The 72,089-nt window shown below is 42.5% G+C and overlaps 1 protein-coding gene across 1 annotated transcript; it reads right to left on the bottom strand.

The window, feature by feature from the left end:
• Positions 1-38,090: 38,090 nt before the first annotated feature.
• Positions 38,091-70,837, bottom strand: LOC135876950 (protein associated with UVRAG as autophagy enhancer-like). The gene is made up of 15 exons (XM_065402286.1): positions 70,740-70,837; positions 68,995-69,115; positions 60,999-61,688; positions 51,523-51,608; positions 48,532-48,739; positions 47,414-47,518; positions 45,185-45,227; positions 44,804-44,935; positions 44,241-44,387; positions 43,367-43,431; positions 42,047-42,285; positions 41,007-41,068; positions 39,238-39,391; positions 39,026-39,116; positions 38,091-38,512 (listed from the first exon to the last, which is right to left on the bottom strand). The coding sequence occupies exons 1-15, from the start codon at positions 70,809-70,811 to the stop codon at positions 38,403-38,405; spliced, it is 2,325 nt and encodes a 774-aa protein (XP_065258358.1). The 5' UTR covers positions 70,812-70,837; the 3' UTR covers positions 38,091-38,402.
• Positions 70,838-72,089: the final 1,252 nt, after the last annotated feature.

The raw sequence follows: 72,089 nt of genomic DNA, 5'->3' as shown, positions 1-72,089 counted from the left end.
TGGGTTTAATGTGAATACAAACTTTTCCTGCATAATAAGAGATTCTGGACTTGATCCTAACTTGATGTAAATCGGTGTAGCTTCACTGAAGTCAATGGAATTATACTGATTTACATCAGCTGAGAATCTGGCCCTGTTTCTGAATGTCCAGCTCTAACCTACCCTTCTTTAATGTCGGCACAATGTAGTACTGGGGACTCTGTACAGCAACAACAACTAGGGAAGATACAGCTCATTTCTTAAATCTTTTTTTGAATATCAAACCCACTTGAACATTTTGGGGTCCGATGTTCCTCAGAAAGATATCGGGTTTGTGCTCCACATAGGGTCTGTCATACTCCACAGAGACTGTACTGGCACAGCTACGTCATTGGAGCTCTGCTGGCATAACCCCATAGTGTAGACAAAGCCGACACCAGGGGTCGGCAACCTTTCAGAAGTGGTGTGCCGAGTCTTCATTTATTCACTCTGATTTAAGGATTTGCATGCCAGTAATACATTTTAACGTTTTAAGAAGGTCTCTTTCTATAAGTCTATAATATATAACTATTGTTGTATGTAAAGTAAATAAGGTTTTTAAAATGTTTAAGAAGCTTCATTTAAAATTAAATTAAAATGCAGAGCCCCCTGGACCAGTGGCCAGGACCCAGGCAGTGTGAGTGCCACTGAAAATCAGCTCGCGTGCCGCCTTTGGCACGCGTGCCATAGGTTGCCTACCCTTGGCCTACACTGACTGAAGGGTTTTTTCCACAGAGGTCAATAGATTCATACCACTGTAAAATTGGTGAAAGACATTTTTAGGCCCATAATACCTAGATTCTACAAAGGGCACCCACTTGGCCAACCTAGCTTTTATGGCTCGGGTTTCCTTACAGAAAGAAAAACTCTGGGTTTTTTAATTGAATCACCCTTGAAAGTAAACATGGGGTTTAATTTTCAGAAAAATTCAGTTTCCAAAATCAGACTATATATGTAACTCCAAAATATTTCACTAACCTCCAGCTTCATGTGTATTCACCTTCCCAACTAATAACCTAGCAAAGGTGTGGGGGGAACTGCTGTAAAATTTCCATTCAGCTGAAACCTTCCTGGCCTGATTCTGCCCTGCTTGAATTGGCCTCAGTGGTTAAACTCTGGATTTACCCCAGTGGTTCACAGTTATCCAGGTGAAGGAAAAGTGAGGGCCTAGAAGCCCAATTTCAATTCCCCACTGTTCCCATGTACTGCAGCAGGAATGGCACAACACATGTCAATACGAAGCTGCATTTTGTGGCTTCCCTTCTATTCTCCATGGACCGCACTCCTACTAACTAGCACTTTACCTTCAATGTACTGCAGCAGAGGTGGGATATTTAGTACCCACATCTCACCCACTGCTTCATGGATATTGTGGTGCAGGGCCTCAAGTAATTGCAAGGCAGCACATCCATGTCCTTCTCTTTCATAAGGGGATGAGGCTACTACCTGTCAATGAGAGAGAAAGGACAGGCTAAGTTTTGTCAGCACAATACCAGTTTGTTCCTGAAGGAGGGAATAGTTCAGACTCTCTCATTGTGGAGACCATACAATAGAGTTGTTGCTTCTACTGCAGTGTCGTCCTGAAGAAGAAAGCATTCTAGCTAGTATGAGGATGCAGAACAGTGTGTCTCAGGAGAGGGCGGAGAGAGGGAGATCCAATCATACACATTCCTCAGTCTGTCTATAAGCATCTAGCTATAAAACTGATTTTTATAGTTAACTGTCCCACTTCACATTTCTCATGGTCTACTCACCAGGAGTCGTGCCAGCAGCCCCTGGGGTGTAGGGAGTTTCACTAGGGAAAGAAACAGACTATCATTAATTATGCCAGGTTTTGCAGAGAGTCCTGCTGATACAACAAGGAGTCTGGTGGCACCTTAAAGACTAACCGATTTATTTGGGCATAAGCTTTCGTGGGTAAAAACCTCACTTCTTCAGATGCATAGAGTGAAAGTTACAGATGCAGGCATTATATACTGACACATGGAGAGCAGGGAGTTACTTCACAAGTGGAGAACCAGTGTTGACAGGGCCAATTCAATCAGGGTGGATGTAGTCCACTCCCAATAATAGATGAGGAGGTGTCAATTCCAGCCAGCTGGCTGGCTCATTACAGAAGCAGCTTTTCCTCTCCTGGAATTGACACCTCCTCATCTATTATTGGGAGTGGACTACATCCACCCTGATTGAATTGGCCCTGTCAACACTGGTTCTCCACTTGCGAAGAAACTCCCTGCTCTCCATGTGTCAGTATATAATGCCTGCATCTGTAACTTTCACTCTATGCATCTGAAAAAGTGAGGTTTTTTTACCCACGAAAGCTTATGCCCAAATAAATCAGTTAGTCTTTAAGATGCCACCAGACTCCTTGTTGTTTTTGTAGATACAGACTAACACGGCTACCCCCTGATACTTGAGTCCTGCTGATGTTATTCACCTATCCATTTCCAACGTGCCCACCAATGTTGAATACAGCTGATAATAATTTGCATTTCCATAGTGCTTTCAGTCTGAGCATCTCAAAATGCTTTACAAACATGAATGAATTCCGCCTCACAGCACCTCTATAAGGTTGGCATTAATTACTCCTTCATTTCACAAGTGGGGAAGCTGAGAGAGAAAGATCAAGTGATTTCCCCCAAGATCACATCAGAATTTTGGTGGCAAGCTGCGAACAGAACCCCCGTTTCCTAGCTCCCTCCCATGGCCATGTTGTAATCACAAGACCATCCCTCATTCATTTTAGCCTCCTGATTGCAGACGAGAGAACTGGAGCAGACTGAACCTGTTCATTTCATAGTGTGCCTGGAGAGAATAAATGAAAGAGTTTCTGTTATAAACCTGGTCCACTGTAGTCGAGGCAAGCAGCTTCTTCTCCTTCCTGCTGCTTTTTCTCAACCAGTTCCCTAAGGCATCTGCAGAGAGGCTTCAAAGTACCAGTGTACTGAGCTGGCACCACATACTCCAGCAGCCTTGGCCATAACACCTGCAGAGAAGAGCGAGACTGTTCAGTACATAGCTATTTCCATTCCCCCACCTCCAGTATCCTGCTGTCTGAATCCCTCCCTGTCATGTAGCTTCTCCTTTTATTCCTCACTGACCCTTCCCTAACCTATCACCTCATCTCTCTCTCCCCATCATCTCACTCTACCTGTCCGGTGCCCCCGCACTCTGTCTTTTAAATACACTGCCTTGTTTGGTGAATCCTCTTTCCCTGCATTAGAGCATTATGGAGCTATTTAGATAGCACCATAAACTCACCCAGAATTTTACAGACCTATGTAAGGCACAGCCCCAGCCCCAATATCTGTTCAAATCCAGGATCACCAAATCTAAATTTCAGAAGGGGGGGTTCAGACAGTGGAAAGAATTAAGAGAAGATCTCTGCAACATGATTCCTTCCAGTTAAGTTGCTTTATATCTTTTCTCTAATGTGAACCACTTACTCCATGATGAAGGGGTCACACCATCCCTGACATGAATTTGACATGCTGTTCCTCCATTATGCTGATTGTACAAAAAGCTTCCTTGTGGAGAGGTACAAGGAACGTAAGGAAGAACGTCCCTATTTCAAGAAGCAGTAGCAACAGGTCACTTACTTGGGTCATTCCACTGACTGAGGTGTCCAGACATTGCAGGATGTCAATGCACAGGGTTTGGATAGTGCTTTCTTCCTCAATAGCCTGGGTGAGAAGTGTTGTACCCTGCTGTGAGATAGCGATATAGAACTTATGAGCTAGTAGTAAGACACTGGCTATAGAATCAGTGTCCTTCTCTTACGAAGCCATCTTGAACATTGACCTATGCCTGCTTTTATATTGCACTGGAAGTGCACAAACGTCTGAAGGAAAGAGAATAATAGAAACTCCTAACTGGTGGGTCAGATCCCAGGCTTAGGAAAACCCTAAAGCGAAGGGAATGATTCACTGAACACAAAAGAGTTTCCCCAACAGTGTTAAATTTTTTTAAATTTGAAAAACTGTTTCATCTTTTTATCTCTGAGGAAAAACATTCAGACCCCGCCCAGTGGAAATAAATATGCAGAACCAGGGGGATCCACTCTGTTTGTTCTGATGCCCCAACCAGCTTGGTCATTCTGTGTGTAGTGAGTGTCATAGAATCATAGAATATCAGGGTTGGAAGGGACCTCAGGAGGTCATCTAGTCCAACCCCCTGCTCAAAGCAGGACCAATTCCCAACTAAATCATCCCAGCTAGGGCTTTGTCAAGCCGGGCCTTATAAACCTCCAAGGAAGGAGATTCCACCACCTCCCTAGGTAAAGCATTCCAGTGCTTCACCACCCTCCTAGTGAAATAGTGTGATTCTATCAACAACTTACTGTAAAGTTGAACTGTTTATGTTAATACATATCATGGATCCAGTCATGGAGCACAAAGTGTCTGGAGCCCCTGGCTGTGTCCATGGATAGAAATACGGATTGAAGATATTTTTAAACTAGTACATGTAGAGTAGAGTATGTAGTGAGGGAAATATGCAGCAAGCTTTTCCAGGCTCCTGACAGTCTGGGATGCAGCCTGCATAGCCTCGGTGTTTTGCTGATAGTTTATGTATGCTTCAACAGCCACAGAATTGGGCATCATTATGTTCTCTGGAGAGTCTATTTAAAACAAAAAGATGTACTTCCTTGTACAAGAACATTTCACTGAAAAATGGTGTTTTCAGAATTTTCAATGTCTCATCAGAGGTTTGAGTAACCTAGATAACTCTGTTAGATGTAAATACCCAGTGTGAGATTCTGATCTCTGTTACACTAGTATAAATCCAGAGTAATGCCACTAAAGTCAGTGGAGTTACCTTGACTTTACACCAATATAACTGATCAGATTCTGGCTCTAATCATTCATGTCCTTGAGTCAAAACTCCCACAGAAGGCAAGGGGAGCAATCAGCATGCAAGTATGGTAGGACCAAGTCCTAAGTGTTAAGAACTCTCCTTACCAGTTTGCTGGTGGACACACTGAACTCGCGGAAAACATATGCTATCATATCCCATTCTGCACAATTCTCCACACTTCCTGAACTGAGCAGCTTCCTGATGAAATGAAGAACTGCCTTCCTCACCTGCAAGAGTAGAGATTACACACAAGAGTTATTGTTATCCCTTCTGCCTGAAATAGGAGATAGGATATGAGACTCCTTATGCTTTTGAGTTTATCTCCTTAGATTATAAACGTGGATACATTTAACACTGGCAGGAGAATGATATGCCTTCTCTAGTCTGCAGTCTCTCCTCTGGATCTGAATGAAAGCTCCACCCAGATATCCATTCATCCTATAGCATTGAAAAAAATTGAAATATTTCACTGCTCCACACACAATCTTACCTTAGCATTCTGATCACTGAAAGTGGATTTCACTGCCTTCACAATCAGAAACTTTTTAACTCTTGTCTCGGACACTGAAAGATAAGGAGAGGTGTACAGTACTTCTTTGTTCCACTCACTCACTTTCCACATTGGAATTAATCCTGGATTTCAAAGGGCCCTATTTAAGAATAGTACCGAGCTTCTCTCATCTACAGAATCAGTGGGAAAAACATAGGACCAGACTCTGGTCTCAGTTACACCAGTGTAAATCTAAAGTAATTCCATTTCTATAAAGAGTGCCATCATACTACCATGATGGAAATATTATAAAAGCGTTAGATAGACTGAGGTCACTGAAGTTAATCTGTGTTTACACCAGTATAACAGAACTCAGAATCTAATCTATAGTGTATAATACTGACGAATATCGAGTCAGGAGTCCTATTTTATTTTTATCTGATTATTGTTAACATGCATTAGCCCCAAGTTAACTTCTGTATTTGAAGTTGAAAAATATCTTGGGCTACATTCAGCACTTAGTTGAACCTGTTGATTTCTGGGTGGCCATAGGTGGGTAACTTAGGGCAGCATTTGGTCCCTTAGTGGAGATCCAAACCACTGGTGACTGTGTGTTATAGAGACTCTGTGCCCCATTTGCAGAGGCGATGAGTCTGTTACAGCCCTGCCGTGCCTACAAAGCCTTGGTTCTTTAGCTCAATCTATAGTAGCTCATGCTTTTAGCTCTGGATCAGGGCCGGCTTTAGGCGATTCCCCCGATTCTCCTGAATCGGGCCCCGTGCCTAAGAGAGCCCCGCACCCCATGCCTAACAGGGCCCCGTGCCCAGTGGCCTTTTTAATTTTTATTCACCCAGCGGCGCTCCGGGTCTTTGGCGGCACTTCGGCAGCGGGTCCTTCACTCCCTCCGGCTCTTCGGCGGCACGTGAAGGAGCCGCTGCCGAAGTGCCGCTGAAGACCCGGAGCAAGTGAAGGACCCGCCGCCGAAGTGCTGCCGAAGACCCGGAGTGAGTGAAGGACCCGCCGCCGAAGACTCGGAGCGCCACCTGGTGAATACAAGCCCCACGAATCGGGCCCAGCACTTCCTAAAGCCGGCCCTGCTCTGGATGTCCCCAACTCAACCCTCAGCATGTCGGCCAAGAGGGCAGCTGGCACAGTTGCTCCTCTGTTACTTACAGTTGGCACCAACAATAGTACTGAGCAGATTCAAAGAGGCCACACGAACAGCCTCATTCTCAATCTCCAGCTGCGAGTGCAAAAATGCTATCAGATCATCAGGAGAAGAACGGGCTGCAAGGGAACAAATCACGTCCTCACTGACAACAGAACTCTTATTCTTACCATACCTGACAAAGGAAGTTACAAGGAAACCACTGTGTAACTCAGAGTATCTTCCCCTTACCTAGCAGAACTACACAATTGAACAGCTCTGCATGATTTTCCGTGCTGAGCGGCTTAGCTTGAGAACAGATCTGTGGGAAGAAGGGAAATGGTCAAAGAAAAACTAATCAGAAGCAATTGAAAAGAAAACGTTCAATTAATTTCTAAGCTTCCACTTCCTACTTGTCCAAATAGAGGTCTGAACCCCAGGTAGATGGTACTGAATGCACAGCAAGAATCAAACACAATGACCAATACATTAGATAAGAGAAGCTAAAGGGTTTTGAGCAGCAGAGCTGATCTAATCAAGACACAGCCACAGTTTTTACTATACAACTCTGACTCCCCCTGATAATAGGCTTATGGTGAAATTGCTTTACAAACTGAGCTGGATATTAGCTAAGAAAATGAGACCGCTACCTGCTTACTCCTGAGCCTGCAGAAATCAGTAAGGCATGAGGAGGTCCCCAGGCTCTGCACTATCATTCGATAGATTTTGATTGTTAATATGCTTCAGATCTGCTGTGCCTAAGCTCAAGGGATCCAAGCAAAACCACCCCTCACCTGGTTGTGCAGAGCACTGCAGATGGCTTGAAACTTCTCTTTAGGTAGAGGGATCTCATATTCACAAGAGACCTCCAAGAGCTGGCTCAGACTCTGCAACAGAGGGTGAAAGTCAGATGGTGGGCACACACAGGAGCAATATGTAGTGACTGAAGCAGCTTCAGGGGATTCGTAGATTCCAAGGCTGGAACGGATTATTGCCATTGTCTAGTCTGACCTCCGGTACAACACAGGCCATAGACCTTGCCCAGAATAATTCCCAGAGCAGAGCTTTTAGAAAAACATCCCAATCTCAATTTAAAAACTGTCAGTGAGGGAGAATCCGCCTCGGCCCTTGGTAAATGGTTCTAATGGTTAATTATCTCACCATTAAAAATGTACGCCATATTTCCAGTCTGAATGTGTCTAGCTTCAGTTTCTAGCCATTGGATCAAGTTACACCTTTCTCTGCTAGACTGAAGAGCCCATTATAAAACATGAGTCCCTCGTGTAAGATATTATAGACTGTAATTAAGTCACCCTGTTACAGGACAGGTCCACCCCGTCAGGTTGGTACCAGGTTGTGGAGGAATTGAAGTAGATCTGGGGTGGCCCCACTGGCCTAGTCTCCCTAGTCACCGCAGCAGTCCTGGCTCCTAGGGCAGCATAGCCTAATGGTCGGGATCAGTGCAGCAGCCCTTCGGTGAGGGTCCACGGCCCAACAGCACGAGTCACTAGAGCTGCCCTTCTAGGTATGGCAGTGCGGCCTAGTGGCCAAAGTCAATAGAACCACCTCTCGCGGTAGGGCAGTGCAGCCTAGTGGCCAGAGACAATGGAACCGCCCTTGGCAGCAGGGCAATGCGGCCTAGTGGCCAGAGTCAATAGAACCACCTTTTGCGGCAGGGAAGTGTTGCCTAGGCCAGCCCTTCTCTACTGGCTCCTACCTATTCCACAGGTCCCAGCCCAGGGCCCTGTCTTGCCGGTATCTGCCTCCAACTCAGCGGGGATCCTTCCAAAACATGCCGAGTCAAAGCCCGGTACCTCAACTGGATCAGTGCTTAGTCCACCTAGGCTACTTCCCACCCGTTCTTCCGCAGCTGGTAGTCTCCGGGATTCTGTGGTCTCTCCTCCATCTCTGGCACTGGGTGGCTGGGGGTCGGTTGCAGCCACAGTCTGGCTGGCCTCTGAATCCTGGAGCTCTGGCAGTCTCTCTGCGGGAGCCTGCAATGCACCTCTGCTCCCTTCGGCAGTCATCTCAGCCTGAGCTGAGCGGCTCTTTCATATCCTGGTTCCAGCTGAAGCATGCCCAGCAGAGATGGGGGGGCATGGCCTCCTCGGCCCACAAAGTATGATTAACCCCTGCTGAACCAATGCGGGGTAGGTAAACCCCATCACACACCCTTTTACTGTCTGTTTGTTAAACTAAATAGATTTAGTTCCTTGATTCTACCACTATAAGGCATGTTTTCTAATCCTTTAATCACTGTGGCTCTTCTGTCAATATCCTCTCCAATTTATCAACACCCTTTTTGAATTGTGGGCACTAGAACTGGACACAGTATTCCAACAGTAGTCACACAAGTGCCAGATTTAGAGGTAAAATAACCACTGTACTCCTACTTGAGATTCCCCTTTTTATGCATCCCAGCTTTAGCTTTTTTGGCCACAGCATGAGTTCGTGTTCAGCTGATTATTCATCATGACCCCCAAAATCTTTTTCAGAGTCACTGCTTCCCAGAACAGCATCCGCCATCATGTTATGTATGGCCTAAATTCTTTGTGCCTAGATGCATACATTTACATTCAGCCGTATTTAAATGCACCTGTTTGCGCCCAGTTTACCAAGTGATCTAGATCACTCTGAATCAGTGAGCTGTCCTCTCCATTATTTACCACTTCCCAATTTTTATCTCATCTGCCAACTTTATCAGTGATGAATTTATGTCCTCTGCCAGGTTATTGATAAAAAAGATGAAAATCTAATTCCTTCCTGCATCTAAACACTTTTCTCCTTTGCTGCTTGAAGCTTCCAGAATGTCTCTGATGCCATCTACATATTTGACTATGTTTAAGCAGTTGTGTAGTGCCCTGATGCTATCAAACAAGTCCATGATGCATTGGTTCCCTCCAAATCATGGGTATTTCAACCCCAAAAGTGACCACATACTCTATACCAGAAAGCTTCAACCAGCAGAGATGGTGAGTAAATATCACTACCAAGAAGTTATAGCTGGTCTCATGACTTCATTTACAACTGTGTAGCCCCACTGAAGACAGAATATGGCCCATTACTTCTTGCTCATGTGGTACTGAGGTAGATGAAATAGAGAGACAAGGGGAGTGAGACAATATCTTTAATTAGATTATCTCACCCACCTTCTCACTCTAATATCTTGGGACCAACATGGCTACAACAGCACTGTATAGAACGGTAGATGAAATAGACAGGCAATGCTTTTATATCGATCTAGTTATATAAGCCAAAGCAATCACCCTCAAGCCTCCTTAGTATTAATTTTCAACCACTGACAGTTGGTTTGGTACTGACCAGAGACAACATATGGCAGCCCCTGCTCTGAGGAGTTTATGATCTAAAAGAGAGACACAGAGTTGACAGGATGTACTGGGAAATCACAAGGAGGGAGTATCTTGTTGGCGAGTGGGGCAGGTGTTTTGTTTATCATCTCCTTATCATCCTCCCCAGGAAACAGAGGATGCTTTTCATAAGAGGCATTTACCTACAAATCTTGTTGCCTGGGTCACCATGTGCATAAACCCAGAACTCGTGTGGATATTTATTATCTAACAAGTCACTGTCTAGACCAGGAAACCCCACTGGCAGCAAATTCCTCATGCAGTTCATACATGCACACGCATAGACAGTTACCTTAATGAGTGGTACCTCACCTTGGTGACGTGAAAAACATCAATGTCCTCCTTATATTGCTCAAGGAGCCATGGGATCAGTTCAAATACCCGATCGTGATGCTCCTCTTTGTGTAGCAGGAGGCTCATCATGGGACCAAGGGCTTTGATGATGGCCTGCTTGAGCTGCATAGATGAGATACAGAATTTATGTTCCTAAGAATTCATTCAATATCATCCAATGGGCACACCTTTTCTATTTCTAATGAGTGCAACTTCCCTTGTTCCACTGTAGGAACGGCCCTATCTCAATATTTCCTGGTAAAGAACCGGGATCCGTAGGGTTGGTTTCAGGATTATATTCTAATGCACCTCACAACTATACCAGGTAAAATATTCCCCAGATTAGTATGCATTCTCAGCCAACTCAAAACTGCTGTAATTCCACTGGGGCTGAATGGATTTATACCAGGAATTAATTTAGCCCACTATCCCGTGTTCATCTGCACATTAGGTGCATAAAACTAGAAGCTATGTACACTGTGTACAGACAGAATTTCCATGATGTGATGACATTATAAATATATGGGTTTTAGATGTTTTACATGACACTCTGTTCCATCCAAAAGGACCTACCATTAAATGCCATCATCACAGAGAGTGACAGATACATAGAATTTAACATTACAATTTCTGCTAAAGGTTTAGAAAGCCAGCAATTCTCACCTGCAGCTCCTCACATTTCAGCCAGTTGCTGGTCACATAACAATAGAATGGAAGAATTCTATCGAAGAATCGCAATGTACCCATGCTGGGGAATGTGTTCTTACCCCAGGTAGTCAAAAATAGATTGATTGCCCTTGACCATTTTTCCAGAACTGCATGAAAGGAGAGAAGACAGGCAATGTGAAAAGGACATATTAGTAACGAGGAGAAGTTTCTTTATCAGTGAACTCACCCAGGCCTAAAGTTTACTACAATTCCATGGCAGCTACTGCTTAGTTCAGGACTACACGCTGAAATCCCACATCAATTTTGAGCTATTTCTCTTCCCCCCATTCCATGTCTTGTTTCTGAAAAGGCTTTTAAATTTGCATATCTCTCAATCTTTTTTCAATTACCATCATTTGAAGACAATTTTTTTCTCCCTTCCTTGTTACCTCTTAATTAGAGCTGGTTGAAAAAGCAGTTTAAATTCAATGAAAAATCTTTACTGATAGGTTTTTTTTTTCTTCAAAATTGCAAAGTATAAAAATCATTTATATTTTTCAAAAATCAAAAAAATTCAGCCACCTCTTTAGCTGCTCCAAAACACTGGATGCACACTTCCTGATCAAAATTGTCATTGACATTTTTCAGGTTTGTTTTTCATCAAATTTGGAAAGAAAAATTATGGAAAATATAATTAAAAATCAAAATATTTCAACCAGCTCGCCTCTGAATGACTCACGACCTCTGCAGTTATTGTTTATTTAACCCTAACACTGTATGATTTCATCTTGAGTTACAGTTTGTCTGAAAGATGTTCAGTGCCCCTAACATCCATTGGCTTTACTGGGATTTGAAGGTATTGGGGAGCACTTTGCCCTAAAAGTAGGTGTATCTAGTGTCCTTGCTAAGAAGAATTAGGGCCCAATCCTGTTCTCTAGGAAGTTGATGGCAAAATTCCCATTTACCTCAAAGGCACAGGATTAACCCCTTACTGAGCATCACCTGAAAAGCAAAGGAAGAGAGAAGTGGAGAGGAAGAGAAGACAGAGAAAGAGGGTGAAAGGAGATGATGATAAAGAAACTAAGGGGAGAGAATGGGTGGAGGAGTGGAAAACAGGGGCTTTTTAAATGTACGGTAATGAAATCTGCTCCCTTCACCTCCTCCCCCAGGAGCCTCCTGGCAGATGGGCAGTGTCAGCCTTTGTGTCTGTTTATTTTAAATTATATCCATGAGTCATAAAGGGCCTGAACTTACAAATGCTCAGCACCTCCTGCAAAGTACGGAGCACTCTCAATTTCACCGAGTGCCACGGCAGCCAAGGAATGCAGCACCTGGTGCAATCCAGGGCAGGGAGCATAGTTCAGGGCCTGTTTGCAAACTTGGTCAGTCACTTCAATCTGTACCAAGACCCCCTCAATATCCATTTTGGGCACTACAATAAGTGCTGCACTTACCACCACAAAATGCTTGTCTCAGCCTGCTGTCCTTGACTAACCCCAACATGGAGAACATGGCGTTCAGGGTCCTTCCCACATATGGGATACACTTAAGTGCTGCAGAAAAAGGCCAGAAGAGAAGGAAGAAAGATAATCAGCTGCTCTCTGCCTTCTTACAATACACTTAGAAACACCGTGGGGCAGGATGCTATGGGCTCCTAGGCCATTTTATGCTGCGTAAGCAGAGCAGAATGGCTTTAAAGCAGCCATTGAAAGCCAGTGGGGGATTCACCCTGAAGAGGGGAATCCTCTACCAGGGTACAGCTGTGCCCGATGCCCAACCCACTCCCAGAGTAAGGGGAGAGAGCACTGGGGCAGGATGGGAAGTGGGGTGGAGAAGAGGTCCACTAGACCTGATCTTCCACTCATTCCCATCCTCAAGGAACTTCAGTCAGGGGCATAAGTTAGAGCTTGCACCTCCGTCTGGATAGCTCATGATCTGGAAGTCAAGAACTAGCAACAGCAGTTAATCTTGTGTCTCTCCCCAGACACACACGCATGCACACACGCAAACAGAGCTCTGTTTAGCTGTAACATTTTTAGGTAGAGAGTGTAATCCCCTGTCCTTAAATGAAAGACAATAACTTTGAAACAAAAGATGGAAGTTACCATACCATAAGCTGATGACAGGTTGCCCAGCGTAATGAAAATATACTCTTCAGGCTTCTCCAGTAGTTTCAGATGACACTGCAGCTCAGACATCACCTCATAGAAATAGCAGCGTGCCAGGGTCACTAAGGTGTTGCTAGCTGCCACTTTTAGTTCATTTGTTGCTTCCTAAAAAAAAAAACAGAGAGAGAGAGAGAGAGAGACTGAGGTGACTGAAGCCGGTTGCACTAGCCAGAGTTGTTTATATGAGTCAAGTCCTTATTTCTGTGCATAAGTTGTGAATGAACCCTCCCAACTTTCTGTGGATAGAGTCATTAGTCATAAATATTCATCGAGTCATTTGGCTAAACAATTTTCAGCCTTTGAGTTCCTTGCAAGCTGCTTAGTTAGACTATTTACTATTAGCTACTTGTGGTGGATGTCATATGATATTTTCCCCTGCTCTTTCCTGAGGAGGTAGTGAGACACAGACTGGGCGGCTTCAAGATATTCAGAGAGCTTTCCTGGAATAAACTGTCCCCCAAAAGGAGGCTGACTTCCTTTGGAACAAGAGAGGGATTTTTCCATGAGTTTTCCTGCTGGCAAACTATATTCTAAATCCAATGCTGCTTCTTTTGGAGATAGCTCAGATTCTGTCTGTCTTGGGGCTTTATACTGCCACTTATCGCTATAGTATCAGAGCGCCTTCCACATAACATCAGGATCAATAATGAAATCCCTAGTAGACTTCGGGAAAGACTTGCTCGTTAAGAAACCATAGGCCTCTCTCTGTGTCTGATATCATGTGTCTCGGGTCCTGATCCTGCAAAGCACTTAAGCACATGTGTAACTTTCGCATGTGAGTTCTCCCATCCTATGCATGTGCACAAGTGCTGTCTAGGACCTGGGCTTTGGTCTGGAGGAAGGTGTGGGCCTCTAACAGGAGAATACATTTTCATTTCAGTATATAGTTTACCCCCCAAAAAAGAGAGTTTTAATTAGTTAAAGCTTTGGATCCTTTGATTAGTATCTCGGGAGAACTAACTTACCTGAGTCTCTCTTATGTCGTCTGAGGCCAGGGTTATTATTTCGTTCAGTAGACTACTCTCTAGGGCCCCGGTGTCCTGCTGTAATACTTTCTCCAGGACACAGTAAATGTCAACTCTGTCTCGCTGCGGACAAAACATAAAAGAGAATAAACAATTGGAAAAAGGTTTTCTTGATGTCCACACAGTAATTTGGCTAATAAGCCACTGCCCTAAAGAGTTTACAATCCACACATGAAATGACTAGCCCAAGTCTTATCATAACAGAGCAGGTCCGTGGCCAGGAAGGGAATCCATGTCTCCTGAGTCATTATCCAGAATCCTATCCATGAGGCCACACTGACTCCTCAGCCTGCATGCTCACACAAGTAATCCATTGGTTTAATTGGTGTAAAACATGCCATGCCTTCCACAATCACCGCATTTAGCAGCACTTCAGAAGCAGCTGAGCAATTTACATATTTTAATCTTCCTGGAGAGAAAAGAGCCAGAATAAGCGCCCTTCACTGCCCCCTTATCTAGTTTCATTTATTTAAAACAAACAATAAAAATGAGCACCTTGCCCTTGCTCTATCCACTCCAGACAGAATTTGTAAATTTGTAATTACAAAATACCCAACTGCCGCAGTAAGTCCTCAACAGTTCCTAGGGGAAATTAGCTCAGCAGTTAGATCTACATTGACAGTCGCACACTTGAAGGTGTCTTTTATGAGGCCCATCAGTGTAGAAATTCACAGATGATACTAAATATGGAGGAGTTGTGGTATCAGTTGGGACAGAGAAAAACTAAAGAGGGACACAGAGAAATTAAAAACCTGAGCAGAGAACAAGATTCATTTCAGAAAACTGCCAACTAGCACATCTGGAAAGGAGGTAGAAGTAACTGACATAATGGGAGGGAGAAAAGTGGGAAGCAACAAGTGCCCTGGGGGTGACAGTGAAAAACAAAGTCAACTTGTATATGCAAGGTGTGATGGCTCCCACAAAGAGCCATGTGGGTTGGGTCTTTTACACACAGGGATCATGGCACAAAGCAGGAAGACACCAGTTCCTCTCTGTTCAGCTGAGGTGTGACTGCATCTGGATTGTTGCATTTTCTAGCACCACATTCCCAGAGAGCTCAACAAATTGGAAGTAATTCATGGGAGAGCAAAAAAAGAATGCAGGGGGGTGGCGGAATTGACTTCTGAATAGAGCCCTGCAACCTGACCCAAATCCTACGGGACCTGACTACAGGCGTCAGGGTCAGGTTGGATGAGAAAACCCCTTTTGGACTCGGGTCAGGTCGGCTCTCCTCCTTTAGCCCATGGGATCGGCACAACCATGACCGCATGTTCCTGCCAGCCACCACCTCCTTTCTGCGCTGCATGCGCTGTGGAGTGAGGATGCCAAGGAGTCACAGCATCTCTCTCTCTCTCTGCAGCACATACCCAGCACAGCAGGGGGCAGTGTCAGAGGATGAAGCCATTGCTGCACATTGTTGCCGCTGCGTCGGCCCCATGAGCAGGATGTGATGGCAGAATCCGGTTTGGGGGGAAGGGTTGGGATCAGGATGGAAAATGATTCAACCCTCTCAGGGTGAGGTGAGTGGGCTTGGGGCCCGTTCAGGTTGGGCTTAAAAATTGGGCCCAAGCAGACCTCTACTTCTGAAGACAGCCTGAAAGAGCTGCCTATGGCAGATGCGGCCAAGGGATGACTATGCGGGAGACATGATAATACCATACACCTATCTGAAGGGTGTGAACACCAAGGAGGGAAAGGAATTTTTTAGTATAATACATTTAGATAAAAGTAGGAGTAATGGGATTAAACTAAAAAAAGACACACAATTTAATAACAGGAAAAATGCCCCAACTGTGAGACAGGTCTATTAGGCTATGACATAGTCTTCCTAGGAAAGTGGTGGAAGCTCAGTCATTAGGGGATTTTAAAATTAGTTTGGCCCAAACAGTGAAAAATGACTGCTGGGAATTCTCCTGCATTAGCAGGGAAATGGACTGGATGATCCAATGGGTCTTTTCCATCTCTGTCTCCTGTGAGTCTCTAAATCTATGTGACCTGCATGCCAAGGTCATAAAGCACTTTGGAATGTTCAAAGCCAATCAGATGTCTTGACTGGCTAAACAGTCCAGTGGTTCTGCTTGAAAAGGACTGCTTCTGCAAACTGCAATCAGACCAGATAGCTCCACTGGGGAGAAGCTCCTTCCATTCATTTTTAAATGTAAGGAGGATTTGTTTAATTGAAAATTGTCTCTGATAACTTATGAATACATAGGCACTATGTAATTCAAGTAATTAATCAAATTAATTAACATAATTAATTGAGTAATTCAAATAATTAAAGTAGTAGGAGGCCAAGTACAGTTCTGAACTGAACTGCTTATCTTGGCCTCCTAGTACTTTAATTGAAACTAAAATGCCTTCTGTGTTGGCCCTTAATAGAGAAATGGACTTTGTTGGATGCAAGTATTCATAAATGGAAAAAGGGGTCTGAATATTACTCCTGGGGGAATTCTGCACTACTGTGCACGTGCATAATTAATGAGCCTAGGATTTAGAGCAGGGAGTCAGTTCACTTGGGTTTTATTCACATTCTTTTACTAACTTGCTAAGTGGTGTTGAGCAAGTAACTTAATTCCCTGTGACACAAATCATCCATAAATGGGGATAATGCTTACCATTCTCACAAGGGTGCTGTGAGTCTTAATTCATTAGTATTAGGTAAGTGCTTTAAGATTTTTGGATGAAGATGCTAAAGAAGGGCAAAGTATTATTGGAAAAGATTACTGCAAGTCCTATAGTGTACTTTTACTATATCCAGCCCATGTACTCCACTGTGTGTAAAAGGACAACGCTTTCTTTATAGAGCATTATATCATCCTGATCTGTAATAACAGCATTTTGCATTCTGAGTTTATGCCTGAGGACAGAAGGATGAATACTGATTATACTGATGGTGCGCCAGGCCAAGTTCTATACTGAATTACCCCCATGCATTCCCCTATACCCCCCTGAAGTCAGGCAGAATTTGGTGTGGACACATGGAAAGCGGATGTAATTTCATGAAATTGCCCTACCTCATCCTGTTCCAGTTTCTCTAGCAGAACTGTCATAACGCTAGCCAGCTTGGTCTCAGCTATACAGGCAATCCTGAGGGCAATTTTGCCCTTATCTTGCTCATCCATATTTGCCAGGAGGGAAACCACCTCATTATAAACACCTGAAATTAAATAAAAGGATTCGGCTGGTTACCACTGATAGTAGAAATTGATGCCGGCCTCTTTAATTCACTGTCCAGTAAAGATTCTGCAGGAGCCCAAACACTGTGAGAAGTAGACCTGGGAATCATGTAAATCCTCTTCCTTGTGCCTGATGACCAGGTTTGTTTGCTGAACTACCCAATGTGTTTGTGGGGAAATCATAATGAAGAAAATTTGCTCCTTTCAAGTAGATCCCCACGTAAAATAATCTTCCTTTTCCTCTTTACTATCAATTCAAGAGTTTTGATCGCATACAGAATAATAATTTATGGTCAAAATTTTCAAAACTGGGTGCCTAAACTTAAGCTCCTAAATCCATATTAAGGCACCTATTCCCTGAGTCAGCATCCTAATCACATGCTTAACTCTAAGCCAACAAAGAGACCTAAAGTTAAGCACATGTTTAAGAGTTTTGCTTAGTCAGGGCCTCATTTTCAAAAATCCTAAGCACCCACATGTACCTATTGGCTATGCTGGGAACTTTTTGGGGCTCAGTATCTCTTGAAAATCAGGCCACTTTTTAGACATCGGTATGAATTTAGAAGCCTAACTTTAGGCCCCCTGTTTTGAAGAAAGCCTTTAATCTTATTTTATGGTCGTGTAAATACTTGCAGAGAAGACTCATGGAACAGAGTTCATCCGGTTGCCTGTAGAGGTCATAAAGGACTTTTCCCCCCATGTACAATTGACTAGGTGTACGCTGTGAGTGGGGTCAGGTGGTTCCCTCCAACCTTCATCTGAAGCATCAGGGATTGACCATAGCAGGAGAAGGGACACCTGGTAAGGTAGACCAGTGCTCCAAGATGGTTCAGAGAATCTGTTTCCTTAGATGTCCTGCTCACATGCTCAGGGTCCAACTGATCTCCAGAGTTGTGGGTGGGAAGGAATTTCCCCCTGCTCAGATTGGCAGGGACCTTTGGGTGGGAGGATGGGGCACTGATCACCTGCTAGGATCATCTGGGTATATCTGACCTAATCAATTCTCTACCATTGCAAGGGCCTCAGGCATTGGTGGAATCGCAGTCTCTCCTGTTCTCTGCCTATGGCACACAACAGTTTAGTCTCCTAAAGACTGAAATGTTTTAGTCCAAGACAAGTTTTTGGGTTCAGTGTAGGGTTGCTAGGTGAAATTTTAATGGCCTGTGAAATACAGGAAGTCAGGCTAGATGATCTAATGGTCTCTGCTGGCCTTAAACTCTATGAAACTATGAAATAGCTGATATATTAAAAAAATCTGGATTTTATCTCCCATGTATCTCTTAGCTGTGGGCAGAAATTCTCCAGGAGACTTACTATTTAACAAGAACTCTGAAATGCCATATTTATCTGTCTCCATTGTAACAGCATTCCAAAGCATGAAGGAGGAACTAACAAGATTTCCCCTTCCCAGGAAAGACTGCTTGAGGTTAGGTGATTGCCCATCCTTTATGCAAATTGCATCCTTCACTTCTAACACCCAGATGGAAACTGAATCATAACTATCCTACATTGCCCATCTAGCTGCAGTAATGATAATGTCGGATTAGGAGCACTAGTATTGCTAAGAAATGTGACCCCATGCTTTCTTATCCTGCATTTAAGATATTAGCAGAGCTTCATTTAGACAGCTAGAGGAGAAGTCCTTCTGCATGTTTTGTTCTAATTTCCCCCATCTCTGATGGATTCCACAGCTAGATGTTGGCTCCATGGATGCAGAAGACACAAAATGAGGACCCATAATAAACATAAAACAACTGGGAGAAAAGAAGGAAGATCTCCCCCATAGCATTCAATAGAAACTCAGATTCTCAGGAAAGTTTCCAGGTCCAGAGGCTGTAGGCCAACTCCTCAACTGGTGTAAATCAACACAGCTACAAGGAAGTCAACAGAGCGACACTGGTTTACAGCAGCTGAGGTTCTGGTCATATAAATGGAGAACATTACAGCTAATCTATCTGTATGCCTATGCTTTCTAAATGTGTGTGTGAATATAGAATGGATATAGAGAATACAATGCTGACCCTTACCTCTGTCGGTTACCTCCTGCTCACTCACAAATTTATTCATGTTTAATACTTCCTCCAGTCCGACCTCCAAAGAGCTCCCGTACTGATAGGCAGCTGGCCTCTCAGTCAGTCGTGTCCAGGATAACCAGTTAAGATTATGCAAGCACTATTATGACATCCATGTGACTGTGGCACACCTCATAAGCTGCTGCTGACCAGGTATGTGCTGTAATTACATGGTCAAGATCCTCAAAGTTATTTAGGCTCCTAACTCACACTGAAATCAGTAGATGTTAGGAACCTTAATACATTTCAATATCTGGGCCCATACATGTAAGCAATCCAATAGGTGGCTAAATTTGCTCCAGTGTCGAATTTCTCATTCTCTCTGCGTCATTTTGAATTTTGGTTCAGTCCCTCTCTCAGTTTGCCACACTTTCCAATGTCGGTTTAATCTGAAAATCTGCTCCTGGTTGAATTTATATAAAATAAAAGCACTAAAGAAAGAGAAGAAACTGCCTTGGAGAATGCACAGTGACACTTGAGTGTGGTTGGTTGGTTGGTTGGTTGGTTTCCTTTGCTTTTTAATTTGGTTGATCAAAAAGCCAGATGAAACCTTATTGAACTGTATTACAAATATTGATTTTTATATTGTTTTACAATGAATTGAAATTTATACTTCATTTCCATGTCCTGCCAAACAAATCAACGACATTAATTTTTATTGTGTTTAATACAGTGTGGTGTCATATGTATGGCCATATGTAGAGCCAACACTTGATTTTGGAAGTTATGTTGCCTTTAAAGCATTCAGAGTGATGACACTCTTTGCAGTAAACCATATGGAAAAAGAATTCCAATTACATTTGTCCCTTGCTATGCATAACTTATTTTGTGCCTTTCTACCCTTTCTGATTTTGTCCTTACACATATATGCTATTCTTTTGTTCTCCACCTTAGTAATTCGTCCACTAGTGCACATTTAATGTTGAGACTAATCACACATATGCACAAGATATCACCTACGATGCAGGACAGGTAGTGCAACTTGTGCATTATTCAGTTACACCTCTTACTGTAATATAAAATTCACCTGTTATCACTATAGGTCTCGGTGAGAACATGCACAACTGGTAAGCTGTGACTCTTACTGATGCATGCTGTCTCTGTGTTTAGCACTTCAACATGCAAGTTCTACACTAAAAAAGCACACTTTTGCTGGAAAAATGAAAGACACGTTTTGCTACCAACTTCAACCTAGGACATGCAACATCTGTACTGGTGCATACCTGTTTAACTGGAATATGCATGCTAATACAAGTTGATTACTGTAGCATTCAATAGTTGCACTAGTACAGATCCTGTTCAGAAATATGCAACACCTTTCTTGGTCAAATGAGTCCTGTTCTAGTTACAAGGTTTATAGGCTTGTACAAATTTTGGAACTGCAGTGCTGATTGTTGCTTAAACATAAAGAACATACCATTCCTGAGTTTCCCAGGTATGAAATACAAAACAATGGTGTGTTCATTTTTGAAAGATGCTGCAGAGTGCACAATTACATCATTCACAGGCCGCATGTGCTTCACAAGCTTGTATTCCACAGCATTTGGAAAATAACTTAAAAGATGATGCTAACGTTAATACTTTTTGAATTTCCCACATAGTCAATAGCCCCGTTGGAGGGGAGGGGGGGAAGGAAGATAGAAAAGTGTATGTTTGTACAGGTAGTTGGTTATTTTTATAATGTACTGCATGATAATATAAAGAATATGCCTAAACAGTGTCAAAGTTGTGGGGACACAGACAGCAATCAAGAACATTAAATCTAAGGATGATGTTTTGTCTTTAGCTCATACTTAGAAAAGCTGGGCCCAGCAGAGCCATTCTAGTAGCTCTTCCTTGCTCCTCAGTATAAGGGGTCTGGGTGGGGTGGAGTGGAGTAGGCTCTGGCTGTTCTTGGATGGCTCAGTGCAGCTAGAATATAAATTGAAGCACCTCTGAGGCTGCTCTTTTGTATAGTGGGGACTGGCCAGGCCTGTGAGTTTGGGTGGCACAGAGATGGCACAAAGATCTCTTTTTTTCCAGCCCTGTGCTAAGTGCAAAAATGAAGACACGGAATCAGTCAAGGTCTTCTTTAGATCCATTCTGAGCTGTTTTTAAATTAGGTTTGAGACAAAACATATACATGTTTTTTTTCTTATATGGAATTTAAAATCCGTATTAATGACCAAACAGCTCTGAATTGCTGTCAAGTGAACCTGAGTTAATGTTTTTGAAGTGATTATTTTTTTGTCCCGTGGTTCATTCAGAAGTCTTGCCAATTTGTTGCATAAAAAGTGCACAATGCAAGACCTTCAGAAACTCTCTTGGAAAGTAGTGACTCTTGTCACCAGCAGCAGCCTTTACTTCAGTTTAATATTTCCATAATTAAACAAAAATCATTTCTTGATCAGTGCCATTTTTATTTGGTGATGTTTTTACAGTGATATAAGCTAGAACAGGTCCGTTATCTTCCATTTATGAGCACTCGTAAAAAAAGTACAAACTAAAATTTCAAAATATGAAACAGAATGTGATTCCAAGATGGATTCCTGGACAAAGTATAACCCCTGTAAATAGAAATTCATAATAGCAGTGCTGCTCACACAGCTCACAAGACAGCAACAGCTAGTGCTGCCTTACTGCAACTAACCAAGACATTTTCTGCACCTTGTTTAATCTCTTTCAGGTGGGAAAGGGGGCTGAGGTCTGTGGAGGCTCCCTTTCTTTGCCAGCATTAGCAACCCGCCAGGAGTAAAAAACTGCACCAGATTTATGAAATGAAGGAGGATTTTGCCCCAGAAAATGACTGCTCTCCGAGTGGATGGTTCATCTGGAGCTGAGCAGACTCCAAATACTGATACTTATATCTGCACCTTAAGTCAGGGCAGCCCTGGGCAGAAGTAGCACTATGCCAAAGTTTTAGGTGGGGGCTGTAACTTGTCTCAGCTCTATATGCTAGTAATTCTCCTGAAGTCAATGCAGTTACTCTGGATTTACACAAGTGTAGCTGAAATCAGAAATTGCTTCTGTGACTTCATGTTGCTAGTACCCGTTTAAAATTTCCAAATGGTTGGTGTAAATTTTACATGGTTAGTTTTGGAATAGTTGCTTTTACTTGATCCTGGCCACCAACTAAAATGTTTAAACTCCAGGCTTTTTGTGAAGCCTAAAAATATTCACCAATGAAAAGCTTTTAAACTGGTGTCTTTAAAAGAAGAGTAAAAAAACAAAAAACTGGGGTCAGTACTCTTGGTGCCTTTTCTATAATTGTACCTGGTTTTTAATTACTTCCTTTCACTACCAGCATTGAATTACAATGTATGTGCTATGTAGCTCTTTATCAGAACTCTGTACAGTTGTGAACTGCTGCTTTATGACCTGATGCAATAAAAAAAAAATTGTCTGGCTCCCACGCTGTGACCGTGGAAGCCTCAATCTCCATATATTTAATTGAAATGGAACTTTACACATTAAGTATTCCACACAGAAAGAATGGGAACAGAATTTGAAAATAAACTCCTTTGGAATGAACTGGAATGCTCTGTATTAATACTGGAAATACTCTAACATTTTGAAATATAAATGTTTGTCCCATTAACTGGCATTATGACAAATATAATTGATCTTTTCCCAACAAGAGTAATGACCTCAGTGGAAACATTTTAACCTCTTATATTTGTACTTAAAATTTTCAGGAAAATACAGAGCTATTTCAAGTTACCCTTCCAGATCCATGGGCCTGGTGGTGTATCTACTGATAAAGACCCTGATAAAGCAAAATATTTACACACATGCTTAATGTTAGCCATATGAGTAGTTCCATTAACTTAATGGGAATACTCATGCTTAAAGTTAAGTATATCCTTAAGTACTTTGCTGAAGAGAGTTGTAACCTTTCAGTGAATGTGACCACTGATTAGTTAAAAATGTTCTCCCATTGAAAAAGCTTTTCTGCTTACCCCTTTCTTGACTGTGGAACTTATTTCTGATAGAAGATAAGTAAGTGCAGCTTTTTTGGATAATCGGGATTCCCAAGTGCCAGGAGCAGGATGACCTTCTGCCTCCTGAATATGGAATTGCTCCTTTGTGTAACACATTTGACATAAGTAATACCGTGTGAAAGAAATAAAGACTATAACATGACCTCCTTATATGGTTGCACGCTTACAGCAGTTCCACACAGTAGTTAGTGCCCAACAGGGGGTCCCCAAGACTTGCATGTAAAACTAGTATAGATGTCTCTTTTTTGTAAGTTTTATTTTTGTAACTGTGCATGTAAAGCATCACTGAATCAATGGATCTGTTGAAGCACTCAGCTGCTGGAACCATGCAAAATGTTTTGAATTGCCCTTAAAATATGGAAAATGTTTTCTGAATGCTTTATATTCTTTCTGCTGTAAATTAACAACAAAAAATTTCCCCATACTAAGTGTATTTCTTTTAACATTTTCTCTTCCATTTTAATCAAGAAGGAGCTGAAGATTCCTCAAGTAATTATATATATATCCTTGTAAAGTATGGATCTGTGTCACACACTTAGAAGACCTACTTGTAAACTCACATAGTCTCTTAACTGACTGAATTTCAAAGGTAGACAATTTTTTAAAACAAGTTCTGCTTCTAGTGTGTGTACAGCTCCCACTGGATTCGATGGGATCCATGTACTCATGTGAGAGGAGAATGTTGTCCTTAAAACCTATAGTTAACTGTTTCAAACGAGGAAGCTAGGAAATAGGGAACACAGTTATCTAATCAAAATGATCAACAAGAGTGAAAAACTTGAAGTCACTTGGACCTCTCAGCCTGGGTATTGATGATGTACATTATATAGTCACAGTCTTGTCTCTTTTCTGTAGTTTTTAATTTATACTCTTAATCAGGCATATTTCAGAGAAGGGACCAAAATAATTTCTAGACCACATCTTTTAGAAAAACATCCAATCTTGATTTTAAAATGGTCAGAGATGGAGAATCCACCACAAGCCTTAGTAAATTGTTCCAGTACATTTCAGAGCTATAGTTGCACTTCAAGTAGTAAAACGGACTTGGCTTTCAGATTCAGGCCTTCATGATAACCCCAAGCTGCATTATAATTACTCAAAAATGCACTGCCTATCCTTTTATTGTTTTAGTTTAAGATGTTTTAAGCTCAGCCCAGAGACTCTCATCATAGTGTTCTGCACCTACCACATGGGGGACTCAGGTACAACTCAGTGGTTCCCGCGTCTTGCTTCCGAGTCTGGCAGCAAGAGGCAAATGCTATGTGAGGCTCCTTTTCCCTTTTTTCTTTCCTTTTCCCAAGGGAAAAGAAATGTTCTTATGACAGTTAAACCAGATTTTACAGCAGAAAGGTAACCAGTTTCTCTCACTCTGGGGTCCCCTCTTGTTCATGCTAAAAATTGTCATTTGCAACAAGATGGATACAATTCACAAAAGCTTAGAAAATCCAACTGTATTTAAATGTAGGGGGGCAAATTATCCCCTCTCTAGCTCAGTGGTGGGCAACCTGTGGCGCATCAGGGTAATTCCAGCCACTGGGAGCTGCGGGCGGCCGTGCCTGCGGATGGTCAATGGAAACACTGTCTCGCGGCCTGCCAGTGGATTACCCTGACAGGCCGTGTGCGGGCCACAGGTTATCCACCACTGCTCTAGCTCCTCTAAAGCTAAGAAAATTCAGCAGAGCCTTATGCGGAGATTAGAATCTGTCAAATAATTTATTTTAAATACGTCACAAAACGCCTTGAATAAATCATGATATAAATATATTTGTGAATTATTTGACCAAATGTGTAAGATGATAGAATACCAGTAAAAAAAGATGTCTAATAATGTTTTTGGAAAATAACTCAAAACTGAGCAAATAAATTATTCAATTTATATTATGATAAATTCCCCTAAGGATGAATTTGGCCATTTTAACCCGAGTATGAGAGTCGTACTGAGAAGTGCAATTTCTGTGTGCACTTACAAAATGCTGACCAGGGGAATAGTTAGTTTTCCATTAAACAATAATGCTCCTTCAGAAAAAGGCAATGAAATGTTACATCCAGGAAGATTATAAATGCACAATTTTTATAACCGAATAAAATTAAACAGAAAAAAATAGAAGAACACAAGAAAGTAGGAAGAAATATTTGACCAGCACCTAGCTCAATGGAGCCCCAATTTTGATCAAAACCTCTAGACACAACTGTAACACAAATATATAATGAAATATATTTCATCAAGCTATTTTCAACTTTCTGAGAGCACAATACTTTCTGTACTTCTTAAATAAGGTACTGTCTGTGAGGGCAGAGACTAAGTCCTGAGTTTCCAACAGAATCCATGAGGCAGTGTGTAATAAATTCCAGAACTCTATGTAGAGGAACAGAATAAAAAGTAATTTTAAAAGTTCCATGAGGCCTTTAGAAACAAAATCCAAAAAGTAATGTTTAACAACAAGGCAGAATTAATTTCTGGTTAATGCATTTAACAGGCATATAAATGGCTTTGAACCAGAGCTGGATAATGTTGTAATATAGTAAACAATTCTTCCTGTCTTTATAAAGCTATTAGAGCGCACACACACACACAAATCTATCTGTTGTGTAAAAGTGCGTGTCATTAATCTCATGATTAACCCATTCAACATATGATAGTAATCAGAGTAAGAACAGTTCCAGGTCAGAGTGTGGCATTTGGATCCTATATTTACCCTAAATTTGCCAACCACCTAGCGGTTGTCATGTGTCCAAGGTAAAAGAAGCTTTGCTATTAACATCGCCAGAAACAGGAGCAGGCCCTTAATGATTCAGTGAATGGGACGTAGGCTCCTAAAAGACCTAGGCATCTTTGAACTTTTTACCCCATTACAATCCATATCCAGCACAAGAAAAATGTAGAGGTCAATAATAAAAGATACAATTGGTTCGTCCCAGAAAGTGAGTGAGTTAAAGTTCCAGCCGCATCCCCCACTTCCTGAGCTGTCAGTCTGGGGAACTGCACAGTCAAGCTCACGAGTGGTAGCTGGACTCCCTTAGTCAGCACCCACCAATTTTTTGAGGTAGTGGCCTGAAGTTGAGGGATGCCACAAACGCTTCAGCTAGAATCAGAATTTGATTTGATGTTGCTATTTGCCTACTGCGGTTAGCTCCAAAACACTTTAGAAAGCCAGTGACATATGAAACTGTTCTCGTACTGATGTTGCCCCATCCTTCCTCCTCTACCATTCTCTTATTAACATCTCCTTGTGTCATGTTAAAAATTAGTCTGTAAGCTCCTTGGGGCAGGAATCATATCTTTTGAGTGAATTAGGAGGTGCCTAGTACACTAGTGGGTGCTGATTCTGTGCTCAGCCAACACTCACAGCCTCATATAACACCTGGAATATTAGCTTTCTTGAGTGATGAATTAGGGGCCAGTATCCCACAGTTATCCCTTACTCTTTCTAAAAAAATGACTGAACAAACCAGCTCAAATAGACAACAACAGAAAAGCACCAACCTTGCTTTAGTATCTCTTTTAAATAATCTAGTAATGAAAAGCTTACAGTGAAGGCAAAAGCATGATAGAATGCAAAAAGAATTGATAAAAGAGCATGGAAAATCCTGAAGTTCTGTGTTTCAGGGATCACAGAATCCTAGAAATGTAGGACTGGAAGAGACCTCGAGACATAATCAAGTCCAGTCCCCTGCACTGTGTCAGGACCAAGTAAATATTCTAGACCATCCCTGACAGGTGTTTCCAGAGCTTAACTACCCTAATAGTCAAAGTTTTTCCTAACATCTTATCTAAATCGCCTTTGCTGCAGACTAAGCCCATTTCTTTTTGTTCTACCTCCAGTGGACCTAGAGACCAGTTGATTACTGTTCTCTTTATAGCATGCCTTAACATACTGAAAGCCTATTACCAGGTTTCCCCCTTCAGTCTTTTTTTTCTCAAGACTCAACGTGCCCAGGGATTTTTTTAATCCTTTTCTAATAGGGGAGGTTTTCATATAATTTTTGTTGCTGCCCTCTGGATGCCTTCCAGTTTTGTCCACATCTTTCCTAAACTATAGTGCCCAGAACTGGACACAGTACTCCAACTGGGTCCTCAGCAGTGCTGACTAGAGCAGGAAAATTACCTCCTGTGTCTTACATGCAACATTACTGTTAATACAAACCAGAAGCATATTAGCCTTTTTTGCAGCTGGATCACATTGACCACATATACAGTTTGTGGCCCACTATAACCACCAAATCCTTTTCAGCAGTACTATGACCTAGACAGTTATTCCCCATTTTGTAGTGGTGAATATAGGATAGGATGTGCTCTTAGAATATGACAGGTTTCAGAGTAGCAGCCGTGTTAGTCTGTATCCGCAAAAAGAACAGGAGTACTTGTGGCACTTTAGAGGCTAACAAATTTATTTAAGCATAAGCTTTTGTAGGCTACAGCCCACTTCATCGGATGCATAGAATGGAACATATAGGAGGAAGATATATATATACACATACAGAGAACATGAAAAGGTAGAAGTTGCCATACCCATTCTAAGAGGCTACCTATTTCCCCGTGTTAAGTATCCTCACACCTTCTTGTCAACTGTCTGATATGGGCCATCTTGATTATCACTACAAAAGTTTTTTTTTCTCCTGCTGCTAATAGATCATCTTAAGTAAATAGCCTCTTAGAATGGGTATGGCAACTTCCACCTTTTCATGTTCTCTGTATGTATATCTTCCTCCTATATGTTCCATTCTATGCATCCGATGAAGCGGGCTGTAGCCTACGAAAGCTTATGCTTAAATAAATTTGTTAGCCTCTAAAGTGCCACAAGTACTCCTGTTCTCTTAGAATATAAAAGTCTTCTTTCTGCAACCAGGATTGAAGTCCTGTCAGCAGCCTTTTCTTGTAAGGTGAGTGATTACTCAGTTACATAAACTGGGATGAATCTTAGTCCAGTAGGCTAGCCTAGCTTTTATAGGCACATCCAATCAGTTCGAATGACTAAATAAATAGATACGGTAGATCAAGAGAAGAGTTAGCGCTGAATTAGTCAGTTGGCAAAGAATAATTCATATGATGAATTAACACAATGGGAAAGCTTCAGCCAATAGCCTGGAATGAAGACAGATGCCTACTTACAGCACTAGTGTCATGAACAATCTCTTCATTTGCTGTTTTGAGAAGGGTCAGGCCAGGAGAGAAAATGTCGCTATTGTGAATCTTGTCAGGAAATTAACAGTTGTTGCTGGTGCTTTCTTTAGATGCACGTCCACCAGCAGCTGCCATGCTGGGAGAGGATGGAGTCGGGGCCTGAATGCTGGATATAAGAGAGGTAAGAGAATGGTTTGGCATCAGCATGATGTAAGGTTCAGCTGCATAGCCGTGCAAAGACCAACATCACTGTAGCCTAACTCTGTCCCCCAATCTATGCCCATGAGGCCTCGCTCCATCTGTTGGCACTTCCTGGTAGCCACTCCTCAGAAATGACCTGGAGCAGCTGGATGGAGGATGCCTTGGCCTCCGGAAGCAGGTATGGAGAGATTCAGGTTGCCCTGGTGTGGCTCTCAGTCCCCCCAATGCCATCCAGGGTAACTTTTATAGCCCTAGACAAAGCACCCACAGATTGCTGAGAGGAGGCAATAGGTGCGACAGGGCACTTTGGAGCTAACTCAGTATGGATCTATTTTCCGAGCACCAGAGGGGGACAGTTTTCTCACAGGGACATGCAGAAACCCACCGTGCCACAAAAATACACAGTCACCTGCCCTGGAAACCTGCTGCACCCTGTCTCCAGGGAGGCATAGGCACCCACCCCTCCAATGTGCCCCCCTTCCTGCTCTGCTCCCTAGGGACACACAGGAACCTGCCTCCCCTCCCATGGAGACTCAGCAACCTGCCCCTCCACCTTCCCCAGGGACAGCCAGGAACCTGCCCCCCCACATGCTCCCCTCCCTAGGGATACATAGGGATGCCTAGGAACCTGCCCCCCTCCTCAGAGACACACAGGAACCTGCCCCACCCCCCACCATGGAGACCCAAGAAGAAACCAGGCCCCTAAGCCCCGCCCCCAACACACATAGAGCCTCCCCCATGCACCAGGGGGCCGGCAGAAGCGCGCACGCCATTACTCAAGCGGGTGCGCAACGCGCGGGAACAGGCGTTGTGGGCGGGGCCTGGCCAATCCCCACCCCTGGTCCGTTACAGCTGGGCAGCCGACTGCGGGAGTCGTGGCAGTTTGTGGTTTAGGGCCAGTCGCCCAATTTTGTCCTGCGCTGCCCTCCGCGGAGAGCCTCTCACCTGCCGCCGCCATGTGAATACGGGGGTCCAGGGACATCTCATGCCAGCTGCCGCCGCCGGGCCGGGCCCGCAGGGAGCTCGGGGGGTCAGGCCGCAGGGCACTGCCCGGTGCCCTCTTCCCAGGCGGCCCTGCGAGGGACTGCGGGCGCCGGGTGGGCGCGGGGCGCGGCGGAGGGGTGAAGGCCCCGTGACAGGCCAGGCCTGGGCGTGTCCCTGAGCCGCTGCTCAGTGCACGGGCTGGGCAGGGTGTGGCCGGGACAAGGGTCACGGTCTGCAGCGTGTGGGCATGAGCCGCGGTAGCCCGCGGCATTGCCCGCTCCCCCCCGCTGCTGCCAGGCCAGCCGCGGGTGGGCATGGCCGGGCATGGCCGGGCATGGGGACTGGGCACGCACCGCCGTGCGCCGCGGCTGGGCTCGGGGACTGGAGCCAGGGTGGATCCGGACTGGGTCAGGTGGCCCCAAGTCACAACCACTGTACAGACAAAAAGAACAGGAATACTTGTGGCACCTTAGAGACTAACACATTTATGTGAGCATAAGCTTTTGTGGGCTACGGCCCACTTCATCAGATGCATAGAATGGCACATATAGTGAGGAGATACATATACATACAGAGAACATGAAAAGGTGGGAGTTACCCTACCAACTCTAAGAGGCCAATTAATTAAGATGAGCTATTGTCAGCAAGAGGAAAAAAAAACTTTTGTAGGAGTAAAAATGGGCTAACTCCCACCTTTTCATATTCTCTGTATGTATGTATATGTATCTCCTCTCTATATGTTCCATTCTATGCATCCGATGAAGTGGGCTGTAGCCCACGAAAGCTTATGCTCAAATAAATTTGTTAGTCTCTAAGGGTACATCTTCACTACCCGCCGTATCGGTGGGTAGCAATCGATTTATCTGGGATCGAAATATTGTGTCTCGTTAAGACGCGATATATCGATCCCCGAACACGCTCACCGTCGACTCCGGAACTCCACCAGCGCGAGCGGCGGTAGCGCAGTCGACGGGGCAGCCGCGGCCGTCGATCCCGCGCCGTGTGGACCCCAGGTAATTCGATCCAAGATACTTCGACTATTCGCGTAGCTGAAGTTGCTTATCTTGGATCGATCTCCCCCCTCCCCCCCAGTGTAGACCAGCCCTGAGGTGCCACAATTACTCCTGTTCTTTTTGCAGATACAGACTAACACGGCTGCTACTCTGAAAACTGTACAGACAGTGTGTGGCGCGGACCTGCTGCTGCTGCGGGCATGTGGCAGTTCAGCTGGAGTCGGATTTGCACACCCGAGTGTGTCACACAGGGTCCTGCCACCACAGCCAGTCTCTGCTTCCTAACGTGGCAGCTGCTGTCATCTACTTGCTGTGGTCTCTCTTCTAACTCTAGGCAGGAAGCCTCACATGCAGCAGCATTAATTTACCTCTCTGTTTCTTAGTGATTGTTGAGTTGAAAGGGGTTTACTAAGTCACAGAAAACTCATGCTTTTTTGCTGTATGCCTCTTAAGGGTGATAGATGTGACTTCTGTAAGGGCTGCCTTTACAGGTTAGGAAGGAGTAAAAGATGAATGGCACTAGAGCTTTCAATTTTTTGTGGGCAGTGTGTTTGGGGACTTTTTCCCCTATCAAAGGACCAGTGCTGCTTTTTTATTTTTAAATGTCTTGTCTCTCAAGGCTATCACCAGACCTCCCCTGAAACTGGGTCAGTAGCCCAAAATAGTCCTCAGTGTCCCAAACACAAAGTCCACCACAGTAACCCCATAGTTCCAACCCATGTCTAATGCTCCTGCTTACCACAGAGCCTTTATTCTTCCAGCTCTGCCTTTCTTCCTCTGTCAGCACATGCCCTTCTCTGAAAGAAAAGGTGGCATATATCCTACCCTCCTGCTAAGCATCCCTCCCGATTGGCTGAAAGAGAGGGGAGTCCTGCCCCCTTCCCCCCACACACACACACACTACAGGGCTTCTGATTCAAGGCCCTTTAAATAACAGTGTCCTGGGATCTTCCCATCCCACTGTTAATTCCCCAGGAGTGCTGCCTTTCTTCCAGTTTTGGCTGCTTCCTGAGCCTGGGCTAACACTAACATACCCCTGGGATGGCATCTTCTGGCCCCCTTTAGGTATAAAGGACCAGTACCCCCCATTACAGCTCCTTTTATGAGCAGAGGTGAAGGGGTGGTGTTCTGCTCCAGTGCATTCAGCTGCCATATTGCATGCTTCAGAGCAACTCTCATGCTGTGATTTAGTAATAATATCCAATGCAAAGGTGTCAGTCACTGCACTACCGCAGTTCCGGTTAATCGGTACTGGCACTATGAAAAGAGAACTGAAACGTGTAACAGGATGTTAACCATCAGCATCAATCACAGTTGTTGCAACTGAGGGGTCTGCAAAGCTATTGTTTTCAGACTGAAAACTAGAGCTGGGCAGAGAAGCTGCCTTGTGGATCCCAAAAAGTTAAGGCTAGCTTAAGGTTATAATATCAGAGAAAACATGCAAGCAAACCCCGACTGAGATAGGAAGCTATTTTTATTCATACTGTTTGAATTCCTCTTCCAATTCATCAATCAAAACCAGATGGGAGAGTATGAGCTCTACTAATTCTAAAAATTTGAAAGCTATAGAGCCAGATTTTAAAGGTATTTAGGCACCTAAAGATGCAGATAGGAGCTAGTGGGATTTTCCAAAGTAGCTGTCTAATACCCATTGGTTTCACTGGGGGTTAGGTACCAAACCTGCTTAGGTGGTTTTGAAAAACTCACTAGTCCCCTCTCTGCATTTTTAGGAGTCTAAATGCCTTTAAAAATCTGGCCCATGTTGACCAGAAACAATCTGTCACTTGGCTAACCACAGTTACTACTTCCTTTGGTTAATAAAAGTTAATATTAAATGCAAAACATGTTTTGATAAATAGACTTTTGTTGTTATGTATCCAATACATTTAAGGTAATTTTAACTAATAAAAAACAATTTTAAAATGCTGGTTTTGTGCATTTTCCATTGAATTCCAATTTGTAATCAAATACAGCTAGCAAATAAGAAATGCATCACTCACCATTTTCTAACATAAAAACAATATAAAAAAGAATCCAAATTATTTTTTAAACTATATAATTGGTTAAAGAGAGATTAATCAATATAGTGTATCCTCATGGTTAGTAAAAAGAAGTACCACATTTAGTGTAAAGTTTATATCTGGTTGCAAATCAACATGTTTTAATGGTTATACCAACCAATGAAAATTAGCCTGTCTTTGGGAAAATAAAAATATACATAAGATTAAAATCAAGTATTTAATCTAGGGTTCCTGCTTGTTGATTTAAATCAAGATGAAAATTGGTGACTTAATTCAATCCCCACTGCATATGTAGGAGTAAAACCTGATTAAAGGTTTTACAACAGTGCAGAGAAAGCTTCCAAATGAAATTTGAGTCATCCAGTTTAAAAAAAAAAAATGGATATGATTTGACATTCCTGGTTTTTCTAAGCAAAGAACATGCACAAAAAAACTTTCCAGGTCATGCATATACCTCATAAAGAAGCAAAAAGAGAGATGCTATTTTCTTCTCTCTTTAGAGGTCAGTTTTAATCAGTAACCACTTCACCATTTCTGGAAAGACTAGGCAATTGGGAAACATTGAATTATAGAAATGTATTAAATAAAACGTTATGCAACACTTCACAGCCAGGTATTTCCCTTGTGAATGAGTGGTCACTTCTGACCCTCTCACCCTGTCGCTATCTTTGCCAAATAGTCTCTCTTTGGTCTCAGATTTGTCTTTCTTAACTGCTTCCTTCTCCCATATTTACCTTCAATCTCTTGCCACCTAACTTTAAATGTCTCTACCTAAAAGATACTCATCTCAAGTGCTGAAGAACTTCTGCAAAGTTTTACAGAAAGTGCTTAATGAATCTTCCAACATACCCACCTCATTCCCAATGCCCATATTCTTTTGTGGGTTTACAAAGGCGCACAAGTATTGCCATACTGGATCAGACCCATGGTCCCTCTAGTCCAGTATCCTGTCTTTGACAGGCAAACACTAGATGCTTCAGAGGGAAGCTGCAAGGAACGCCACAGTGGGCAGATATAGGAGAACTTGCTGTCCATGAAAGTCTCATTCTAGATGGGCTTAAATCCTGAAGTAGGAGGGTCAATATCCCTTCAAAAAAATTGTTAGCATTGACTAGAATAACTGGATGTTCTTGTGATCCAGAGAAATGCCCAGCCCTTCTTTGAAGTGTGTATATTTATAATAGCATATCTACTTACAAACCAAGTATTTCACGTTCCAGGTCACATTAATCACCCCGGTCCTTTTTTTACCCATCTGTTGAGCTCTTAGGAATTATCTTTTAATGACTTTTTTTCTTGCTTCACTGAAATCTCTGGAAGCCCATTATCTGTCTGTGGTTACACCTTCATCAGACCAGTCAAACAGGCTTCTTACTGGTGAAACCTTCTTTTACACAAGCTCTATAGGATGCCTTCCACCTAATTAGCATTTCAGTGTTTGACAGGGATGTAACATAGATTCTCCAGAGTGAAATGAGTGGTCAAAGACTCACCTGTGAACAGTACTACAATTATTACAACATGTGCAAAATAAAAATAAGTACAGATACAATCTTTGTGAGAAGCTTTGAGCTGTTTTACAGTGTTCAGATCACTGGCTGATGGAACTAAAATACAGCTACATCTGGCTTTCAAATATCACCATCCACATTAAAAGTGCAGACCTGGGGATGACTTTCATTGGAAATGTATAGGTTAACTAATTCAGACATACGTGGAAAATACATAGAGTTGAGATTCCATCTACTGAAACAATTAACTTAGGCTCTGCATATAGAAATACATGTTCACAACAATGATTCCTAATAATGTAAATATTTTCATTCATAAATTTGAATGGTGCATGATCTACTGCTGGAATTATAGAGCTCAGTGAAGCTGTTGAATTATCCAAAGTATCTTCTTACTCTTGCAGTGAAACCTGTACTTGTGCTCACATGCTATGCTTGGCCATCAAAGGTTAACTCCCTTATTATTTACATTATGGTAGCAGGCCCTAATCAGGAGCCAGGCCCCAAAGCACCTAGCAAAACAGCCCCTGCTCCAAGAGTTTATCATCTTAATTAAGCAGACATGACAAATGAATGTAAGCGACAGTTAGCGCAGAAGTGGCTAAGAATGAGAATGATAATACATGTTTGACATTCACCACACTATATTGGCCAGGCACCTCTTAAAACAGCCAGATCAACTGGGGTGAAGTCCTGCCCCTATTGAAGTCAATGGCAAAACTCCCAGAAGAGGAAGTCCATCAAAACCGTAGAAAGTTCCCCAAAGGAACTTTGGCTGCTTCTGCCTCTGCCAGCTGGAGTCTCTGGCTGGCTCTTTGTAGCTGCTTTCCTCCGAAGCCCACGTGATGGGGGAAAATGGAGACACCTAGTCCTAATGCCCACAGATACATGTTAATGCCTTGGACCCATTCTGTCCAAGCCAAGCATTTTCCAAAGTTATCCCCAAATAAGATACACAGAGCACCATTTTCAGACTTGTTCTAGCTGCTATATGCCCATAGCTATCTGGGAACTCTTCTGCTGCAAGAGGAATCCCGTGCTGGCACAGAGGATTTACCTTGTCCCCTAGTTTGGGGATGGAGCCTGGGAAAGGGGGACAAGTGGCCTCTTGTGTTCAGGTTATTCTCAGCTGCCAGAGTGGACTGCTATGATAGGGCCCAGAACAGGCCCCAGTGCTGCCAGTATCCAGGGCCCATACAGGTGGCAATTGACCACTTTTGAACATCCCTCCCAACTTCCTCTGCATTGTGCCAAGCACAATTTACATGCGCCTCATCATTGGAGTCTTGATCTCTTGGTGGCAGCTTCTGCAAGAGAGCTTTTCCATTACAAACACTTATGTAACAACAGCCTCTATAACCTTGTGTAGAACTGTGACAAACTTCTTGGCACCTTCTGTGGTACATAGCGGGGAATATAACAAGTTACTCCTAGTCATACAAGTCTACGGTTTACAGTTTGTAATGGGATAAGTTAATTACACTCAAGACAGGTTAAAATGAAATACTTTCAGCTCACATGCTCCACAGACAGCTGACTGAGCATTTTCAGTCCCTCTTTCCATGTTAATTCACATCACCTACAGCTAACTCCTTTTCTTATTTTGTCTTGTCTCTCTAACATGACAGCAACGTTTGGGGTTTACTATGCTAGTGTTCTCCGTTTCACGGCTTTGTTTCTTTGGGTTCAAAATACCAATAGCAAAAAAGTATACTGGGTTTATTTGAGCAGCCCCCTCAGAAAACGCATCTTATCAACCGGGTATCACTAAACAAACTGTGGGGGAAGTTTAGCTTCCCCCAAAGCCTCATTCCATCCATGGCCAAGAGACAAATGACTATTTACTAAACTCTTGTGAAGATCTTAGGGCATAATGTAAGGGCTACTTGTTCCAGCAACTCTTCAACACTAGCATGAAGTAGGGCTGTGAACAGACACAAATATTTCAGTAGGGTTTGATACTGTTAAAAACAGCCCCATACACAGCCAATTCCAAACAAGACAGATTATAAACACTGTAGGGTGCCAAAGATACCCTTGACCATTGGAGAACTTTACAGGGCCTATGAATGACCAAATTAACAAAGAGTGAAAGACTCATGCTGTATCCCCAGACATACACACTTCTAATTTAAAGAAACATATCATTTATTTGGATCTGCGCTTCCACCAAGCACGCGAGCCAGGATACTACAGGGGATTGAGGTATGCGCTAGTCCACTACAGAATTTCAGCAGCTCCAAAAGAACAAGAAAGATGAAGGGAAGAGCACTGTAGGATATGAATGTTCTGTGGTTATATAATAAATAGGCTAAGTGAAAAAACTGGTAATGATTTTTTTAAACACGTTTACCCTCTGCCTCTTCACAAGCCGTCCACAAGTAGCTTGTGATTTTCAAATTTATTCAAAGGCCTTTTTTATTGTTTTTAAACTCAACTTTTGATAAAGTTTGAATTCAAGTGGTGATGCTTAGCAATGATTGGTCAGGTGATTCAAGTGGTATTCAAGTAGCCCGATTAAAATTAGCATAGGTTATGTGTGTGCACGTGCACAAAACAAACTCATGTTAACATTCCTCTTTCTGCAAACATTTGTGCAAGAAAACTCATTCATTAGATTATTCACGGAAAGCACACACAACCAAATAAAGTTTAATTGAACATTTCCCCCTTATTCAAACAAACCCAGTAGTCCTGCAAATTGTTCTATATAGGGATTAAGGCAACTTCTTTCATAAAATGTAAATTCCTATAGCAAATCCATTAATGTGGCTTATTCAGTTTTGTGTATAGATGAAGCAACGAACACTTGCATCACATTAAATGCAGCCAACTCTGTAGGTGTGTCCCATCACCAAATCTCACCATTTGACATCACTCACTTCTCAGCAGAGTTTCATGTCTGTTTGCAGATCTTAGATAACAGTAATAGATGATAATCTTACGTCTTTGCAATAAGCAGTTACATTTTGTTTATAGCCACAGGAAGATAAGAACTGTATATGAAGTGTCCCCACTTGTAATGTGTATTGTGAAAGATTTTCAGCTTGGAAGTGAATCGCAACAGATAGTTTCAGAGTCCCATTCTCTTTTAGTATAGCGATAGTGTTTGAATGGATATTTAAGAGGAAGGGTGTTTGAAAGTCCCATAGGAAATTAGACATTGAATGACAGACGCAGATCCAGTGTCTTAAGTCATTTAGCTAGGGAGAAAGTACCTTTGGGACATGCTATCCAGATCAATGTCTACAATAACTCACAATAATCCTTCCTGTAAGTTTTGGGGATCTCTGTCAGTGGGTGTCCATTGGTGTTGCAGTGAAGCTTGGACCATGTGTGCTGTCACTGCTGAGACAAGTACCACAGGAGTAGGAGTGATACAGGTTCAGGCAATAGCTCAACACTTCTATGTGCATGAGCTGCTTCCATGGCTGGCTTCATTAGAAGCATCTGCAGGAGCAGGTAAGGAAAGCAGTCAGTTTTCAAAGAGATACCCAGTACTTGGCCTGTAGGAGTCAGCAAGCCTGCAGTGATGGACAGAGTGGATTCAGGGTCATGGACCTCTCTCCCCCTCTCTCTACACACCCTCCCCAAGTAGCCTGGCATCTCTCAGGTTGGAAAGTGCTGCTGTAGAGATTAGCGCGGGTCTCTTTTTAAAACAAAACTAATCCACCATTTTGAGTTAGGATGCTTACCAGGATAACATTTTCAGGTTTTTGTTGTTGTTTTTTAAATCAAACTCGCAAGTCAAGGCATTTCTGTAGTATAGTTTCAACAGAGGAGAGAAAATTCCTCACATTTTATCACTTCTTCCTTGTAATAAAAATCTGACAAGGTTAAAAGAGTTTTTCAATCTTGTTTATTGTCTCTACATTGCATGCAAAGTTACATATGGGAATTGTCAACTTGTCAAATATAAAATAACAATAATAACAATAATAATAATAATAATAATAATAATAAAAACTTAAGTTCAGAAACAAGAGTAAAAAACCAGTAGCAGCAAAATATTAATGATGGCATTAACATACACTTAAACTGATCACATTAAAAACTATTTTCTGTCAGGATAGGTATTCAAGCATAATATTCAAACCTTATTCTTTTTTTAAAAAGTCACATTAAAAAATGTTAACATGGCAGGATGATTTAAAAATACCAATGTTTAAAACAACATTATCCAACCTGTAGACAGACACCATATGTATCTGTATCTAGTTTCTTCAGAGGTATACACAGAAACCTGCGTGCCTCTTCATAGTAATCCAGTCTCACATCGCCACAGATGGAGCTTCCGAAAACATCCTCCGAGCAGCTATTCTCAGACATTTGGGGCACTCTCCAGACTTGAAACACTGATTGTGGAAGCACGCTTTGCAAACTGTTTACACACACAAGCAGGTGGGAAAAATTGCATCAGTAATTGTATTCCTTGTAGGATGGTAGTTTATCCAGATATGAAAGTAACTGAAGACAACTCATGACCAGGACAATGAAGCACAAAGTAACAAGGTTAATTCCATATTTTGATCGCAAGCCAATGAACCTTGAAGTCAATTGGAGTCTTTCCATTGACTTCAATGGGCACTGGATTAGGTCCAGAAAAATCCGATGTAACAGTAATACATTTGCTATTTCAAACTCAAACTGAGATATGTAAACCCATACCAAGAACACACTTGAATTTTGTTTTAACTTACATTCAGACGACACAGCCAAGTTTTCAAATATACAATAAACTCACTGCGACAAGACAGTTTGAAATCAGTGGGACTAGTCACGTGCTTACAATTAGGCACGTGCTTAAGCATCTTGCGGAATCAGGGCCTGAAACATTATACATGCATGCGTGCACACGCTCACAAGAAAGCAATAGATTTGGGCTGGAACATACCTGTACATCTTTTACATGTGGCAATCTGAAATGGGAAGAGTACATCTGAGCTCTGGCAAAATTCACAAATAAATCCCTTGGCTTGACAAAGCTAGAAGAATTGAAAGAGTTCATTACTTTTTTGATGTTTATTAAAAGTTCATATTTATAAAAATATATGGTCAGTTGTGGCTATTCTTCAGGCTATACACCAGACACAGAGATTTCCTTACCTCACAGTTTTCTACATGAGATATGGAGCTTTTTAGAATATCCCTGAGAAGAGGCACTAACAACCCTCGTTTAATCTTCACCAAGTCATCCATTGAGAACAGATGCAGCTCTGTTGTCAGGTGGCTGGAGACCTGTTCAAATTCTTTCAATACACTACAGATTTAAAAAAAAAATGTTAAATTATGAAGTGACATGTTTATTGAGAGCATGTTTAGCAAAACATGTAAGTAAGTGGAGACAGCTAAGTCTAATCAACCAGGAAGAACATAAAATTGATATCTCTATACACAGCAGAACTTAGTTTAACGGAGTTAAACTTGTGAATTTTGCAAAAGCCTGAAAGTTATAATTTCCCCCCCCTGCTTCTTAACTAACCTTAGAAGAAAGAATATTAAGTTTTGCCTACCCAGTTTCTGCTGGAGTGTTCGTTGGAAGGCTACAGTGAGAACTTTCTTGACTTGTGGGCGAGGGTGTATGGGGGTCATTATTTAACATAGCTTTTTCTCCCAAAGTTTGAGTTCAATAAGTATTTAAACTAAAAAAAAAATCTGTTCTCAATTGTTTAGGCATCAATCTTGTCATATGCAATAATCCCACCAATTCACTGATCATCCATAGAATGCTCACACAGAAACAGCATAGATAACTTGCTAGTTTAATGCATAAAAAAGCAGTAGGTTGTTGTTGGTTTTGATTTGTTTTGGGGGGTTTTGGGGGTGGGGGTGTATTAAAAAGCCTTTTAGACTATACAGCCATTGCAACAAGCGCAAGATGACCACTATTGTACATTTTAACTTTCATTTGCTAACCATAACTGGATGGAGAAGGAGTGCATCAAAAATGCTTAGTTTTGACAATAATATTTTCATCAGTCATCGAATCATTATTGTCCCTAGCCCTATAGTAGAGAGAGAGACTAAAAGTTTACTTTAAAAAAAATATATTTACTTGCCTGGTTTATAAAAGACCTCTAATTCTGTGGGTGTAAGCAATAGCATTTAGATGTCTTGCCTAGAACTCAGCTCAATGTCCAAGTGCTATCATATGCACCCACAAGTAATTGCAGGTGCAAAACAGAGGTCCATTGTTTTTCCATTTTATAGTCATTACATTAAGCATTGCAGGCAAGCGTTTGATTTAGACAAAAAATAATAAAATTTGCTGGAAGAACATCTTACTTTTCTTTAAACGCACCAATGTTCCCTAAAACCACAGAGAAGTTAGGCTGATTGTGCAATGAGAGAAAGTAGTCAGAGCTGCCTAACTCAGGCAGAATATGCACATTTTCTACAGCTTGGTTTGTGTCATTAGTTAAATGAAGATGGAATGAATACAGTCTACTAAAGAGCCATCATTTGAGCAACATATGGAATAACAACTCTAGTCACCTTAGAAAAACGTTGAACAGAAATTACATTGCTGAGCAAGGACACTCACATTGTTCCTCCAAGAGGAATAGTATCAGAAGGATGAAAAAAAATTCTGCCAAAAATAATTACACACATCTAATCATTAATCAAGTCTCATAGGGGTTTCTACAAAGGCACTGGGGGAAAAAAACAAGCTGCCTTATAAAATACACTATCACTTGACATTTGCAATAGATACATTTGCGGGAGAAAGGAAGATGATATCAGAATATTTGATGATCATATGGAACTAACGTCCTTAAAAAGTGCGTGATTAAAAATTTTTCTGGAGGGGGAAGCTCCATGAACAACTATTGTACTTTTACCAAGTATTTACTATGCTTAAACATGCTCCATACCTTTCAGCAAACCTGCAGGTTTTCAGTAGTTTTTTAATATGCAAAAGCTGTTCCTGTATCTCCTAAAGGATGAAGGGTAGGAAAATGTAGTATTTAAAATGAAAAGCAGAGCAGCATACTTAAACATTCCGAAGTGTTTAAGAGCACTAATTTAGACAGTGATATTTAAAAACTAGCATTTCACCAATACAGCAGGTTTAGTTTAAAATTAGGAAAAATACAGCAGAGGGTTAGACAGATCAGCTATATAATGCACCCAAAGGCCTGCCCCACAAGTGAGTATGCATGGCCAAAATATACAACCCGAAGCTGCAAGTTGTTCCTGCAGGATCAAAGACTATCTAGAACCAATTGCTATGCCCCAGGGAAGGGTTTATAAGCCCTTCCCTTGGGTACACAAGAGCCAATAGACTTGTGCTGCACCCTTCTGTCCAACCAGTCAGCCACAGAGACACCCTCCTCTCCCCAACCCACAGGGAGGTCAGTGTGCCCACAAGAAGGGCAGGGGGGAGTGTGAAATCCTTAGAGGAGCCAACTGTTTTCTTTCCCCAGCTGGCCAGACACAGCTGCTTCGTGGGCAGAGAGCGGCAGCCAATCAAACTGCTGGTGTCTCCTGGTGGCAGGTACTTGTTCAACAGGGCATCCAATTCCCTGATAAACCGAAATTGGAAGTGGATTAGGAGAGGGCATCTCTTAAACAAGATGGGAAATAGGTTTGGGGCTCCTAATGTCTGGTACAGAAAGGAGAAAACCCCCTCTTCCCCATCCCTTTAACCCTCATAGGAGTGGACGGTGCTAGTACCAGGTGGATTGGAACAGCGGGAGAAAAGGGAGGCTGGGAGCAGTCCTCCTGCCCCGCAGGTGGTACAGCTAACAAATGAAGAATGGCCTGCACTGGATGAGTTATTGCCAGATAGTTCCCAGATATGTTACTTAATAAAGTGGCAACCTAATTAAACCAGATTCCTGGGGTCTAGTCATTCTTCTGGCAGTGTGCAGGACAATGCCACACACTTCAGTTACAAAGAAGCTGCACTTACCCTGACTCTGTTCAGTTCCTTTGCTTTTGTATAGAGGGTTTTGTTGATACACGACACATTGAAGATGGGGTTTTGCCATATGCTGAGCAGGAGGTGTTTGGAGAAGTTACAGACATAGTACTTTCTGAAGTCCCATTTCATCAATATTCGGGCAGGGATGGAAGTTTGCGCATAACTATGGCAACAGTCGCAGAAGTACTTCCCCAGGTAATCACAATAGCGGAGTCTCCTGATGTATTCTGTGGAAGGTCAACAATGAAGATAGTTTTTAGAAGAATGGTTCTTTAAAGAATTACGGTATTGCCTTTTAACTGCGTCAATCCAGTAATAAATAATTCAGATCTACAGAAAAACAGGCTGGGGGGGGGGGGGGGGGAGAGTTGTTTTTTTAAGAGGTAGACTCATGGTCAGATTTAGTATTCTGAATTAAATATGGAAACCTCTCTTTTGCCTATGCAAGACTGATCATAGTTATCACCATCAAAATTTACACAGATCCTTACTGGAAACACTTTTGGCTGCTTCCCGCAAAACAAGTTCAGGACTGGGTCTTGTGGTTACAGGTGTAACCTCACTAATTCCTTTGCATAGTTATTGTTAATGATTCTCTGAGTCCCTGATGTCAACTCAAATATTAATTTTGTTCTGCCAGGCATGAGCGAATGCCTCTCTTTGTATAATGGACCCAGTATAGGGCTTTACACTCATTTCAGAGATTTCCCATGCAATGAGACCCGATGAAGTGGATACATCTGAACATTACAATGCATTAAGCAGTTTGTGAAAAAAGTATCCCAAAGATTCTTATAACTTCAACAGGGTTTTGTGGTCAAGCCTTTAAAAATAAGAAAACTACTTATACACCCCCTTTCTTTTTAAGACCAGTTGACAGTATCAATTGGTAAGGATTACGAATTCGATTTCAAAAGAATTTTCTAATTAAGATTTATGATTTGCAGCTTAGAGACTTATATTTTACTTATATTTTACTATTAGCCTACTTTAAAAAAATCAAGCTATTTTACAACATCATAAATAATGCTTCCAGTTTTATTGTTGAAAGTCACCACTTCTAACTGTGGATAAGTAGGAGTGCTATGAAGTAGCCTACAGCTGATGGAGAAGGGCGTTGTGTTCAGGCTGTAATAACATTTCAGGTGGTGATATGATCCTATTGTGCATTGTGCTACGTGCATCCCCAACCTGGAGTGTTTTCTTCTAGTTAAGGTATTGCCAGAACTGCAAAATATATCCTGTCAACAACTGGGGGTTGCTTGGTGTGGTATGTCTGGAGGGTTGTGTTTGTGTTTCAATACTTACTGAGTTCTATTGGGGTTCCACAACCAGCACAAGTAAAGTTTTGTGCAGCTACAACGGCATCTCTCCTGTACAGACAGACAAAATTAAATCAGACTATCCAAAAGCATATCTGATCAGTTACATTCTCCCAGAATGACAGACAGCTGCACTAATACTTATGAATATTTTCAACTTGGAAGTCTGATCATGTTACTCAAAAAAACCCCACAATGTAGGAAGAGAAGTCAGTTGTAAAAGAGAAGTTCTGTATGCTATTTTACAGTGGAACTCTAAGCTAATCTTTGTAGAATATGCAGACACTGGTACCAGAGATCATGGTATGCCAGAAGTATGATACTTCCCTATTCTTTCTTTAAGAAAGCTTAAAGGGATACTGTCGACCCGGAAAAAAGTCACATTTGTCTGAACATTTTGTACCCGTTATTAATTACAAGTAACACCCAAGATTGTTTTAACAGAAGTTGGCAGAAAAAAAAAAGTTATTAGTTTGTTTACTTTGTGCATTTGACAGCACTTTAAGTAGAGCGAGATTCATAATTCTTCTGCGTAGTCTTTTGCTTGCTGAAAAAAAGTCTTGAGCCAGCAGGGAAGCAAAAAACCAAAACCCCACAACCCTCAAAAAAAGTAACTCACCATACTGAGTAACAGTATAAGACAGTGTTAGTCAGGACATAATGACTCAGCAAAAGTAGGCATTACTACATAACTTCCAATGAAACACTGGAGAACAAGGTACTGAACAATAGGCCTGATCCAAAGCCCAATGAAATCAACAGAAATCTTTTCACTGATCTCAACAGGCTTTGGACTGGGCTTAGTGTATAACAGAAACAAAATGACTAGTCCCACAGACAGACAAGTACTTGAGACTTACTTGAGTGATGGGTGAATACTAAATATTATTTGAAACCTAGGTGGGGCCCAGTCTGCGGTTCCTCTTAATCTTGCTTTGACCTTTATTTCTTCTGCCAGATTCCCACTAGACTCAAGTTCCTTTGGAATCTTTTCTTTATTTGCATATGATTGAAGACAGAAAGATAGACTTAAGTGTGGAATTTAACCTGCAACCTAGTAGTTGAACAGAAGCTAACATGCTTTGCAGACTATGCAATGAAATGTCACCTTCAACACTCCAACAGCTGTCAGTACAATCACAGTTTTGATACCCAAAGTCATGTTTAGTAGCAACTCTTGAAGGACTTCTTGTGTTCACAGAGATCCCGTTTACATGATTGTCCTACATTGCATTAAATGCATTACAGTTTTCTAACCAAGACAGACTCCCCCACTTCCCCCGCCTCAAATTGCTTAAAAATAACCAAACCCTGAACACACATTTATATCATTCTAAGCATCCTCCTTCTCCCCATGCCAATGAGGCAGCTGCACTGAACACTCTGAATAATAAGCACATTGTTTTCTGTTCAAAGACTTACTTTCGCCTTAGTTTTGTTCAGGCACCTAGACAGCTGAACGTTAGTTTCTGTCTGTAACCAATGTTTCCTGAACTCTCGGTAAAGCTTCTGTGCTGTTACTTCAGCAGAATTGTAGCCCAGATCAAAAGATAACCTGAAAATTAAGCAAGCCAAATGGCAGCATTTCATAAGTAGATATGTGTCCTCCACATCCCTGAAGATTCCTCACACTTCTTCCCTCCTCCCCCCCACTTTGATTCACCTACGCCCTTTAGGACCCTTGTGCCACAGCCATCAAACAAACTATGTTCCCTTCCTGCCTCTCTTAGGAGAATCACAATATGGCAGGGAAGAGTATTGCCACCCGGCTATTTACTAAGTTATGAGAAATACAAAAAGTTACCTTTTATCTAGAGATGCTGCAATATTTTCCAAGTCTTCAAGTTCTGCAGAAAAGGAGGAAAAATTTGTTAGCCCTACAAAAGCAAAAACCTCCACCTCCTACCATTGTATTCTATCTACTTTAGGTTCTTATATGGCTCCCATTACCGTAGTATCTGAGCACCTGACAATCCTTAATATATTTATCTTCACAAGAGCGCTGTCAGGTAAGAAAGTGCTATTATCCCATTTTCATCAATCATCATCATCACTCCCATAACCGCATTGGTCGTTGGGGCACCATCACTGATGAGCAATCAACCAATTGTCTCCACCCCTGATGATTGTGGGTCAGTGCTTGAGTCTCCCCAAAGTCCATTCCTGTCCACTCTTTTATGTTGTCAGTCCATGTCTTCTTCTGTCTACCTCTTCTCCTCCTCCCCTGTACTGTCCCTTGGAGGATGATCTTGGATAGGCCAGATGATCTTGTTACATGGCCGTACCACTTCAGCTTGTGCTTCTTCACGGTTGTCAGGAGGTCTTCATATGACCCAGTGCATTGGGTGATGATGTTGTGGACCTCTTCATTAGTGACGTGGTTGAAGTAGGAGATGCCCAGGATTTTAGGGAAGTATCTCATCTCTACCACCTGTATTTTCCGTTCAAGTTCTGCCATAAGGGCCCATGTCTCGCATGCATACAGAAAAATGGAGATGACCAGTGCGTGCAGCAGTTTCAGTTTGTTTTCCAGGGAGATGTTCTTATTCCTCCAAATTGGCTTTAGCTTTGCCACTGTTGCTGTTGTTTGCGCAGTTCTTGCCAGAATTTCTGCCTTTGATCCTTCATCAGTGATGATTGCCCCCAAATACTTAAACTGTTTCACTGTCTCCAGCTCTTGTCCACTGACAGTGATATGTGAGCTGATCCCAATGTCATCAGCAAACCGAAGATTTGAGATTGTTCGCCCCCCCAGTGCTGACTGTGCATATGTGATCTTCTAGGGCATCAGTCATTATGCGCTCCAAGTAGATATTGAACAGTGTGGGCAAAAGAAGGCAACCTTGCCGGACTCCAACAGTGGTGCGAAACCACTCTCCTATTGTGCCATTGACGAGAACTGCACTGCTGGCCTTGGCATACAGTTGTTTAATGGTAAGAATAAGCTTACAACCAACATTGTATTTCTTCATGGTTGCCCAGAGCGCTTCGTGCCGTACTCAATGCTTTCTTGATGTCCTGCTGGTGTTGTAAGTACTTCTCACATAGAACACAAAGATTGAAAATCTGTTCTGTGGTACTTCTTCCAGCACGAAAGCCAGCCTGTTCTTCAGCGATGATATTCTCCACTTCAGTCTGTTCAATATGACTTTCAACATCACTTTGCTGGGATGGCTAAATAAGCTTATGGTCCTGTAATTTTGATACAATTGCCTTTCTTTGGCAGAGTGATGATTAGTGACTATGTCCACGTGGAAGGCCACTCATCGGTCTGCCAGATCTTGTTGCAGATCTTGGTGAGTACATCTATTACTATTTCTCCTCCGAATTTCATCAGTTCGGCTGGGATATTGTCAATACTTGTAGCCTTTCCATTCTTGAGTGATTTCACAGCTGTCTCCACTTCTTCACGCAGTATTGGAAAGTAATCCTCCCCTGTTGAATCTGGGCTGTCTACACTAGGATCTCCATTTGTCTGGTGGTTTTATAGATCAGAGCAGTAATTTGTCCACCTATTGATGATGTCCCTTTCTTCTGTAAGACTGTTCCCTTCTTTGTCTTGAATTGCGTTAGCTTTTCAGATTTTTTACAGATGGGTAATGGAAGCACAGAGATGCTAAATGACTTGCCCAAGATCACACACGAAACCTGTGGCAAAGCAGGGAATTGAACTCCGGTGTCTCAGCGGCTATATGGGGAATCTGTGGTGTGTGCACTTTGGGCACTACCACATACATTGCATGTGCACGTTAATATACACGTCAACCACTGGAAAGTATTCTTGCTGTAGAAATGAACTCCTGTATTATTATTATTATGTATGATAGAGTTTTAGCACTTATGAAAAGCTATTTCAACTTTTCCTATTAGTAGTGCATGATTACCAAGAGAGAAATTTTATCATACACCTGTGAGTTTGTACTATAAAATACATACTATGGCAACATGTAGCTCTGGAAAAGTGGCATTGAAGTAGTTAGTAAATCTATCCAGACTCATTGTAAGTTGCAGCTGCATAGTTTGAAAGTCTTACCAATAATTACAAATTCATCGTCTGAGTCACTATTGCAGTGAAATCTACCGGCCTCATGATGTGACGGTGGATTTACTGATGAGCTGACCTGCAGCACAGCACAACCTTTAACAAAGTAAATGATCCATTAATAAGAGTTTCATGGAGGGATTAATATATTTAGATCTGTGCACTATTTTAAACATTCTGTCACGGTCTTCTCCTCCCTCTCCATCAAACAAAAGCCACACACTAAATGTAGAATGAACTTTTAGGTTGTATGTTCTTTGGGGGAGGGACGGTCATTTCTTTTGTATTTGTAAAGTGCCTGACACAATGGGGCCTAAGCTGATTGAAGCCTGTATTAGCTATTGCAATTATAAATATTTAATAGTAATGTGCTTCCCCCACTCCACACACTTCTACTTCAGTGATTTCCCCCCCAAGAAGTTACATCATTTAGATTCATGTTATCCTATGTATTAAAATCCCTTTTGGGACATGTCCATTTTACAAATTCATGTACTGTACAGTGTTACAATATCATAAGCCTTTGTTACCCTGACTCATACTACATGTGCACAAATACTGCTTGAGATTTCATCCTACTCAAATGTCTAGTGACTGATCCATGAACTAATGAAGTAAGTTATAAAGCAAATGATGATAGTCAGACTCCATATCCCGTAATACAAAAAAGGAAGATGAAGAAACCACACATTACAAACGTTGCACTTGAAGGTGGGTTTTTGTGTTTTTTTTAAAATCCTAACTTGACAGTTTCACTAACAAGGAACATGAACTACAATTTCTAGTGAATCACAGTCCAGCACAAAGAACTACATATATCCCCGGGCACACTCCAAAGAGAGATACAAACCATAAAAAAGATACACAGATGTGAATATTAAAGAAAAACTGGCAAGCATGGGAATCATTTGGAGAATCAAATTTATCAGGGATACATCTCATAGGACAAGCGACCTTTTATTTTTGACAGCCTGTCTGGGGAGTCAGTGAAGATTAGACAGGACAAGGAATTCACTTATGAGAAACACCCATCCCAACTCTTTCTGTAGGGTAATCACACAAAGGCAGGCAAGAAGCACTGCATTATGGGTTAAAATTAAATAACTTGCCTTCATAGCCACTGTCTGAAGAAGCAGAAGAAGCGGATTGTGTCTTTACTCTGGTATAAGAGGATATTTCTGAATCAGTCTGATAGCTGCCTAGTGATCCACTGGTTTCCTCTGTATTCCAGGGCTCTGCATGTTGACTTAGGATACTGCACTTCATTTTTTCCAAAGATGCTATGATCATATCTGCAACAAAGAAGTGTGCATTCTCCTGGACACAGAAAAGAGGAATGTTTATTACTAATTTACTTCTTAGTGTAATTAGTGTCAGCTTCTCTTCCCAACATTAACAAGCCAAGAAATGCATACTTAAAGCATACCTGGCCTTTAATTTAAGAAGCTGCAGGAAATTAAAATAAAACAATGCGGGTAAAAGGTACAGTATCCAAGAAACTCAATTTATGTCTGTCTTAATTTTTTTAAAGCGTATTTGTTGCATTTATTTTCTTTCCCTCTTTTAAATCAAAAGGAAGAAACCTAAAATGCTTAATTGAGTACTCTCTTGGCAGGTGTGTATATTTAGGCATTTTTAAGGGCTTATTCCCAAGATTACAACATAAATTTTAGTAAGCATATTTTAAACCATGTAGCATATTTACTAGGATTTAATTAAAGGAGTGAGGTATATATAGACCCATTAGTGTGCATATTAATTTTGAAGTGGCGAGGTGTGGCAGGCTTTAATACTACTTTGAGATTCTCAGATGAGGGATGATAACAGAAGTGCAAAAGCACTTGCCTATCTCACTGACTTAATTCTTTAATGTTTGCAAAGTATAATTAACCCCATTTTACAGGTGGAAAAATGGAAACTTGCGTGACTAGCTTAAAAGGTCACGCAGGAAATTGTTGATAAAGCCGGGGACGGAACACAGATCCCCTGGCTCCCACGGTGCAGTTGCTTGCTTGCTTGCCTACACGCAACTTCAAGGTCTGATAGGAAAGCTCATTGCTTAAAAATACCCTCAGGATCTAGTGTTGCAACTTGTGAATGCAGATATCAAATAATCCACTAAAAAATTGAGTTACTGCTCTAAAAATGGCACCAGTTGTAACTGCAACATTCTTCACAACAGTGTACTGGAAAGCTGTAGTAATAAGCTCTATTAAATTATCATCACTTAAGAACAATTAAAAATGAAAACTTCAGTAGACATTCTTCAACTTTTTAACCATCTTTAGGACAAAGAGGTGAACACCAGATTTTATTTCTAAACAATTCCAATAAAATGGCATTTTCTCCACAGTACAGGCCCTCATATAACGTCTCAAGAAGTTCACATGGGTGCCTGAAGAAACTGTATCTTAAACTACATGTTGTTCGATTATCACTACTTCTTTGGTTAACAGTTTGCCACAGAAACCTTTCAACAAGATTTAGGACATACCATTAAAAAAGGAAAGAGAATTAAACAGTCATTTTTTCCTGGAGGGGAAATACTGATAGCAAGGTGGTTCAGAGAAAGTTTGATAGATGCTGAATGGGGGTTAATACCTGGTCACTGGCAGATCTCAGAATACTGCCATGTCCAATGGTTAAGAACTTTCCTGCAAGACTTTGCGTTGCCAAGTGGGTACTTACATAAGCAATCAGACTGCATTTACATGAACTCTGCTCTCACCCCTTTTTCGCCACCTTCCTTTTATACACTGAGCTCCTTCCCTTTAGGAAACAGCTCAGGGTCATAGAAGAAAGGTGGAGAAGACCTATTAGGTCATCTATTCCCTCTCCCTCCTAGGGCAGGATTGTAACCTTCAATACATAGATTAGTGCTTTGTCCAATCTTCTACCAGTTCCCCTGGGAGACTACTCCGTCGTCTAATAGAGGTCAACTGTCAGGAAGTTTTCTCCTGATATTCATCTTATTTCCCCCCTCTTAGTTTTATCCCATTACTTCTAGTTAAACCCCTTGTACCATCCCTGGTGTCTGAACCCTTTACTATTTGTTATATTGTCCCCTCTCCCTTTCATAATGACTGAGCACTTTGATCTTTCCTCTAAGATGACAGACTCCTGATCATTTGTATAGAGGGGGCAGTGCTGCCTAGTGGACAGAGCACTGGATTGGAATTCAAGAGACCTGGGTTCTATTCCCTGCTTTGCCACTGATAGGCAGGATGACAAAATGATGGGGTCTAAATTAGCTGCTACCAATCAGGAAAGAGCTCTTGGAGTCATGGTGGATAGTTCTCTGACAACATCTGCTAAAAATGCAGCAGCAGTCAAAAAAGCTATCAGAATGTTAGGAACCATTAGGAAAGGGCTAGATAATAAAACAGAATATATCGTAATGTCTCTATATAAATCCATGGCATGCCTACACCTTGAATACTGCATGCAGTTCTGGTCACCCCATCTAAAAAGATATATTAGAATGGGAAAAAGTACTGAGAAAGACAACCAAAATGATTCGGTGTATGGAACAGCTTCCATATGAGGAGAGATTAAAAAAACTTGGACCTTTCAGCTTGGAAAAGAGATGACTAGGAGGGGATATGATAGAGGTCTATAAAATCTTGACTGGTGTGGAGAAAGTGAATAAGGAAGTGTTATTTACTCCTTCACATAACACAAGCACAAAACAAATCCTGTGCTATACTTTCACAGAATAGCATGAAATAATGCAGATAAAATGGAGGTTTAGGAAAGGGGAAAACGTTGTTTGGAAAATGTTTGGAATGAAAAGGGAGTATCTTTAAAGTATTACATTCCCTGGAGTGAGTGAAAGGAGGGTGTGTAGATGGGGCAATATTGAAAAGCTTGGGCTGAATTTTCATTTGTAAGAATGCTCATCCTAAAACAGAATAAAAAAGAAAAAACAGCAAGTTGTAAAAGACTAATTTTGGCATCACTAAAGTTTGTTTTTCTAAAGCCGATCAGAAGGAATCAGTTCTATGTAGACTGACTAGCAAACAATCAAGTGTAATTATTCATAAGTGATTATTCTGTACTAGAATATTGGTGCAATAGATCCAGGACAGCGATGCTCTCACCTTCTCCACATCTACAGGAAGCATGAAGATATCCTGCAAGGAACGGTTCAAGGAAATAGCTCCTATGCTTAAAGATGAAGTAGCACCTGTAGGCATAACAATAAGCATTATTATTAGTTATTTGTTTCTTTGCACTAGCCACAATGTGTTAAGTGCTTTCCAAGAGAAAAACTTGCCCTTGTTTTCCAAAACTGTCATCGGATGTGGGAGGGGGAAGAATTATCAAAGGTAGAGACAGTTTGAGAGGCCTTTGTCTTTTGAAAATACAGACAGTACTTAAGTTATCCAGGCAACCTGGAGAAAGTATGTCAAGTTTAGGGGAAACAAAGCTTAAATACACTGCAACACATAACTTCATTGTAAACCTGCCTCAGAATTCTAAGCAAAACCCAAAGCTATTCATTTAGTACACTACCAAACACATAAAATACCACCACACTGAACTACAAACAGAGGAGTGTGGACCCGAGCAGTTAAGAAAAGCCACATGGCAAAGCCAGGGCACTCCATATGCTACCCTTGGAAAACTTCATGTGTTATTACAGTAAGCACATGAAAAGTTAATGGTGCTCAGAACTGTTAGCCACTGGCTGGAAGATAAGACTCACACTAGCACAATACATGTTTCAGCGGGGGTCTAATCATACAGGGGCCAGCTGCAGACAGTGTGGGTGTTGGTTTCATATGAATGCAAGAAGTTCAGAAAAGTTTGCTGTATATTTCCATATTTCCTGAATCCCTACTGCATGATAGCATATGTAGGACCACCATACGTAGAGATGCAGCATTTCTCGTTTTACAACGTAGCAGCTGCTGTTTTCATTTTTACAGTGCTTACTGGTGATTTTGATTAATATAGAAAACAAAAGCACTATCTCATCCCTTTCAGCACCTTTTTATGACAGAGCAGAGCATACTTTTGTTTCTCTATAGCTCTTGAGTACCTACATTCAATCACATCAACATGATGTGCTGGAATGGGTCTTAATTCTTGTTGAAATTAAAGCCTCACCTTCATTAAAATGAGTTGGCTCATATTCTAATACGTATTTTATATTCAAATCCTTAAGAACCACTACTACAAGAAATTAGCCAACTAATATTGACAAGATAGAGGGGCAAGGGGATAGTTTATACAGTCATAACAAATATATTATATATTTAATTTATTTATTTATTTTAAAGGAGCATATGATAATAAGACCTGTGCTTACCACCACCTTGACCACTTTGCTTGTATATTGTTTCTCTCTTCCCTACCTTGCATGTATTGACTTGTTTCAGTTAAAAAGACTTTGGGGCAGGGCCTGGCTTCTTATGTACTCACACAGCATCTGGCACATTCTGGGTATACCACAATATAAAATGATTTAGAACATCCAGATGACAAGCAAACAGTCTGTCTTTTTCAAACTAGACCATCTCCACCACAGACTTTCTGCTTAAAATGATAAACTATCATGAACAGAGAGAGACTCCCGAAAACACATAAGAATAGTTTATGCAAGTCATCCCTTCCAACTAATTAGCACTGAACATTTCTCAATTTGTTAAGTGTTTTTATTTGGCTATAATTGGACACTTCACCTTGAATGGTCCTTTAGAATGTGTTAACTATAATATGTGCTAACTACTTATGCTAAACTGTTTGATCTTGTATTTAGCTGTAACACAGACCTGAAGAAGAGCTCTGTTTAAGTTCCAAAGCTTGTCTCTCTCATCAACACAAGTTGGTCCAATAAAGATATTAACTCACCCACCTTGTCTATCTGGAACTCACACGGCTACAACACTGCATACATTGAAGATAAAGTAATCCTGTCCTCCCCATCTTACTACAAAAGGGTTCCATTTCTCGCTGAAGGAACTTAGTTAGGATAAGGCGGGGGAAGACAAAAAGACCTAACACAGGATCACACTAAGTAAGAGTGAGTATTTTCCTCTTTAGAAGTCTGCCTTCTCATTCAAGTTTTAACTCAGCCAAGTTTCACCAAAACTTTTGATTAAACTTATAACAATCTAAAAATTTTCCTTCCTTTTCAGATTTTAACATCTTTGCAGCCTCAACTTACATCTGCAACAGATCACTGTATGCACCATTGCAGTATGAGAGCTAGCCATACTTTGTAGCTACCAAGTAGGATAAACGTCCACCTGCCTAGTCAGGTAAAGGTGTGGAAGGAGAGAACTGTGCCAGCTGGCTATAACAGCAGGGATGCACACACAGCCTGTAGGAGGAAGCTAGGTGGGGCCTGACAGCAACATGTTGCAAACTGTGACAGATAAAACTGTATGCAGTGTTGTAGCCATGTGGCTCCCAGGATATTAGAGAGAGAAGGTGGGTGAGATAATATCTTTTATTGGACCAACTTCTGTTAGTGAAAGAGAGAGAGAGAGAAGGTGGTACAATACAAGAAATTACCTCACCCACTTGGACAAAATTGTCAGTTTGCTTGCTAGGCACTGTGCATCGCTGCTCTAACCCTGCTGGGGTCTGGGAAAGGACATTTCAGACAGTCACATTAGGAAACTGGTTACTTTGAGTAGCCTAGGCAAAAAATTAAAGCTAAAGGGAAGTAACAGCCATTTTGCTTGCCACACACCTATCACCTCAAAGACCAGGAAAAGCAATTCATTTAAATAGTTACCTAGCAAAGGTAGAGATTTGCATTTAAAATTAAACTGTACTGAAGTCCTGGGAGTGGGGGGGGAACGGACCTTAGTGTGGCCCTTTTAAATCAGAGATTATTGGAGGGGTCCTTAGAGGAAGTTTCACAGGATAAGTAGAAACAGCTTCATAGTTAAAAAGCAAATTCCATTAAAAACCAGTTTGTCTGGATTTAAACATCAAGCCTTTCATTTTCTTGGTTTTTTTCCTTAGCAATGGGAGACAGGGCAGCAGGAATCACACCAACATTTAAATAGTGGGGGTGGATTTGAGAGAGGGATGAAACTTGCTTTCAGGTAGGAATCTAGCTGACAATTAATGGAATGCCAACCAGAAAACACTCTGGTATAATTCCCACTCTAAAATTAAGCAGTTAATTTCTGGTCTTTCGGCTTCCTGCTCTCTTCTATTGTCCCCTTTCTCCTGCCTCAGTGCAATTTCACAGTCACAGTTCCAGTGAGGGAAGAAGCTCTCTCATACCACTCTCTGCCCTAGGCCACTAGCCAGTGGTTTAACTGACTGAAGAGAGGAACAGAGGCCTGAAGTTGAGGATTTTGGAAGTTGCATGATCTCTGAGATGGCACAGTAAGTTTAAAGCTCTAAGCATAGTATAAAGAATCAAAGCAAATGGCAAATTTTAAAATCAAGAGGTTTTTGTTTTGTTTTGTTTTTTTAAAGATGCTTTAGGAATTATTTTGGGGAAGTTCTTTGGCCTGTGTCACACAGGAGGTCAGACTAGATGATCACAGTGGTTCCTTCTGGCTTTGGAATCTATGAATCTATTTTCTTTGCCAGAGCTGAATGAGGTGCTTCCCTCCCCCACCCCCAAAAAATCTCTCAGGTTTAACAAAATAAAGTCCCTAATCCTGCAATGATCTTTTTTCAAACTTGGCCCAGTCCACATTCTGACGGACACCAGCTGGTTGTGAAGGAACCTAACTACTGAATCACATGTGCTTCTAAGCCACCTGGGTCTCGGGAAAACCTGGTTACTGTTCCTAGCACGCTCCCAGGCCCAGATCTTGCCTTGTTTTGATACCCATGGGCGGCAGGCATCAAAGGCAGGAGAAGGCGGAGCCACCCCAAACTGCCTGCGTGGCCCCGCCCACACTCCACCCCTAGACTCTCCATCTTCCCACCGTGCTCTGCTGTGGCTCAGGCCCCAGGCCAGGGGTGCCGGAACCAGAGGGGCTAGGAGGCCAGGGCCCTCTCGCTTTTTGAAAGGGGGGGGGCCTGGCCCATCCACTTTTCACTGGGGCAGACCTCACCCCCTTCCCCTTTCCTTCCCCCCAAGGCCCCACCTGCCCTGGGTGGGGGACCTGGGAGGCAGAGACACGGGCCGGGTCTGCTTGTGCCCCCCACACTGCGGGCAGGTGTAGGGTCCGCCACAGCTGCCTGCCCAGCTCTTATCATGGCTGGGCTGTGGCTCTGAGGGCCCCGTCCAGAGCCGGATCAGGGAGAACTGTGCGGGCAGCTGTGGGGAGCCTGAGACCCTCCACCTGAACTGGGCAGGGGGCCTGAGACACAGGCAAGGGGCTCCCTTTGCCTCCATCTCAGGCAGTGGGGGAGGGGCGGGGGGCCCTGGCCTCCCCACATTTGGGAGTACTCCGGCGCCCTTGCCCTGGGCGGAGGCTGGGGCTAGTGGGAGCCGGCCTGCAGCCAGGGACTCTGGGCGGCTGGAGCCAGTGCTCGTGCTGCCTGCCCGCCTGGTGGGGGATGCTCAGGTAGCCTGGGGCTGGTGAAGGGGCGACTCTGGGCGGTGGGGGGTGGGGGGGGGGTGCGGAGGGGCAGGGCCCCAGGCAGAAGTAACCGGCCAGCCGAGGGCTAGCTTCCCCAAGCCCCCCGGTTCACCCGCCGCCCATGTCTGAGCCCTTCCTTTGGAGGTGGGACTGCCTCCCCCAGACCTTGGAACCAGTCCCTCAGCCTCCAGAGCCCTTAAGTCGCTGACACATTCCCTCAGAATTGCACCTACTCTCTGGTCATTCTTGGCTTTTAGTTTAATCCCTTTGGGGACAACATGGCAGAAAGGCAAGGAGCACAGGTTCAGCAAAGGAAGTTTTTTAAGCACAGTCACTTTACTTTAACAAGCACTAGAAAATTACATATCTTTGCAAAACAACAAATGTCGTGTGTGTGTGTGTGTGTGTGTGTGTGTGTGTGTGTGTGTGTGTGTGTGTGTGAGTGAGTGAGTGAGTGAGTGAGAGAGAGAGAGAGAGAGATACACACCAGTCCTCCAATCTTATCTCATCCTTCTGAGAATCAAAGGTATGCTCAGCATTCAGGCTAGGCAGAGAGTCCCTCTCTCTCCCCCTCCCTCCAGATATTCTTGGAAGTGGTAGTGAACGGCCCTGCTCCACTGAGAAACACCCCTTCTTAAATACAGTCTATGCTTTTTTTCCAGGTGCCCAAACTGAGACATTCCAGCCCCTTCCCCCAGTCAGACTTCTGAGTAGAGAGTTCATTATTCCATGGGATTGGGTGCAGTTGCAAGACAGTCAAAATTGATGATCTGGGGGCTTTTAAATTATAGTCACTCAACAAGGTGTCAAGCATCTTTCCTGGGCTGGGCACCAGTCTGGAATGCAGCGCAACAGACTGCCCTTGACAACGTTTTTCCAGCACAGAATGCAAAACTCTAGTCAGCACACAGAATGGAAGAGATTGCAAAAACAGAAGTCATAATTTGACAAAGACCTATTCCACTATGCCTGATAGGTAGAGCCCTGCATAGATACAAAATTTGTATTCGCATCCGATCCGCAATCTGCAAAAATGGTCCGCATATATACACACACATCTACATCCACAGATATGGATATCCATGGATTTGCAGGGCTCAAATGATAGGACCCTAGCACCTCTGAGGACTAACTGATGGGGGGGAGGAGGGGGAATTAGGATCTACAGTAAATAATGTTTTCACCCCTCAGTATTAACACAGGCAAGGACATTTTTAGAGTGTTTACTTCATCTTTAGCACCCCTCAACCCATTCTGGCATTTGTTTTCCAGATGACCACTACACTAGCCAACATCATCAGACTCATGAGACATGCCAAAAGCCTACATTGTTTGCAATAAGACAGATAGTTCCATGCAACTTTAATGCATAACAATCCCTGGCAACAGTTTGGAGACTTGGCCAGGATTGAACTATCCAAACCTGCATGACTAGCTGTACTTGGTTACAAACATGGGCGAGTTTGTTTCTTCCCTTGTCTATTCCAGACACAGGGGTGGCTCTAGCTTTTTTGCCGCCCCAAGCACGGCACACAGGCTGCCTTCGGTGGCTTGCCTGCGGGAGGTCGCTGGTCCCGCGGATTCAGCGGCATGCCCGCGGGAGGTCCGCCGGTCCCGCGGCTTCGGCGTACCTGCCGCCAAATTGCTGCCGAATCCGCGGGACCGGCGGACCTCCTGCAGGCATGCCGCCGAAGGCTCCCTGACTGCCGCCCTCACAGGGACCGGCAGGGCGCCCCCCGCAGCTTGCCGCCCCAGGCACGCGCTTGGAGCGCTGGTGCCGCCGCTGTCCAGACAGGATCCAAATACATTGTGCCTGGTTCAGTGAACAAAGCGCCTAACTGGAGCAAACCACAATCGTCACGGCCACATTAATCAACTGCTCACAGTGTTTATGAAACTATATGTCCCAAATAACTAATTATTGTTCAAGTCCCTGATCCTGCAATGGGGTCTGCCCATTAAGGAGCTCACTGCACGATCAAGACATGTTTTGAATTAACATGACATTAGCCATTTACAGATGAGAGAGACTACAGTACTTGAGGGTGGAGCCACAGAGTCTGTCACATGTGCAATGTTGATTTTAGAGTAACAAAAACAGAAACAAATGTGTCTGAGGGGGTTTTTCAGGGGGTGGGGGAGCAGTTATTTATGATACCAAGGCAGCCTGATTTTCCCACCCTTACACCAGAAATTCACACCTTGTCAACCTTATGTTTCCTGGATGACTGAGGAGCTAATACGATTATGATATCAGATACCAATGAAAGGAAACCCAATTCACTGAGGGCTGGGGATGACTTTTACTCACATTGTTACCTTTTGTTTAATCCAAAATGCCTGACAAACTATGGAACTGAAAGTATTTTTGGTGAAGATTCAGCACCTCCACCATTTCATTTAATAACCGAAGACCTGATCCAAAGCCCACTGAAATTAATTGGAGTCTTCATTAACTCCAATGGGTTTTGGAGCATGCCTTGAGGGAATGCCCAATCCATGTTTCTGGCTCCTCGGAGACCTTCAGCAAAACAGGGTACAAAAGATTTGACATTCCTGAGATTTCTAAGGTAAAAACAGAAAAAAATCAAATTCTGAAGAGAAAAGCCTGACATTTCAAGCCTTTTTTCTAATCACAAAGAAGGGGAAGAGAGCACAAACCCCCATTCTCTCCACCTTCAGGTCTCCTTTAAGTAGAAATCAAATCAGTTACCTGTATTAGAGTAGCAGACAGATGTCTTAACTGAGATTGGGGCCCATTGTGCTAGGCACTGTACAAACACATGAGAAGAGACAGTCCTTGCTGCAAATAGCAGCTTACTATCTAAAGGACAATACAGACAAACGATGGGAGGGGAAACGGGCATGAAGCAACTTGCCCAAACACACACAGGAGGCCAGTGGCAGAGACAGAAAGAGACCCAGGTCTGACTCCTAGTTCAGTGCCCTGTCCACTAGACTAGACCATGCCATCTCCCCTAATGTCACTACTTGTCCTGCACCTTCATAATAGAGACCTTTATTTTCCATTGATGACAATTTGGGACTGTACCATTCATATGACTAAACAAACAAAAACTGAAGCTTATCAGCAGCAATGTTGCTCACACTGTATTTAGAACCAGGGGCTCCTGCAAAACTCTTCTCCCTGATCCTGTTTATGTGCTCACAAAGAACAGTGGGGAGTAACTGATGAGAAAATAGATTCCTATAAAACAGAAGTTCTTTATCATAACAATTCCAGGAGGCGATGCTCCAGAACAAGCAAACTTACTATATGCACTTTCTTAGGAATAAATATGGTGTGGGGTTTTTTTTTTAGGAACAAAATATGAGTATATTGCAAATACAGCACAGTGTTAAGATTTGTATCATTTGAAGGAGGTGGATGACAAATGAAGAGCTTTTGGTGTAAGTCTGAAGAGAACATCCCTTTGAGGATACATGCCTTTTGGTGAAATCTGGTCTATTCCAAAAGCAAAAGATATATATATTCTGCAGAAGGTATAAGTCAACTGTGGCATATGATGATATAGCAGTACCCACAAAGGAGATTAATTCCCATCAGAGTCAGGGAAATCACCAGTCTTTCTTGCGTGCAATTTGGTGTCAAACATTGTAAGGGTCTCCCAGGCAGCCTCCCCAGCACATCATTCAATCATTAGCTAAAGCAAAAAATGCCAAGATTTACTTTATTTGCTTTTAGCATAAGGGAAATTCTGAGATAAGATAAAGTCAGGTAGTAGTCTCTTAAGTTACATTATCTGCATTATTAGAGTTAAATGACTTATGTTCTATTAGAGATTCAATACTAAATTAGAATCATTTAGCATTCTTATAACAAGAAAATAGCAGACACACCCACTAGCATGTGTTCAGAGTCTCACTGATTAGTTTGTCCCCAGAGAACAGCTGTTCTTAATTTGTTATTCCTCCATCTTTACTCTGTCCCATTCCAAGGCCTGGATTACACTATAAATTTAGGTTGACCCAGAGCTACGTCGCTCAAGGGTGGGAAAAATCCACACCCAAGTGGTGTAGTTAAGCCAACCTAACTCTTGGTGTAGACAGTGCTAGGCTGACAGAAGAATTCTTCCATTGATATAGCTATCACCTGTTGGGGAGGTGGATTATCTATGGCAACAGGAGAACCCCTCCCATCAGAGTAGGTAGTGTCTACACCAGGGGCAGGCAAACCTTTTGGCCTGAGGGCTGCATCCGGTTTCCAAAATTGTATGGAGGGCCAGTTAGGGGAGGCTGTGCCTTCCCAAACAGCCAGGCGTGGCCCGTCCCCACCCCCATCCGACCCCTCCTGCTTCTTGCCCCCTGACAGTCCCTCCGGGACTCCTGCCCCATCCAACCCCCCCGTTCCCTGTCCCCTGACAGCCCTGGACCCCCCGCCGCTCCATCCAACCCCCCCGTTCCCTGTCTGCCCCTGGAACCCCTGCCCCTGACTGCTCCCCGCCACCCCATCCAACCCCCCTCTCCTTCCTGACTGCCCCCATTCAACACCCCTGTTCCTCACCCTCTGAAAACCCTGACACCTATCCACATCCCCACTCCCTGACCCGAACTCCCCTGCCCTCTATCCAACCCTCCCTGCGCTGCCTGGAGCACCAGTGGCTGGCGGCGCTATAGCCGCGCCGCCCAGACCACCAGGACAGGCAGCCGCGCCGCCTGGCTGGAGCCAGCCACGCCACTGCGCAGCACAGAGCGGGTCAGGCCCTGGCTCTGCAGCTGCGCTGCCCCAGGAGCTTGCAGCCCCGCTGCCCAGAGCATTGCACCGGCAGCAGGGCAAGCTGAGGCTGCGGGGAGGGGGAACAGCAGGGGAGGGGCCGGAGGCTAGCCTCCCGGGGCAGGAGCTCAGGGGCCGGGCAGGAGGGTCCCGCGGGCCGGAGTTTGCCCACCTCTGGTCTACACTGTAGCATTTCAAGTGTAGACAAGTCTCAAGTGGCAGTGTTTGCGTGGTCAGTTATCACCACAATGAGACCAGTTTCATTTGGGTCTATCCCCTAGTACTACAAAAGTAGTAACAGGAAAAGGTTTGGAAGTGATTAAATGAAAGTTACCTTGCTGATCAGAGGGCACTGACTGTGAACGCGGGTGGAAAGCATTGCTGCCCTCATCTCTGAGTGGCATGGGTTCTGAAGTCTCAGAATTTCTAAATGCTGCTGACAGCTCATTAGCTATTGAATCTGGAGAGATTCCTTTAAAAGCCAAAGGCTGGTCTGGTGAACTTGAAGAGTTTTTAAGATCTTTTTCTGAACACGTAATAGCAGAGTTCGCCAATGATGTGATAGTGCCTCCAGTTAAAGTCACTTGGGTAAAGTAATCACATTTCAGAGGAGACACTTCCAAACGGGATGAGCTATTTAAAGCCGAAGTGATGGGGCTTCTGCCAGGATAAAGTGGGCATGATGAGGAATCCAGTGAAGATTTAGAAGAACTACACGGAGTATTATCCCAAGATGCCTTATGCCTCATAAATCTAATGTCCATTTGTGTAGAAGCAACATTGTGATGTGTATAATCTGGGTCACTGTCATCATTAGAATCACCATCAGTACTCTCATCCCAGTGTTCCATATCGCTGTCTGGACCTTCAGTTGTCTGCAATACCGTTTTCTCTGGTAGTGAAGATGGTTTAATACCAGATGCATTTAGAACAGATGCAAGAATTTCTTTGATGGCTGCAGTCCTGTCCAGGAATGATCTAAAATTTCCTGCATGCCCAATCACTGCTGGCCTTGAGTACTCATCTGTTTAGGAAAAGTAAGGGATCAAGAGGTTAGGAAGTCATCAAAAAAGGTTCCTAGTTACAGCATGAGTAGAGAATACATTCAATGGGGGGAAAAATCCAAACAAACCCCCCAACACTACCTCCACTGGAAGGTTAGGGATCTTGTCTCCTGCAACCTGGAAATGTTTCTATTGTTGATCGATCAATAGTAAAGTAAGACATTCCTAGCCAAGCATGTATACTTAGTAAACATTTAAACTGTGGTTGGTTGTCCCAGTATGTTCCCATGTGTCATTGTTGGAAACTACATGTGAGCTCAAAAGAAAGAGCCTTCAGGAAATTCTGAACAGGGAAAAACAAACAACAAAAACCCACTCACACTGCTCCAGTCTTTACACTATCTCCTGCATTAAGGCAAGAATGGAACATAACAGTTTAGCAAGGCAGAGGAATACAGATTACTACAAAAGGCAAAGGAGTCATATACTTTGTGTCAAAAAAGAAGTGCTAGAGTCTTCACCGGCAGAACTTAGGCTTGGTCTACACTACAGACTTATGTCGATATAACTATGTTGCTCAGGGGTATGGAATATCCATCCCTTGGCAATGCAGTTATATTAATCTAATCCCCAGTGCAGACAGCTCTATGTCGACAGGAGGGCTTCTCCCATCGACATAGCTACTGTCTCCTGGGGAGGTGGAGTACCTATGCTGATGGGAGAAGTTCTCCCACTACAGCCACTGCAGCACTATAAGTGTAGACAAGCAGGCAAGAAAGATTCCCACTAAACAAAGAGGGTAATGAAAGGTGTAATATTTATAATTTAAACTTTCATTTATATCCTTTACAGTTGCAAACGTCATTTTTACAAAGACTCTTATTGAGTCTGCAAATAGATGGAAACAAGCACCAAGTTGAGATCTTTATAAGGAATTATTTTTGAAGCATAAAATATGACAGAAGCCACTTAAAAAAAAAAAAGCAGCAATGGATACCTACAGAATGCTTTTACAAGAACCTTCACATTTTTGATTTGCTTTCTTTCATAGAAAAAATTACCATTCTTGAAGCATTTCCCCACTCACTGATACTCCTGCTGGATCCAGACAAGACCCTAGCTGGTGGGGACAGAAAGCAAGGGCATACGGCGCTTTCACTGCAGGCAGCCTTCGCACTCACTCATACTCCTGCTGGATCCAGAGGAGATACCAACTGAAAGTATGGGCCCAATACTGGCTCAGCCAGCTTAGCACAGGTTAAAGAATACACTGCTCGGCCTACACTAAGTTATGTGTACCTTTCAATCCCAGACAAGACAAGGCCAAAATGACCATGAATCCATTATTCAGAATGGCAGCAGCATTTTGTCTGGACCCTCAACAAACAACTGTAACACACAGAGTTCCTTGGAAGGAATCAAAAGCTCTATATTCTACAATTTCACCATTTTAAGTGAATTACTGCAAAGTTGGAGATCAACAGAACAGGTAAGAATTTGGTTAAAATTTTTAAAAGCAGGTCTGACATCATGAATATGATGTACTAGTATGCACTGCAATCAGTAACTTCAAATTATGGAATTGTAGAACCAGACATTTCTTCATCAAGAAATTTAGGAAAAACTTACCATCAGTCATGAAATGAAGGGCTTTGTCATGTGGTTGATGTTACAAGATAAGTTATCAGACCTCACATGACAAAGAAATGGGCATGTGTATCATTGACGGCAGATAAGTTGATTGTGAAAGTCTGAGAATAGGTGCAAACAACAAGATTCATATCCAGAGCAAAGGGCGATTTATTAGGACCAGAGGGAATGCCAAGAACCACAAGCGGAACAAAGTGGCAAGTCTGGGAGACCTTTGTCCAGGAGTTGTCTCCTTGGACATTGTCAGGAAATGAATCTCAACTAAAAACAACTGGCAACAAATCTCACTAAGGCCCACTCAACTGGGAGCCAGTATGTGCTGGAATTGTTTGTTAGATAAGAGAGTTCACTAATTTAGGGACTCAAAGAAAAACCCCAGCCACTTTGCTCAGCCTAGCAGCCTCAATATTGTAAAAGCATGTCTCAAAAAGAGAAATCTAAGGTGCATCTGAAAAACTGCTAAACATTAATGAACTGATCCCACAGCTTGTGGAAATCACGTTGCTAGTGATTTGTTACTTAAGCAGCATAGACTCAAAGCTAAAAGACTTTCAGAAACAAATAAAAGGGGCAGTACAGTAGAACCTCAGAGTTACAAACACCAGAGTTACGAACTGACCAGTTAACCACCCACCTCATTTGGAACCGGAAGTACACAATCTGGCAGCGGCAGAGAGACACACACACACACAAAAAGCAAATACAGTACAGTACTGTGTTAAACGTAAACTACTAAAAAAATAAAGGGAAAGCAGCATTTTTCCTCTGCATAGTAAAGTTTTAAAACTGTATTAAGTCAATGTTCACTTGAAAGAACAACCATAGCATTTTGTTCAGAGTTGCAAACATTTCAGAGTTATGAACAGCCTCCATTCCCGAGATGTTCAAAACGCTGAGGTTCTACTGATTTGTTTTCCGGGGGGAAGAGGGGAAAGTAGTTTGATAACTTCAATAGGTTGCACTTGCATGTCTCCCTCCCCAAATGCACATCATCCTTCATATAAGACAAAACATTCAAAACACAGCCTCTCCTCTACCTTTGACTCTTTTGCCAGTCTTTCCAATCGCAAGTTCTGCCTGCCAACCCCCAGCCCTGGCTCACCCCCCCACCCCCCACACACATCCTCTTCCTCCAATCCTGCTTTTGCGCTGTGGAGCATCTCGGGTGAAAATCCCAATGACCAGGCTGACTTCCTCCACTATAAATTCGTTCTCTCCTCCTTCAGTTCTGCCATCATCCTAAATAAACAGCTGTACTTATCCAATTTAACTGAATCCCACACCCACAATCCTAGCTGCCTTTTTGTCATCTTTGACTCACTCCTCAAACCTTCTCCTCCTCCCTCTACTTCTTGCCCCATACAAGATCTCACCAATTTCTTCCAAGAGAAAATTAACTACATATGACATGGCCTTACCCTTTCCCCTCCTACAGCTCTCTCCACCTTCTCCTCTGTAACAGACGTAGGTTTTTGCCTACTCACCTCCCCCACTCTCTCCACTTCCATGAGTAACCCCACCCTATCCCATCTTCTGGTAGCCCTTACCCCCACTCATCTCCTTCCTTACTCTTCTCCTTAACCTCTCACTTTCACTGGTTCTTTCCACTCACAATACAAACATGCTTTAGTCTCTCCCACCCTTCGCCCCATTTTTCTCTCCAACTACTGCCCCATCTCCCTTCCCCCATTCATCTCTATACTCATTGAACCTGCTGTCTGTACAATTGCTGTCTGGAGCTCTTCTCCCCCAATTCCATCTCAAGATCTTTTCAAATTTGGCTTTTGCTCCTTGCACTTCACTGAAACCTCTCTCAAAGTCTCTAATGGCCTCTTCTTAGACAAATCTCAGAACTAACTAATTCCATCCTCATTCTCCTTGGCCTGTCAGTAGCAGTGGCGGATTTAGAATTAGTGGAACCCTGTCTGCAGCTTCATTTTCGGGGCCCACCCAAGAAAAATAAGATTCTCTCTTCTCCCCCCCCCTCCCCCCCGCCCCATGACCTTTTTCATTCTTTTTTTCTTCATCCTCCTCCTCATTGGGGCAGGGGGTTGGGGTGCAGGAGGAGGGGCAGGCACTGGGAGGAAGTTTGGGTGCAGGCTCTGGGCTGAGGGACAGTGCTTACCTCAGGCGGCACGGCTCCCAAAGCGACTGGCACACACACCCCTCTGGCACCGGCTCTTAACCACAGGCGCCGCCCCCGCAGCTCCCATTGGCCGCAGTTCCCGGCGGCTCTGTAGTCAGCGTTCGGGGTGGGGACAGCGCGCGGAGACACACACACACACACACACACACACCCCAAGGGCTACAGGGACATGCTGGCTGCTTCTGGGAGTGAAGCGGCGTGGAGGGAGGGAGGCAGAGCAGGCAGGGAGCCGCCTTAGCTCTGCTGCTGGCATGTCTCTGTGCGCCCCTTGGGGGAAAGGGGACAGCGCGTCTCCGTGCTCTGCCCGGAACAGGGGCAGCGCATGGAGCCGCCTCCGCCCCCCACCAGGGGTGCGCAGAGATGTGCCAGCAGCCAGCCGCTTCCAGGGGCGGCGTGGGGCCACCGGGCACAGCATGCAGGCAGCCTGCCTGCCTGAGCCCTGCTGCGTCGCCGGCCGAGACTCGGGGGCAGGTTGTCAGATATTTGTCCTGCATTTTGGGGGGCCCATGCCACTGCACGGTTTGGTTCATGGTAAATCCGCTCCTGGTCAGTAGCCTTCAAGATAGCCAGCCATGTTGTTCTTGAAACATTTTCCTCATTTGGCTTCCATGACTCCATCTTTTCCTTTTACTTCTCTAATCACTCATTCAATGTGCCCTTTGGAGGATCTGCCTCATCCTCCCTTCCAACTTTCCACTGGAGTTCCACAGGGTCCTGTCCTGAGTCCCTTTCTGTTCTCCTTTATCTCTGGGTCATCTCATCTGCCAACATGAATTCAACTATCATCTTGATGTTAATGACTCACAGCTCAACCTCAATCCACACCTGCCTCCTTCTATCCAAACTAAAATCTCAGGCTGTCTCTCCGACATCTCCTCATGGATGTCTAACAGTCAGCTGAAGCTCAACATGGCTAAAAGAGAGTTCTTAATCGTCTCACACCCACCCCCAACCATCCTCTCGCACTTTCTTGATTGCTATGGACAACACCATCATTCCACCTGTCATTTAGGCCTGGTTATCATCTGTGACTTGGACTTCTCTCTAGGTCCTCATATCCAGGCTATGTCTAAATCGTTCAGATTTTTTCTGTATAATATCTCTTAAAATAAGGTTTTTCCTATCCATGCATACAGCTAAAATTTTCATCCCAGCTCTTATCATCTCACGCCTCAATTACTGCAACATTCTTCTCTCTGTCCTTGAGAAATGCAACCTTGCCCCACTCATATCTATTCAGAATGCTGCCACAAAGATCATTCTCCTAAACGGTCGCTTTGACCATATTATCCCTTCACTGGCACCTCCTTCTCCCCTGCAGGCATGAACTGCTTGTCTTCACTTTCAAGGCCCTTCGCGGTCTACACTTCCTCCTACCTATCATCTCTCATTTACTATTGACATAAAATCATAGAACTGGAAGGGACCTCGAGAAGTCATCTAGTCCAGTCCCCTGCACCCATGGCAGGACTAAATATTAGCTAGACCATCCCTGACAGGTGTTTGTCCAACCTGCTCTTAAAAATCTCCAATGATGGAGATTCCACAACCTCCCTTGACAATTTATTCCAGTGCTTAACCACCCTGACAGTTAGGAAGTTTTTCCTAATGTCCAATCTAAACCTCCCTTGCTGCAATTTAAGCCCATTGCTTCTTGTCCTATCCTTAGAGGTTAAGAAGAACATTTTTTCTCCCTCCTGGTAACAACCTTTTATGTACTTGAAAACTGTTATGTCCCCTCTCAGTCTTCTCTTTTCCAAACTAAACAAACACAATTTTTTCAATGTTCCCTCACATGTAGGTCAAATTTTCATAGACCTTTAATCATTTTTGTTGCTCTTCTCTGGACTTTCTCCAATTTGTCCACATCTTTCCTGAAATGTGACACCCAGAATTGGACACAATACTACAGTTGAGCCCTAATCAGCGTGGAGTAGAACAGAATTATTTCTCATGTCTTGCTTATAACACTCCTGCTAATACGTCCCAGAATGATGTTAGCTTTTTTTGCAACAGTGTTACACTGTTGAGTCATATTTACCTTGTGATCCACTAAGACCCCCAGATCCCTTTCTGCAGTACTCCTTTTTAGGCAGTCATTTCCCATTTTGCATGTGTGCAACTGAGTGTTCCTTCCTAAATGGAGTACTTTGCATTTGTCCTTATTGAATTTCATCCTATTTACTTCAGACCGTTTCTCCAGTTTGTCCAGATCATTTTGATTTTTAATCCTATCCTCCAAAGCACTTGCAACCCCTTCCAGCTTGGTATCATCTGCAAACTTTATAAGTGTACTCTCTATGCCATTATCTAAATCACTGATGAAGATATTGAACAGAACCAGACCCAGAACTGATCCCTGCGGGGCCCCACTTGTTATGCCCCTCCAGCATGACTGTGAACCACTGATAACTATTCTCTGGGGACGGTTTTCCAACCATATTGATTCCTGCATCCAATCGGCCCGTAATATCAGCTTCTATAATCCACTTGTTAAAGTTTCAAACAAGAACTTTTGTGCTTTCCCCCATGCTGCTGCTCATGCTCGGGAGGAGCTCCCCATAAACATGTGCAAAGTTACCACCTTAAAACTCTTAGCCAGGATGCCTACAAAAAAACAGTTAGGCCACTGGTACCACTACCTATTACACTGACCAATGTTGTCTCATTGTTTCTTTCTACTCCCAGATGTTTCTTGTCTTATACTTAGATTGTAAACTCTTTGGGTAAGGACTGTCTTTTCATTCTGTGTTTTTACAGTGCCTGGTACAATGGAGTCCTGCCCATAAGTAGGACTCCTAGGCACTAAAGTAATAATGACAAAGATTATTTTGCCTTCTGAGGCTTTCAATGTTCTCTATTGATTTCTCCAGCTTTCTATCCACATCATTTAAAGCAAAGCTTAAGTGAACAATGGAAGGGACTGTCCAAGTAGAAGTAATGTGATTGTTGCCTCAAAATTGAGTGTTTCCAATGGTTGGGTTTTATTCTGGGTCAGCACTGGCTAAAATCCTAGACTGGCTAACCCACCATCATAAACTTTCATCTTTACTCTGGGCTCCTATGTTGCCAACATCAGAAGTGTTACTTTAAGCTCAAATTTTGAAATTACAACTAATATATTCCTACTAATGGCTTCATCTTGCAAATTGTATTCAAGCTAGTAGCCTGTTGAAGTCAACAACATTATTATTATTTGCATGAGTAAGGGCAAAGTCTTTATTTTCAAATACCATTCAGATTATTAATGGGAAGAAGCATTCATTTTAGCTTTTGAGCACTCAGATTGCTGTTCTGACCAGAAAGGATGGCAGTTCTTCTCAAGGCAAGGAAGTGAGGCAGAGTGAAGGAGGCACTTTTGTACTGACTCATCTCAACAGCCAACAAATAAATTTTCAATTTCAGTCAGTTAGCTCTTGGTAATTAAAGGACTATACAAATCTCTACCATTTCTATTAACAGGCTGACTATCATGCCATGCAATCAACAATTAAGACTATAAATTAGAAAATCGATTATAAAAGTCATACCTGAGAGATCTGAAATTTGAGGTGTCTGAGCAAGACAGCTAACCCTTGCTGGAGCAAACACTGTAGCATTCGATGAATACACTGACTCGGAGACAGTTACCTTATTGCTTTGCTTGGTCAACTAAGACAAAAAACCAAAACAAATAAAAAAAGACAATCGGATTATGGAGTTCTCTCAGGAGAACACTGCACAATGTTTTATTAAGCACTGCAGAGAAAGACAGAGTTTAGTCAAACCTGTATTACAAAAATGCTCTAATCTCTCACTGTAATATTGTTGCATTTCCATTGTTTAGGTCACAACAACATAACAGTTCAGTACTGGCAACAAAAAGTGATATGCTTCACAAATGTAATGGCCAATACAACTATTTTATTTTTAGTTATTTTTGAGAAAACAAAGTTACTAAAATACCTTGGGGGGGAGGGGGAGCAAAATATCTAAGGGGAAGAGGAAGAAATCCTGTTTTCTTAGGCCCCAATCCTGCTGACACTTATGCACATCCTAATTCTACTCCCATGAATATTATTTATTTCAATGTAACTACTCCTGGTAAAGTTAAGCATGTGCCATTTACAGGAATAGGTCCTTAGTTTGTGTTGAATTAAGATGTTTAAACACACTGGCATAACACTGAAAGTGTTAAGAAAAGAAAAAGGAACTGTAATTCTTGTAAACTAATAGTTGGAAGGGAGAAGCTGCTTAGATACGTACTGTTTTTAAACTAAACAAGCTGCACAAGAGCCTGACAGCAGACACCAGTCCCGTTAGTTTAAAGATCAGAGCAAAGCTCCTTTGGAATCTGGGAAGGAATAGGTATCCAAATCAAAACTGAAGTATTTCCATTTTAGCTGGAGAATAGTTACTGGGGACAACCATATATTATGTTATGCTTGACACATTTAGAATTCAATAACCTAAAAGGTTAGGAAAATATTCTGTTAAACATCAGATTTGCTTTAGACCCTTTTTCACAAGATACATTTTTAAAAACCTGACATTTCCAAACTTGTCATATTTAATACATACATACACACACACTATAAACTAGCACTATCGAGACCAACATTTCTTATAGGAACATAAATATTTAGCAACCAGTTCATTTGATTAAAACTTATTTTTGAGTACTCATTATTAATCAGTTATGCAATAAAGAAGTACTGCCTTTTAGGACACTAATGCCCTAATTATCACACAAGTCAACACCACACCTTACCACAAGTATTCTACAACTATAACATTTACACTGAATATATTTTTACTCTAAGATGCTGCCTGTTAGATCTTATCAGAAGCAGTTACTAGTCTCAGAACGTAGATAAGAGATTTTAATTACTTTCAAAACAACTCCATATTAAATGAGATAATATTTCAGGTTTTGGAAAAAGCTTGAAAAGGGAAACTCTCTTAAATATGTTTAATTATCAAACAAATATTTTAGTTAGATACAATTTTACTGTAAAGTCATAAATGAGTTATCTGAAGTCAATGTCCAAACCTAACAGAGGTATACAATGCACAGTTGTAATCAAAACTAACTAGTCACAACCAATTTTAGTTTTTCATAAAATAAATAATACATTTGGTTTTCAATTTGTGTTGGGCTTAAAGTCCAAGTTCATCATGAAACCAACAGCAGTTTAAGGATATAGCATCTACTGCACCTAAATTAAACGAAAAGCGATAACATAAGATGATTTCCAGTTAATAAAAAAAAGGAACCAAGAACATCTTGCTTTACCTCTTGAGCACTTAACTGTCTGAAGGCCTGTGTTCTAACGTAGCTCGTTAGTGATCCTGTGTGGAGAGACATGATGGGAAAATCTTCATTTTTTTAAATTACCTGGAAGCAATTGAGAAAAGGTGATAACAATTACTAAATTAATCATGCTTTCATTTTGTTTTGCAGTCTTTAATTCAGACAAATCTTTATGTACTGTTAACGCTTAACTGTTGTGCAGTTTCTAACCTTCCCATTTACTACCAAGCACAATTTAGAACCTGCCTGGGATAAGAGATAGAAAAAAACGTATTGGAACTGCCAGTCTCTTTCCCTCTAACATCTATTATTCTAGAAACAACTGTTTGTTGTGTATTTCAACTCTTGCTTTTTTGCCCAGGATATCTGTAAATAAGATTTTGTGCTTCTTTAAGATTTAGCAGTTTTAGCTATCTTTTCCCCATCTGCACTCACAGTATTCATACAGAATATAAACTGCAGATCAGAACAGATATACCATGCAATTGTTAATATACTGTCCACCAAACTACAGTAGCACTCCCAGCTAGTAGCAGGACTGGATTAAGGAATAGGCATTACAGGACCCTGTCTCCTAGAGTCACATGAAGAGATCAGTCCCCATTTTCACATTAGAAAAATGTTTCTAGTCCTCCTGATAGCAAAGAAAAGCTTGAAAATGTGACCTGGTGTAATTAATGCCTGCAAACAGCTAAAACAATAGCTCCAAGTGGTCTGAATAGCCCCCCTCATCTTAATTCTGAAACCTAGTTCCATACCCATGTGGAATGTGCCCAAGGTGCTAGATTGCCTTAATTCAGCCTCGTTTGCTATCACATGTGGACAGCATCGATGTTACAACAGTGGAAAATTTTTAGGAAAAAAAAAATCTATTGTGGACAAAGCCTTAGGGCACTATTGTGTCATATCTATTGAACTCGGAACACCCTAGTACATCCAATGAGGGTCTGTTAAAAAAAATAAGTCTGTGGCATGATAACGATCTTTTAAAAAAAAAAACCCTTTATATTATATATAAATATATATGGCTTGGAAGGATTAGATTTTTGTTAGTAAATGTCGATTTTACCGTGTACACACAAACTGACAAAATTATTTCCATCGATGATAATCAAAATGTACAGATAGGCAAAATAAGAAAAATGCTGCTTGAGAATTTATTAGAGTTTTATTTAAGAATATTTACTTTGTATATCTTGACAAGATGTCCACAATTTGTGTTTTAACGGTTACAAAGCTTTAACTTTTTGAATCTCAATGTCTACTCTCAGGAAATGATTATTGTCTGACTCCTCACCGATTTCCCACAACTGCGAAAATGTAAAATCAATA

The sequence above is a fragment of the Emys orbicularis genome, chromosome 1 (genome assembly GCF_028017835.1).
Source record: "Emys orbicularis isolate rEmyOrb1 chromosome 1, rEmyOrb1.hap1, whole genome shotgun sequence".
Classification (NCBI taxonomy): Eukaryota; Metazoa; Chordata; order Testudines; family Emydidae; genus Emys; species Emys orbicularis.
Note: the sequence above shows the minus strand (reverse complement) of the source record. Positions and strands in the feature narration are given on the sequence as shown.

Bases quoted from the DNA above. Each gene is read 5' to 3' on its own strand.
- LOC135876950 (XM_065402286.1), bottom strand. From the start codon at position 70,811: ATGTCTCTCCACACAGGATCACTAACGAGCTACGTTAGAACACAGGCC. The intron at 51,609-60,998 runs GTAACTTTCATT...TTATGCCTACAG, and splicing joins AGTGCCCTCTGATCAGCAAG to GTGCTACTTCATCTTTAAGC. The intron at 44,388-44,803 runs AGTAAGTCTTTG...CTGTCTTCAATC, and splicing joins CTGAACAAAACTAAGGCGAA to ATATGCAAATAAAGAAAAGA.